The sequence below is a fragment of the Lissotriton helveticus genome, chromosome 5_1 (genome assembly GCF_964261635.1).
Source record: "Lissotriton helveticus chromosome 5_1, aLisHel1.1, whole genome shotgun sequence".
NCBI lineage: Eukaryota > Metazoa > Chordata > Amphibia > Caudata > Salamandridae > Lissotriton > Lissotriton helveticus.
The window spans coordinates 794533088-794605176 of NC_136065.1; positions in this window are offsets into that span (position 1 = coordinate 794533088).

Here is a 72089-nt window from a genome sequence, read left to right on the forward strand (position 1 = left end):
CAGAAGGCACACATAGTTGGGACAAAAAAATGGCAAATTTCTAAAGTGTCAGTTTCAGAATTGTGACTAAAAGTCCTACTTTAGCATCAAGGACGATTTTATTTTACTTTTCATTTGAGTCTGAACAGTGTATCTTAAGGGTGACTTATAAGTATTAAAACAGAAGGTTTAGGCATGGCAAAAGGTCTACTTTCCCAAGTCAAATGGCATTTTAAAGCTGCACTACAGGCTGTAATGGCAGGACCGGGACATCCCTTATAGTGCTACTTTTTCTGGGTGGCAGAATGAGTGCTGCTGCCCATTAGTAGCATTTAATTTACAGGCCTTGGATACATGTAGTATTATTGACTAGAGACTTATTAAATTAGGTGTACCAATCAATTAGATGCCAATTGTATCATGTTAGGGAGAGAACACAAGCACTTTATTACCTGTAAAATGGGCCAGTTCCAAAACTAATTATTTTGCAAAACAAAGGGTGATATTTGTCAAGGCTTTTCCACACTATACGAAGCACATTACTTTCTGATGAAGGTGCTTGTGAAAAATGTTTTGGCAAAGCCACTAGATTTTAGGAATTGATGTGCCTAAGACTACCATTTCGGAAACAGGTAACAGTACTCATTGGTGACTAGTTTCAGTAATACCACGACCCTCCTTTCCCTACAGGAGAAAGGACTTACACTCCCCTACAACAGAATATAAAGAAAGGTTTTTTTCCTCAGGGTCAACATCCCATTCATTTCGCCTTTGTTAATTGTTTGCATAATATGTGTTTCTTAAAATTTAGTAAGTAGTATCAGGGAATCTCTTGGTTGTTCAAATCGTACAGTTTTTCTCTCCTTTCTTTCAAGGTTTTCTCCACAGCCAATTCATTCATGTGTAGAAGAATTAGAGTTCACTCAGAATATAGGAAATCTTCCATCCGATAGAGCCATAGAATAATATTCACTGCTCCTTAGGGACATTGTGAACTAATGTGACCAAAAAACAGAAAAGATAAGCATGAAAATGAACATCCACTTCACAATGAAGGCAATTTTTCAAGTATGTTCTTTTTATAGGTCAATGGATGCTGAAACTAGACCCTTAGAACTATTGCATCACTGTCCCAATTTGTCTGGAACACAGGAAGCTCCTTTAATTTTACTGGCAATCCAGTGTGTACCAAATTTAGTCTCACCTCTTTGATTCTGCCTTGCCATTCATCTTTCGTCAATTTTCTCTGAAGAATCCAAATAGCAACTTTTACAACTTCCAGAGCCCAAAATAAGTTATCTAAAACAAGTATGATTACCTTGCAAACCTCAATCAGGCAACTGTCCAAAATGGTAGGGTTTTGGCATTATCTATTTAAGTTCTATTTCCATGGCCCCTTCATTAACATGTGTGCTATTATCATATGATCAAACATTTATGGATGGACCTGGGTCCCTCTATAGAGACAAAGTAACCTTAGCAAACATACTTTAATAGATGACAAAGTGAGAAGACAATTTAGTTGCTATGAATGACTGTCCCATCTTCACTAGATCCCCAGATCTAGTCTTAGTCACATGCCAGTCTGTGGACATAAGGTTTGTTGGGACAGAATGTCCCTCTCATAGTAACGTATGTGTATCCTGCCCTGAGTGCCCCAACTTCTGTGATATCTGGATCCTTGCAATGTTTTGTGGTCATGGGAAAACATGAATCATGCATGTGTACTGTGACCTATTCCTGTTTCATGGATTAAAGTTTGCTTAGACTGGAAGGGGCATCCACAGTGTTACCGTCAGGAGATGTATGGTTACTGCATTCACATGGAGTTAAGTAGCACAGGTGCAGTTGTGGCAGCATACCAATTTATTAGTGATCAGTAAAACGAATGGGTCCATGTACCAGTGTCACTAGAGTGGTGCCTCCTGGCCCACTCCAGTAAAGTTCTGCTGCTGTGTAATTAATTCAGCTTTTGGTCTGCATTGGGTTCTATGTAGTGCGAGGATGTACATGTGGCTGAGAGATGGTACAATGCAGGAGAAATAGCGCGTGCAAAAGCATGTGCACGCAAGGATGTACGTGTGCCTGAGAGATGGTAAACTGCAGGAGAAATAGCAAGCACAATTGTGTGTGTGTATGAGGAAGTATGTGTGTTTGAGAGATGATACCCTGCATGAGTAATATTGCAAGCAGTTGCATGTGTGCACAAGGATGTGTGGGGGCCAGCAGGAAGGTACATTACATAGGAGTTTGTGCCTGAAGTTGCATGAGTGTGCTAGGATGTATGTGTGCCCGGGAAGAGGCATAGTATATTGGAGAATGCGTATGTCTGAATGTGTGTACACAGCAGTGTGTGTGTGCACTTGTGAAGGGCACAATACATGGAAGACACTGGGTTCCATTTTGGGAGACTCAAGCCTCGCTGGGGTAGAAGGAGGAGGTGGAGGTCTCCCCCGGATATATTTGTGGATTTCTGCTTTTCTAAGAGCTGGGTGGGACATACACATAGGAGGAAGGAAAGCCAGGCTCTTCTGTGCACTTCAATAGGAGTTTTTTTTCTGAAAGGTCGTCATTGATCAAAAGGGTCAGGGCACATCTGAGGAAGGAGATGGGGCTAATAATACAATCATAAAGAGTGGGGATAGGGCCCTTTGGTAACGTTTTGAAGCACATATTACTGAGGCTGACATCCAGATGTGAACCTCTAGTCACTCCCTTGGTCTATGTTTGGGACTATCAAGATTGAAGAATGCCCTAGTGTGAAATACTACTCTCTGGAGAAAGTGCACAACAAAGGAGTAGACACTTCAAAGTGCGCAGCTCCCAGAACGCAAACTTCAAATACAGAAACACTAAATTACAAGAGTGTTTGGAAATAGATTATAAAAAGGGGAGATTGAAACTCCTAAGGCATCAACCTGAAGCGGTAAATCAGCGTGGCGCAGCTCAGCATGAGTTCTACCTGTTGTTACCAGGACTATGGACTACGAGCCTGGCAGTCTCCCATGTTGGGTGACTCGGTGAAAGACACCCAGGAAGATGAATAACACTTGCCTGGAGCCTGTAGCACAAGCTTCCACTTGACCCAAGACCGGTGGGTCCTGGGAGGTGAAGAAGATAGCTTGGAGAGAGTAAGCTCCAGAGGGGACCCTGTTTCGTGGATCCCTGGAGCAGAGTTTCAGATTCTGGTCCACCTAGACCACTGCACCGATTGGGCTTCCAGCTCATGTGACAAAGTCTGTAACCTCCTTCGCGGGTTGGGGCCATTGTGAAGAATGATGGCTACTGCCCTTGGTGCTGCACTGTGAGAGATTGAGGGTCTTTGTCCCATAAAATGCAGTAACCGGAATGGGGCTGTCACCTTGTACTTGCTCCCTGCAACCCCTGTATGCCAGGTGGGGTCCGCAGTGAAGGGAAAGGGCTGTCACTCTGTATGTACTGAAGTGACCCTACCTTTGTGTCAGGAGGAAGGGGTTGTGAAGGAGGAAGAAGACTGTTGCCCTGCCCTCACATGCTGTGGAGAATATACCATGGGCTGTCACACATGAAGAGTGAGAGTAACCACTTCATCTTCCCCATCTGAAGCATCGGAGTCCTGCTCCTGGTCCCAAGGAGAGATCTTCTGCATCCAAGGAGCCCCAAGGATGGCGGCCACAGCGACCACAGCTTCACACCATCTGGACACCACCAGGTGGCAGAGGGGCCCTCTGCTACTCTGTACGTCCACTCCACAAGAGCGGGCATGACTGACAAATACGCCGTTGGGCCCTGGAGAAACTTGCTCTGACTTAATGTCGTTCACTGACTCTCGGATCTTGCCAAAGAGATCCCATAGAACTTCTGAGACTTGAACACATTAGCGGGCCTAGCTTGAGTGTTGCCACATGTGAATGGGAAAGAACCATCATCCATAAATGGGGAAGTGGGACTGGAAAGCTGACCTGGGTAATGGTAGTGGGCTTACCTCAATAAAGTTGCATATAGTGTTTGCAGTGTGTTGTATTGTACTTTGCGTTAATAGATAAAACATCCGCCCCATGCAGAATTTTTATGGATTTTATGACATTGGCACATGAAATGTTTTTGCTGTGAATTGACAACTAATAATGTGCTGTTTTCATTTTCAATGTTTTATGTGATTTTTTTATACATGATATTTCATCTTTCATGGTTATAATTCTATATACCGAACACAGATTTATCAATTTCAAAGTCAAAGATAAACATCCATTTTACATAAAAGCAAGTGCTTGACTGGACAATCATTTATTGGGGTTGCTGGATGCATTTTCAGTTGTGAGTCTTTGCTCACCTTACACCAAAAGCCTCGTCGAGAATCCTTTGACTGCTCAAGTGGTACTTGGCCCAGTCGCATAGTGCCCACAGTGCTGCAGGCGCAGGGACATCAGGAGTAAAAGGCCTCAACTATCACAGTTGGGCTCAGTAATTCCTGCTTGTTCCATGGCCCTCTGAACAGGGTTCTGACAAGGTCCTTGAAGTGTTCATTACTCAACTGGTGGGACATTATCTGTAACGGAATCTGTAAAGCAAATCAATTGTATGGACCTTTTGTGTGCTACCTTGCATTTCCCCAAGGACAAGGTACATATCCCTATACGTCTCTGGATGGACAACATTTCCACAGTCCAATACATATATTATATGGGGGCTACCAATTCTAAACCCATGATAGGGTTGGAAAAGGCATTTTGGGGATTCTGACCCATGAAAGAATTCAGTTAGGCCAGTATTTCTTCCTGGAATTCACATGGTTGCAGGTTTGCATTCGAGGTGTCTTCATGGCAGTAGACTTCATCAAGTAATTTTCCAAACATTGAATCATCACTGGGGCCTGTTGCCAATAGATCTTTGTCTCATGTTTGAACTTGCAACTGTCCCACATTTACAGTATCCTCTTATCACAGTCATACTCTTGCAAGAGGGCCACATTTACGTTTTTCCTCCTTTTGTCATGATTTCCAGAAGCTTGTCTCAGAATCTTGGACAGAAGGCCATGTTTTTTAATTGCCCTACTCTGGATTGCACAAGTCTGGTTCAAATCTCTCATCTAAATGGACACAGATATTTCTGCATTGCTTCCATTTTACCCTCTCCCCTCTAAAATCCCCACGGTCAGAATCAGATGGTGTCTGCTAATCTATGGTTGGTGGCTTTAAAGCTTTCTTGGTTACTAACAGGCCCTTTACCTTTAAACTTCTAGCCTCATAAAATAATCATTGGCCGTGGGTGCATTCAAGACTTGGATCACCACCGCCCGCATGACGGTCGCGAACCACCCTACATCCATGCCTGGGGGAATGCGGCGGACGGAAGGATGGTCCGCCGCTTTTCTGCCCGGTCAATGAGTTGACCGGGCGGAAAAGGGTTTCATATGGTGGCGGTGTCTGCTAGACAGCACCATCCATATCATAATGCAGGCGGGAGGATGCCGTTCCGTGGCGGCGTTGCTGCCACGGAAAGGCATGTGGTGTTTGTGTTTGGGTGCCCGTTGCGGGCCCCCAGGATGTTGGGGGGTGGCACATGGAGGGTACCTATGGTACCCCCCAGCAGTTCCATGCACAACATGGCAGGCACTACGCGGTGCCTGCCATGTTGTGCATGGGAGTGCACAACATGGCTTCCTGGTATTGTGGCGGGCGGTGCTGAGTGCACCGCCCACCACAATGCCAGGAATGCAGGATGCGCCCGCCACTGTGGCGGGCGCATCCTAATTGCCCACACGCGACCCCCGTCCTTATGGCAGGCGGTCCCAATCCCCGACCGCCCGCCATCCTAATGACCCTCCTGGTTTTTTGGGGAAAATAAATGGACTCACTCTCATTTTAGCAAATATCACTTCGGTTCTGAATTTCCTTGCCTCAATAGCATCTCAATGCACTTCTGTCAAGGATATTAATGGCTGTGAATCAGCTATTCTGCTGACTCTGAGCTTTAGGAGGACAGAATCAAAGAGGAACATCTTTTAGTATATAACTTGCTGATGAATATCAGACATTCCACCCTCCAAACTCTGTTATTCCTCAACATGGGATGTTAATCTAATTCTGCTATTGTTCCAAACAGACACTGACAATGACTCCCTATCGTTACAAATCTGACCCAGTTAATCTCCATTTTGAAAGAGTCTCAAATGACAGGGCTGCAGGTGTTTCTGCAGGACATTATTCTCCTTCAGGGGGAGTTCTTTTCTGTTTCTAGATCCATGAACAATGAGTAGTAAAGACTACTGTTAAGAATGTCCTCACCTCATTTGTCACTTTAAAAAACAAATCTTCTCCTATGTTAGCCAGATTGATTTTGGCTATATTTTTGGCTGAAAAGGGTACCACAACATTTAGGGCTTTCTCCACTTGAGGAGACATGTCTGAAGGTGCAGGGACAGAATATCGACTAGAAAATATCGAATTGCACAAATATCTGGGCAAAAATATCCTGGGTCAGGAATATCGGCAGACAAACTAAAGTGGTCAAGAATATCGGTTCTAGGTATGTATTATCGATTTAAAAAATATCGAAGTGTTTAATATTGTTTGCAAAAATATAGTTGTTAAAAATATTGATTTTTTATTAATGGTATGTTTTTTAGTATATACTTTATATGTGTGTGATGTTTTTTTTGTATAAGAATTGTTTGTATTTTTCTTCTATGTGTTAAAATGTTAGTAGTTAAAACAGAAATTATTTTAATTTTGCGTTTTTAGTACCGTAGCGGGTTGTGGCTTTATAGGGGAATAGGATTGGAGCTAATTTAATTATATAAAATGTATTTAATCATTTTAATTTATTAATATTTGTTTCATTGTGATGTTATAGTGTTGAATGTGTAAATTAATGTATTATTCATTATTTAATAATTAGTTGTTAATTCATTTAAATTAATGAATTAGTAATTAATTATGGTAATTGTGTGATACATTTTAGGTCTGTGTTGTGGATATTATAGTGTTGAAGAATGTGTACTCAATAAATGTTTATTATCTTTATAATATTTTTTTAATTCATTATTAATTATGTTAACTATGAAAATAAATTTAAATAAAAGCGTAGAAGACTTTTTTTATTGGTGTGGTGTTAAAGGGTAGGAAGTAAAATAAATACATTTATGTTTTAAATAATTTGTTTGTTTGTTAATATTTGCACCTGTTAAATAAATATTGGTTACAAATGTATTTATTAATTTATTTTATATAATATTGCTACCTTTTTATTATATGAAATTAACATTGTATTATGTGTTCTTTATATATGTTTAATATAGTCAAGTCAGTACGAAGTTTATTCTGTAGATTACATAAAACCATGACAAAAGAAAACATGTAAAAAGAAGAAACATGATTATGCAAAGGCAGAAGAGAATAATAGTTCCTTACAAGACTGTGTAGTGTAGATGGCTTGTTATGCCCGAAAAAGAAAGCTCTTGGTGTACAGGCTTTCTCTCTATCTTCTTCCCTTTCCCTTATCTGTTATGGAAATAACAAATAAAAATGAGTTAAGAATCCACCATAAAATGGATTGAAAGTTTCAACTAAAAAGAGAACTCAATTACAGCGTGGTCAAACTCTACTGGGCATCAATGTCTGTGATCTAAGAGCTAAGAGTTAACGGTTCATGATCATCTCAGTGCTTTGTTAGGAGTTTTTTAAGGAAGTCCTGCACTGCTTTGAAAAATGTGCCTAGTCTTGCCAATTCGAGGGAGACCATGGTGCTTAAAATCCAGTACCATGAATTAGGAAGAGTGGCTTTAATAAGGTCTGGCGGCAGTCGAGTAATGTCGGACAGCTGCACAGTAGATGTAAAAGAGTTTCTGGTTTGTAGCCACAGAGTATACACTTGACTACTTTAGAAAGCAGCGGACAGTTAGGATTAAAGTCTTTGATTTGTAATGCCAGCATCCTTACTGGCAAGATTTTAGTCCGGCAAGCTTTCCCTATTGTGCAGTTAAGGTAAGGTTGTGCCCTAAGTCCAACTTGGCTGTCATTGTTGTATGACGCTGCCAGGGCCCTTAATGGCGATGTAGAATACATTTTAAGCAGGTCTGTGGTCTTGGAAAGTAGTTTAGTCTGTTTTTTCATTATACTTTTTACTGCAGTGGACGTAAGTGAAGAAATGTTTAGAGTGGTGAGGTCGATTTGTAATGTTTCTACTGCTGTTTTTGAAAATGTCTTGGAAAGTGAATTTCAGGGTACCCGGCATTGCCGTGATGCATCTATGGTAGTACTTTATAAAAGACCCCATACTAGACCATACAATGCCCTCCAGGACACATTCAAGTCTCACCTAGGGTCCCCTGCTGTAATAGGGCAGTTTAAACACTCGTGCTATATATTTTTAGATGTCATTTTTCGATGGTTTTGGTGAGTTGACCTGGAAAGGCCTCACTGCCGTAGGTAATTGAGGATGGTAATACTGCCCTGAGCACCTTTCTAATTGGCGCTGAGGAGGGGCTTTCAAGGGTTCTATATAGTTGACAAAGTCTTGTAGTTATTAATGCTGCCTTGTTTTTTAAGTGACGCTTGTGTATTGTAGATGCGTCGTTTGCAGACAACTATGTGCCCAGATAGTTATAAGATTTGGCTCCAGAGATTTTTGAAGGACCCAGGGACCAGTTGTTATTTATTTTTTGTAGCGTCCTTCCAAAAGATAGTCCCTTTGTTTTGGCTTCATTTACTTTAATCTTGTTTACGCTATTGTATATGTGAAGGGAATGTAATGCTCTCTGCAGTCCTATTTTTGAGTTGTCAAGGAGGATGATGTCATCTGCGTATTGCAATATTGTGATCTTTGAATTGCCGATTGTTGGGAAGAGTAGATTAGCGTTGATAAGAGCCCGGGACATATCCGCTGTATATAGGTTAAACAACATTGGAGCAAGGACACACCCTTGCTTTAGCCCTTTTTTGGTATTAATCTTCTTGGTTAATGTGGTGTCTGACAACTTGACCCTCACCCAGGTAGTTGTGTATAGCGATATGATGGCCTTGAGGAGGCCGCTGGGAATACCCCACGTCTGCAATTTTCTCCATAAGATATCTCTGTCCACCAGATCGAAAGCAGATAAATAGTCAACGAAGCATGCGTAGAGCGCTGATGTCTTCTAGTGTTTTGCCTGGTGGACAAGATAGGATAAGGTGATTATGTTATCCAGTGTGGAGGAATTGGGTCTAAAGCCAGTTTGGCAGAAAGGAATTATTACGTTTGCTGTTGCCCAAGCCTCTAGATCTTTTAAGAGTGCGGCTGCGTAGATCTTAACCTCGATGTCCAGTAAGGCTGCAGCCGATAATTACAGGAATTCTGTCTGTTGCCCTTTTTAGAAATTTGGTGCAATATTGAACTTCTCCACCTGTCGAGCACTTGATGGAGTTTAGTGCAGGTTGTAAACAGTGAGGAAAGTATTGCGGACCGCAATGACAAGTCTTCTTTGAACAATTGGGCCGGGAGGTCATTTGTACCAGGTGCACCTGAAGATCCTATTTTGCTTAATACTTTTTGAATGCTATTGGTTGTAAATATAGAGGCACAGTCCTCTGAGTCATCATAAGTTTAATATATTTAATCGTATATTTTTAAAATATTGCTTATTTATTTTTAAGATTTTTTATTTTTTTCAATTGTTTAAATGTTATTAGCAATTTGTGTTTCTCTGCTATCCAACACTTTTCCTACTGTTGCACTCACTGGGTTGGGAATAGTAATTTTTCCCCTCTGCTATCCAGCATTTTCCCTACTGTTGCAGTCATTGAAGTGGGAATAGTAATTTTTACCCCTTCGCTATCCAGCACTTTCCCTACTGTTGCACTCATTGGAGTAGGACTAATAATTTTTACCTCTTTGCTATGCAGCACTTTCCCTACTGTTGTACTCACTGGAGTGAAAATAATAATTTTTACCTCTCCGCTACCAAGCACTTTCCCTACTGTTGCACTCATTGGAGTGGGAATAGTAGTGTCCGGTTCCAGAGGCAATATGGCGTCGGTGTGAGCGGTCGCATCTAGCCTCGCTCCGTGAGTCCTAAGCTAAAAAATGCATTATGCCCCAGTATACCGATGAGCAGCCGGAGCCCGAGCCTTCACAATGAATAGAGCCTGCCGATAAAAATAACCTACTGGTCTGCCGTTTTCAGTATCTGTCTCCGAGTAAACCAATAATTTTGAGAAGGCCCAAGGTGGACAAAGTCTAATGGACTAACGGGTCCGGTGCCAGCCGTTGTTTCCTGTGAAGATAACACCAGCGTTGTGCTTTGCTTGTGCTTGTGCTTTTGTGCATGCTGGCATTCATTTATTCAATTTTACGGATTCTAGGAGCCTCAGGGGCTTTTAGCCTGAAAACTTGCATCGGAGTGTCGATGATGATATCTGCTGGTTACATCACACTGAGCTGACCTGAGCCGATCAGAGCATCACCGTAATGTGAGTAATGTAATGTAAGCAACATAAAGCTGCCGGCTGCTGTGCACCCTGTGAGCGTTAATCTGACCGTGCTTCATTCGCTCTACCTACCTGCTCCGTCTATCACCCACGCACCCACTCGATCCAGCCATCTTAAACTGCCTCTCACCACCGCCATTCACTGCCATCACCGTCAACCACTGCCGCTGCCATTGTGCTGCCGCCAGCGCTGCAATAATCGGCAGAGAGGCTACGAGAGGCTACGAGAGCGGGGGAGGGGAAACAAACCCAGAAAAAAACAGAAAGCAGAAAGTAGAAAGTAGAAAACAAATAAGCAGCAGCAAAATCCAAGCATTCAAAGCACATTTAAAGCACACTCAAAGTACAAGAACAAAAACAATAATAATAATATTGTACTGAGGTTTGCTAAGGATCACTGAAGCTGTGAAGCTGGGGGCACCTGCAGAGTCTCAGACAGGGGGTGCGGGAGTCAATATCAATATCTCAACAAAGGTATATATAATTAAGGCAAGCTCTTCCGTCAAATACTCATGCCCTAAAATCTATCTGTGGAAGTTCAAAGAAGAGGTCAAAACCACAATAAACCCTCTCAAAACAACGGTCAAAAGAGACCAGGTAGCAACAAGGACTACCATAAGGGCAAGGGGGAAAACGGAGCCGAGCTCATTCGACCAGTATACTTAACTACAACTGCGGCAATCACTAATCTAAAACCAGCACGGGCAGCGGCAGCGGCAACGGCCCAGACGCAGGAGATGGCAGGTAACCAGAGACTGTGTGAACAAATAATGGATCAAAACTGCGCCCAGAAAGAGATGCAAGTAACCCCAGAGGCTCAAGCAACCCAAGATGAAGTACCAGCAACTAAAAACACCCTAGAAGTGCAGAGCAACAAAAACACGTCGAAACAACAAACAGCACATACCTCGCAGAAAACAAATAACATGCATGGACGACCCGAAACTAGAGGGTCAAAGGCCACAGAAGACAAAGAAGACAACACTGAAAATGAGGGCAACGAGAGACCCAAAAGTAAAGATAAAAATAAAAACACGGATAAGAATGTTGAAAAGGAGAAAGACAAAGAGAAGGCGAAAAAGAAGAAGAAGGAGAAGGCAAGCGAGCATGTGAAGTATAATGATACCGAAGATAACGTTGAAGCTTACAATAATGAGAAATTGGAGTTAATGGCCAAAAAGGCTTGAAGGCAGCTGCCAAAACAACTGGCCAATCTGTAGAGTCTCAGCTGAGGATCTCTAATTTATTTAGCCCGCTGCCCAAGGAAGGGTCGAACAACATCGCTAAAAACGGGAAACAACATCAGATAATAACCGATGCACAAAGGAGGCAAAATGGCCAAATAAATGGAACCAGCACGAATGCATGCACAAGCACAGAGCAACCCAGCATCGGGGTAAAAACAACTTCAGACCCGGCTCAACGAAAACAGCTCCCGGGAAAAGAAAGTGCCTGCACAATGGATACTCAGGAATTCGACCATCTCTCTTCCATGGCACAAACCTCCTCCATCGGGAAAATGCCACAATCAGAGAATGAAGAATCCTTTGAGGAATCAGACTCAGTCATCTATGAAACCGGAGTCTCAATTTCCAGCGAGACAGCTGGGACAAGTGAAACAAGCGATGATCAAAAACCCGATGTAACAACTTTGGAGGTGTCTGACCATACAGGCATAAAGGAAGTAAACAAACCAGGACAAGACACAACCCCAAAGAAAAGAGTGGAAAAAAAGAGGACAAAGCATAGAAGATCCCACAAACCAACATATGATGAAACCACGGAGCCGGGGAGCAACACGGAGCAGGTAAAAGAAAGAACTAAGCATATACGGAAAAGCTCAACCCCGAAACCAACAGGTGAACTAGAATGTAAACAGCAGAATAAAGGGTTTACCGAAGGGGGAGCCAAAAATCCATATAGAGATAGTGGTAATCCGGGAATGTCTACAGAGCCATCATTGAGCGAAGTACTCAACTCCATCAAAAATGTCCACACAGATGTTAAAACGGACAGCCAGATGAACCACGCAGCAATACAAAAATTGCAAGGCGCTATCCAAAAAGTAGGCAACACCTGCTCAGAGATCGCAGACAGAATGGTCTCGGTTGAAACACGCACAGAAAACCTCGAGTCTGATGTCACCAACCTCCAAACTCGGGGAAAGGAGCAGGCGGGTATCATCAAAGATCTAATGGCAAAAGTTGAAAACCTAGAAAATAGAGGCAGAAGAAACAACCTACCTATTCTTGGACTCCCAGAAGGCGCAGAGGGCAACGACCCAAAGGGCTTCATATCCAACCTCTTAAAATCTGCCCTTCTCGAACTCCAATCCTGGGAAATGGATAGAGAAATCCAACGCGCTCATCGCTTCCCCATAACGCTCCCCAAACACGCTCACAAGGTAAATCAATACCCAAGGGCTAAATTTGTTTATTTCGGGAACTTTCTCCTACGAGAGGCTATTTATGACATTGCCAGACCGACAAACAAAAGTGAATACAAAGGATTCACTTTTTTCGCACGCCCAGATTTTGCACATGCAACGGTGGAACGCCGGTGGAAGATGCGGCAACTCTTCACTCCATCTGAGGAAATTGGAGCGACTGTGTATCTGCAATACCCAGCACGCCTAAGAGTCATCTACAAGGGAGCAACCAAAAACTTTACAAATGAAATCCAGGCGGAAGCCTACCTAAAAGAACTCTCAGAGACAGAAAAACGAAGCACGGGGAAAGCAGTAACAAACATTAAAATGTAACAGAGGGAATCGTAGACCAAATGGACCATATCACTAGACAGTCAATGGACTAAGGGGCACAATCGAAAAGGTGGTAGGGAGGAGGGATGGGGAAATGATAATGTCCTATACTTTAAAAAAAAAATGTTTATAGCGAAAAGTTAAACAGAAAAGTATAGGGAAAAAAACTAAAAGAGTTCAGTTTCACATTCTACCCACCAGCTTCATCCTATCCACTTCACTTTTATTTACTCATAGCCAAGCCACCGAGCAAGCTGAGGAGAACTGACCACTCAGACGCCTACACCTGGGTGCCCTAGTAATGGTGGGGGGAGGGGGGGAGGGTGTTCTCAGGGAGGGCTGGGGTGGGAGGGGAGGAGAGCGAGAGTAGGGGGGGTAGAGGGGGGGTGGACAATCCGGCACACAGGAAATAAAATAGCACCAATCATAAGCAGGAGGAACACTTCAGCCACGCTACAACAGATACAACACAAAAGCAAGGGGAAAAAACAAAAAATACTCATGACAAAATTTAAAAATTCTCTCCGTCAATATCTGTGGATTAAATGACCTACGAAAAAGACAAAATGTCGCAATAGGCCTTAGGTCAACTGGGGCCAGCATCATCTGTCTTCAAGAGACTCATGTGGAAGGGTCGCAACACCATCTATTGCAAACACTAGGGTATAAATTGATCACAGCTACAACATCAGCAACTAAGACACGTGGGGTGGCTTTCTTGGCAACACATAGAGGGTTCCAGTTTACTCGATCTGCAGCTGACAAACTCGGGAGATGGGCGATAGCAGAATGCAATTACGGGCCTGGAAAGAGACCAACTATCTGCTCCATGTATGGATGCGTCACAGATGATCCAGATCTGCTAGAATATGTCACTAATGAGTTAACACACTGGCCACTGCCAATAGTCATGTGTGGGGACTTTAATCTAAACCTACCCTCAGACAGGTCCTCGAGCCCCAACGTGGAATACCAGGGCAGGAAACCCAAGGTCTTTAGAGCATTTCAGGCGCTGTGTAACACACAGGGGCTAACCGACTGTTGGCAATATAAGCACCCTGCAAAGGCATACGGCTTTTTGTTTGGGGGCCCGTTGCGGGCCCCCAGGGGTGAAGGGGGGGTGGGGGGTTCACATGGGGGGTACCTATGGTACCCCCCTGCATTTGCGTGCACAGAGCGGCAGGCACCGCGCGGTGCCTGCCGCTTTGTGCACGCAAATGCACAGCTTTCATTTTTAACATTGCAGCGGGTGCTGCTTGAAGCAGCACCCGCCGCAATGTTAAAAATAGAGGATGTGACCGCCACCCTGCACATGAGGGAACGCCGCAGCACATGCGGATGTTCCCTCCTACTCAGGCCGTCCGTCCGCGATCGTAATGGGCCCCATAGTGTCATATAAAGAAGTTACCCAGGGTCCTATCAGACCACAATCCATTCATTTTAAACATCGATATCGACAATATTCAACAAGATCAAAATAGCTGGACATTTGAAAGGGCTTTATTATTAAATGAGAAATATTAACGCCATGAAGAAAATAGTAAACAAAAACTGGAAAATCATCAATTCAGGAGAACTGAATTGGCCTAAACCCAGATTTGCGAACAGGAGAACTAGAAACCTAAAAGACATGTTAGTCCATACCAGACCACAACTAAAACAGAAAACTGACAACATCACAATGAATTGGAATATGATGCCTATCACAGGGCCCTATCCATGTGGAACATGCTCGATATGTAAATTTATATCAGCGACAAAGACTCTAAACTTGTCTGCTAGTCTAATCTGGGCCCAACGACAACACACTTATTGTAATTCTACTCATTTCATATATATGATCATGTGCCTTTGTGAGATGAATTATATATTGGCATGACTTGTAGGAAAGTTTAAGTAAGGATTGGAGAACATAGGAGCAATATTAAGACCAGGAAAATAACCACCAAGATGAGTAAACATTTCCTGGAACAAAAACACACAGTTGATGACATTAGATGGACAGTTTAGAAATGTTACCAATCAAAAATGATAATGAAGAACGAATCCTATTTGAGAAAGAACAAAGATGGGTGGATTGTCTGCAAACGAATGTCTCTGGACTCAATGACGATGTTCCATGGCACCAACTATACTGAATGAAATATTTAGTAAAACCTGATGGGTTCAGGTCTTATTCTAGGTATACTTAAATAACAATATATATCCGGACACATCTGAAGTAAAAACTGAGTGGTATTTATGTCGTATATAAACATGAAATTAATGACACATATCTAGCACTAAATATAAGTATGAAACATCCACACAAAGTAAAGAAAATAGTTCCCATTCCATGACCACCTGAATTGTTGTGAAATTTCGCTCTAAATTTGCCTATTGTGCCTAAACAGCTCTAATAACAATATTGACATATGAATACACTTTAAATTTAATATTTAAGATTTAAATTTGTGTTCCATATTAAACACGAGGCACTTCGACAAACACGAGGTTATTAGTTTGTTTTCCACCTGAATAGTTGAGAATTGTCGCTCTAAAAACTGCCTCCAAGCTTGCCTAATTAGCGCTAAGAATAATATATGAATAACTTTAATTTATATTCATGATTCAAATCCGTGCCATATTGAATATGAGGCCCCACGATAAATACGAGGTTATTAGTCTGTTTTCCATGACATTCACAAAACATCATAGTCCTCTCTCTACCGCTATGGTAGCTGCATTAAAAAAGAACGATGGATCTTGAATCCCCTGTCTTCCCGGGGCATAGTCAGTGCAAGAACACAATTTGCAACGTGCCGGTAAGGGGGACGCGCTGCCACACATAAACCAAGTAAGTTTAGGTACTAATGCATATCTGTTTCGCCTAACTTAGACTGGAGAAAATATCTCGAGCACCCCGATGAAGCACATAAGCTCTGTATGAGAGGTAATAATACACGCGTAAAACTCTGCATATCGACACCGCTTTTTTGTAAAAACTTTATTGTAACAAATAGAAGAGTCACGATTAGCCTTGTGCACATAACAGAGTGAGCGTGAAATAATAGAGGGAGTCCAATTAGGATTTTGTTACAAAACACAAATAACCACACCAATGTCCGTAGGCACTTAAACTAACAGCGACGTTCTAGTACCTGCCTGCAAAACGCTACCGCGATAAAAGACGCCACATTTTTTAACTTAGTAAAATGAATATGCGGTTTCCAATAGCGACTAATTCCGCAAATAGAACGCGGCTTGCTTTGACGAGTATAACTATCTTTAAATTACGCAAAGCATTAAAATCGCTGTTTAGGAGTAAAAGATGATACCTTTGAAATAAAAAGAAATCCAGAATCTCTAAGGGTTGAATGCCACATTTATTGTAGTTTTAGTGAAATCCTCGGTGCACCATCCAAAGTTTGATTTTATCATGTGATGTCTCATTACCAAGAGGAATAATAGCACCCTCGATTAAAGGAAGCTAAAATATAGCGAGAACTTCTGAAAGTACAAGTGGAAGTTTGGTGTATTTGTCTTTGTCTTTTTGTGTCTCTTCCCAATTATAGGCGCAATTGGCCCTCCTTTTCTACTATTAAGTGGAACACAAGAACCACAGACAGTAACTGCACAAATCGTGTAAGTACTTACCTCCTGGTCCTGAAGAAAGCCCGAAAGACCCAGCTGGGCGCAGTGGGCCTGAAACATGTCGGCCTGATACTTAGTTGTATTGTATTGTATGGTAATTGCATTTATATAGCGCTACCCCTGACCAGGCGTCAAAGCGCTTTTTTGGCGGGTAGCAAGCTACTCCGGGACCTATCGAGGATTAGTGTTGAATTAGTATAGTGAAACATGCAAGTACATTTTAAGTGGTGGATAGGTTTGTCAGTTATTTGGATTTGGAATGATAGCAGAAGGATAGAGGAGGACAAAGGTTTGTATTTATTTATCGCTTGTTGACACACGTTATTCAGGAAGCCTATAAAAGATTAGTGGTGAATTTATATGGTGAAATATGAGGTAATTTCAGTGGTGGATATTAGTCTGTTACTTGGAGTGAGAAGGATAGCATAGGGATAAAAGGGGAAGAAAGATTTGCATTCATATAGCACGTGTTACCCCCGATGGGTGTTGAAGCGCTTTTCTGGTGAGTAGCACACCGCTCCGGAACCCATAAAGGATAAGTGTTGAAAATTAGTATAGTATAAGTATGAAGTAATTTCAGTAGTAGATATGTTATTCAGTTATTTGGGCAATATATTAGTATAGTTGAATATGGAATTTGAGAAGTGAACATGTTAGTCTGTTAATTTTGATTGAAAAGGATAGTTGAGGGGTAAAAGAGTGAAGGATTTTTTTTTTAGGTCTTAGCAGTAGGAAGAGGCTTTTGGATGAGTAAAAAGGAATTTTGGAGTGGAGGAGTCAGAGGGGAGAGTTTAGAAAGGTTTTTTTTAGGGGATCGGTGTAGTAAAAAGAGGTGTCAGATGATGCAAGGAGGGGTAGAGCAGGAGAGAGTCTAGAAAGGGTTATTTTGCGATCTTAGTAGTGGTATGGGGTTTGAGATAAATGAGAGAGTGGATGCAGAGGATATATTGATATATAGGATGAGAGATAGGGTAGTGCATTGGAAGGAGTAGTAGAAAGAAGTTTGAGATGAGTCAGTAGGTTGGGATAGAAGATATATTGAGTGAAGTATAGGCTGAGAAATAGGGTAGTGCATTGGAAATGCTGAATTAGAAGAAAGTGATAACTATATAGATCCATAAGTACATTTAAAGTATATAGATACATAAAGGGAGTAAGTATATTTAGATTAAATATATTGATAGAGGCACAGGATGAGAAATAGGGTAGTGCATTGGATATACTTTTTCAGGAGAAAAGTAACAGACACACAGATCCAAGTACATGGAAGGTACATAGATGCACAATGCTCTGTTTGTGGAAGTGGATGGTGTGGGCTGGGTATTGCTAAATGAGAAAAAGGGCAGCATTTCTGGCCCTAGTCCCGACCAGTCTCGAACTGGCTCAAACAGGCAACTACCCTTGTCCTCTCCGCTCTTAGCCTCGACACCCGGGCTGAGACGCCCTAATCCTGGCCTTTTATAGCCCTAGTAATCAGGTGGCCCTTTCAGCCAATGGGAACCCTCACCCTAACACTATCCAATCACAACACTAGCCCTAAAATCTAGAACCAATAGGAGACCAGGACCTCACAGCCAATCTTAGCCCTAGTCCAATCACCCAATGAGTTCAAAAACCCTGATCTCTACATCCAATAAAGGCCTTATCCCTACCAGTAGTCCCAACCCAAGTCCAAGCAGCCAATGGTACGGTTAGCCCTAGTCCCTACTTCCAATAGAAAGCCTAACCCTACTCTTAGTCCCACAACTAGTCCAACAACCAATCACACCAAAAGCCCTAAATAGCTACTTCCAATTAAAGGTCTAACCCTAGCCCTAGTCCCACCCTACTCCCAACAACAAATAACATAGGAAGCCCTAGTCCCTACTTTCAATAGAAATCCTAACCCTAGCCCTAGTCCCAACCCTACAATGATTGAATCACAGACCCAGAATCCAATAAGAACCCTCAAATACCCAACCAAGGAGGACATTAGCCCTAACCCAATAGAAACACCAGATTCAACCACCAATCAGTGTACACATGTGCCAACCACTAGCAGACCATATAAGGTCCCAGCGACCTCAGACAAGGTTTGCTAGCCAGGGAGTTGGAAGCTGCTTCTCCTGTTCAGAATCGCCTAGGAGACAGACAGGCTCAATCCACACTTTGGACTTCTGCAGGTAAAGGCTTCACTAACTCGAAAACAAACCATACTGTTTGAATAGAGCTTTACTCCCCCTGCTGACCAAAGAACGAAGTGCACAGGTCCCAGTAAATACAGTTTAAACAGCTCACAGAAGCACTCTCTGATGTAGAATATCCCTGTTGCTGGGGGTGGGGGGGCAGGGCGGCTGACCTCACTGGCTTGTGAACACAAAATGTTGGCTGGGGTGCACTGTTTTAACAAACATGTCTTAGCACAAAGCAAAGGAGCAATTTGGAGGGAAAACAGATTTGTCACCAAGGAATGAGAGGGACAAACTACAGAGGTTGGACTGCACATCCCACAATTTAACACGTTAAATGCAAGAAATCGTGGGCAGGGAAAAACCACAAGTTTAAAATACAAAACTGGTGATAAAATATGCAATCACAGGCAGGTCAAAACTGCAATTTTAAACTGTAACAACCACATGCAAAGACAGTAATCACAGAAAGGGGAAATCTTTTTTAAACAACCTTTGTTTTGGGAAGAGACAGCACTAGTCTGTCTCCTTACCACTTCCTGGACTCTGCTCACTGCAATCTGGGGCACAGGTAGGGTGCAATTCACAAGATGGAGGGGAATGATTTGGGGTGCACCCAGCAAGGCCTTAAGGGGCCTGGGCAGGTGTGAGAGGAGGGCTCAGACTTGCCTGGTAGCTGAATAGCCAATGGTCTGCTGGCCTGGGGGTGGATCCCTGCATTCCTGTGTTGTGGAGTCTGGTGGCTAGCATGCGAGGTGAGATGGTGTCGAAGGCTGCAGAGAGGTCTAGGAGGATGAGGGCTGCGGTGTGTCCCTGGTCTAACAGCATGCAGATGTCATCGGTGGTGGCCAGTTGGGCGGTCTCGGTGCTGTGGTTGCTACGGAAGCCAAATTGGGATGAGTCTAGGATGAAGTTTTCTTCGATGTAGGCGGTCACACCATTGATTTTTATTATTCTTGAATCATCCCTCCTTTTCAATAAACCAGTTTGTTTTGAGATGAGCAAGAATTTTTAACTCACTCCCTTTTTTCTTGAGCACTTCTAGACACGATATCTGGACACTACTACGTATCCAGTGGTTACCTCAGGCTAGAGGTAAGCATACCACAAAAAAAGACCCAATGATAATGCACCAACGCATTGTAATTGGCGGAGAATCAAGATATACCGCCTTCCAACTACATGCATGTATGAGGGTTTTTTATTAGGAAAGATAAAACCCCTGGAACCGTAGTTATAAGTGGTCCATTCCCCACTATGATTTTTTTGCGCAATATCTGCCCTGTGTTTAATTTGTAAAAAAATAAGTGCAGTGGCCCAAAGTTTCTTTAGATGCAGCGGCCGGTGCTATCGAAAGTTGAAGTATTCGATGCCAAGGTTGTATAGATTTTATTCCACCTAATGCTTCTTTAATCCACCACCAGACATTCCCTGAATTTCACTCAGGTTCTTTTTCAACCATGCTTTCTTCCTTCGTTACTGTTTTCTGTCTTTTCTTCACCTCCTTCTTTCCCCCTTTTGTATTTCTCTTCTTCTAGGAAGGTGGAGTATTATGAGGTGATGCTGGTCAGGCTTCTCCATGTAATACTCTCACAAAACCCCAGGGATGGTCCTTGGATTCACAAAAATAAATCATTAGCCTAGTCCTTGTAACGTGCCAAAGAGCTGTCAGGCTTACTAGAGGAAAATGTGTTAAGAATTTCAGAGTACCAGCATGGACGTTAAGTAATTGACATGACTCCAAAGAAATCCAACCACAATTTATAATAATAAAACAGATTTGTGAATACATTTAGACACCAAAACAAAGTCAATCTCATAAATATGACCAGAGTTATAGATTTTAGAAGCAAAATTAAATCAGGTCAAAACAGCTGCAAAACTTTATCATTGCAGTCAGTGGGAAGAAGCACTAGTGACAATCGGTCACTTGCAGGTCGAGTTGCATGGAGCCTAGGGAGGGTAAAGGTGATACGGGTCTGAGGGCCAAACCTTGACAGTCAGTTTGATTTTACCTGGCTCGAGAAGCCCAGGTGCAGAGTTGTCTTGGCTGTCCTTGGTGCTGAAGCAGGAGCCACATGGGAGCTAGTTTTACCGCTTACGTTGTGCTGGTTGGGAACTGGGTGAAAAAAGTTGATAACAAAGCTACTGCTGATGTCGGATGAAGGTTTTGCAGAGTTCCCTTGATGTGCAGCGCCAAGTAAAGGTGGTGGTGAGCGGACTGGCAACCAACTCTTGGCAGCGGTAAATTCAGAAGAAAGTTATTTTGACGTACGGGTTTCTACGGTAAAATGGTAGGCACTTGAAACTTGCTGGAGGCCAGGACGATGTTTCCCACAATGCACTGGACCATCTACTTTTGGGAGTTCCCTTGGAGGGGCCGATGGCCAGCAATTCTTTGGTTCTGGTATGTTGTTTTTACCTGCGGTGTGCAGGGGAATAGGGCCACTAGTCCGGGGAATCTGGACAAGTTGCAGTCATGCAGTTCCATCCAGGAATGCCACAGGTGCAGAGTATCACGCCTTTGGTTTGTGAAGCTCCTCTTGTCACAGACTAGGGTCTCTTCCTGTGTTATTTTTTGCAAGTCAGTTCAGAGCTGAGGTTCTGGTGTCATGGGTAGCCCTTAAATCCAGGTTTTAGGGGCGTTAGGGTATGGGCTACTAGCCCTAGTGTCTAATTCACCCCTGAGATGACCACATCCTGGGGTATGTGTCACCTTTACTAACTATAACCCTCTATTCTACCTCTTTTAAAAATGACCGAAGTCTTCCCTAGCTATACTGACCAGGTAGATAACCCTAGAGATGTGGCTAGCATTCTGGAGGTGTATACCTCCTGAATACCTAATTTTCCCACCGGCAAGGGTGCAAATGTGCCAGGGGGCAAGGGGGAGACTGGGTCCTCCTTTGGCAGGCAGCCTGGGTGCATACCCTAGGCAGTGAAGGCTTTGAAGCTCATCCCCTTGGTGTGCCACTTTACTAGCCATTCTGTCAGGGAGGAAGTTGTGACCTCCTTCCTATCCTGGTCATTGTACTCACTTCTGGGAGAGTTCACACCTTCTGGCAGGGGGTTAGATTCCTTTCTTGGCAGCATCAGATGCGGGCTGGCAGCCAGAGCACTGGAAAGGCTGGGACAAGCAAGTGTATAACCTCTAAGATAGCCACCTGTGTGCATGTCACATCATCCTCAACACAAGAGTCTTGTTTTTTATACCAAACTTTAAATATTTTGACGGTAGCATAATGGAGCTGTCAAGCTCTGGTTTGACTGGGTGCCAGCCCATGTTATCCTATGGACGGCTGAAAACGTCTATCAGCCTTTGCTGGTTAAGGCCACTGAAGGGACATATAAGCTTGCAGTGATATGTCCTCACCCCTATTCTAATGCACCCTGACTCCTGGGCTCAGGGGGCCTTTTCTAGGGGTGACTGGCATATATTAGAAATAGTGCCTTGAAATTGCCGCACATAGTGAGGGCAAAGTCAAGTTCAAGCAGTTTGCACTGCTCCTCCATTCTGCAATGGCAGACCTGCTGTCATCAATTTACTTGGGTCACTCAGGATGGCACAAAGAGTGCTTCATGCCCAGGTGACCCCATAAACACTCATTCCCAGGGTACCACTGGTACCATATACTAAGGATTTATAAGAGGGTTAAAGTCCTTGTCAATTGGGGTTGCCAGTTCACATGTATCAGTTTTAGGGAGAGAGCATTTGCACTGGGGGCTGGATAGCAGGCTTCAGTGCACTGTCACAGTCAAATGCAGCATCTACTAGTCCAAATGTGAGCAGAAAGTAGAGGACAGCTGCAAAACCGCCTGTTTTCTTAAATTTCTCTCTTGCATCGGGATCAAAGTTGGGGAAAAATAAGTATTGGCCCTGTAAATTGAGTGCTAGTGGGCCCCACTTGCAACCACTGGGTCAAATTAAGCCCAGCATCTACCATCAGTATTAACTTGCATTAGTTGGTTGTCCGGAGTAGCTGCCCATAAATTTCTAATGTGCCCATCACAGACCAAACTCAATCTGTGAGGATATGTTGGGGGTTGTGCTCTGCGCTTTCTCTAGTTTAGCTGGCAAAGTTTACTTCAATGAGCAGTGGTGCATGATTTTAGTGTGGGGAAAAGGTAGTTGGCAGGCTTTACTGGTTACCACTGGCATCTTCCCATTGCCCAGGATGTTAAAACTAGTTTACAACATGGAGTTTGGCAAGTTACATGGCATATATAATCTTAATTGGATATGGGTGATGTCTTTTGAAATTCTGTTCTTAGTGATTAAGATGTTTCTGAGCAATGTCATGTCTAATGAGTTGTTATGTTTTGGATGCATAAGTCTCAATAACCGTTAGTCCTGTTTAAGGTTTTTGATCAATGATATACATGGGGCTCTCTTTTAAATATTATAGGTTTTATATTTAGGTGAGGCATATCTTGGTTGGACATGCTATTGTGGGCTTCTAATAGCATATTTGTTGGGATATTTATGAAGTGGTGTGTGCATGAAACATATTTGGTCGACTATATTGGACTGGATATCAGAGTGTGGCATAACATGCTAGCAAGTGCTGTTGGGGGCCCAATGCATGTCTGAGCTTTATGGAAGTAGGCACATTTAGGAATAACATGAAATGGTCCGTACAGCATTAGGACAGAGGAGCACTCCAAATATTGGGGGAAGGCAGCAGGACACAGAGTAGTGAAGAAATTCGAATTTGGCGATAGAAGTGAGAGGGATCAGAACATGAAAGATTCTTCAAAACTATTGTTTGCTGTGGAGTGATATATTTCCAGCCCCAGGGAATCTGTGGGAGTCCTGAGTGCACCCTCCCTTGTGTCTACAGTTAAGCAGCTAATGATACTGATCCAGTGAAAGACCAGGATACAATTTTCATACATCAATGTATCACTTACAATGGGCCCATATACATATTTAGATTTCCTGATTGTTTCGCTGGGGGTCCAGTTTTATTTTCTTTGATCTGAATTAATCTATGCCTGACTAATCTTCACAGATCAACGCTCTTCCTTTGGTCAATGGACCATTAGTCGAGTAGTTGATGGTGATCTTAATAAATTCATTAATTTACCTCATAACTTTTCAGTAAAAATAATCACAGACTCCAGGTAAATTGATCTAATAATTCAATCAAAATGAACGCTCATTTGTACAGATTCACAGTGCAAACTCCATCAACTTTCATAGGAGAGAAAAATTCATTTATCAAATAACATACACAAATGCATTCAACAATTTCAACGCAGTGGGAGTGATAGATGAAGAGACAAAAGGACATAGTATCTCATACTTTGCAATGAAAATTTAAATTCACGACAGAATTCTACTTACCTAATAGTAGAACGGGAAACCCAACTCCTGGCCAGAAGGGTTAGTGGAGGTCCCCCGATAAAGTCAGGAGACAAAGACTGTAGGACAGGTGCAGGTTAGGTTTATACTTACTACACTTTTCTAGAACCTGACACACCGGAGCACATCCCTCTCTTACACTCTCCCCCTCCTCGATATTCTTCCGCAAATTTTCAATCTAATCAGGCTATCTTTCAGTACTGAATCTTCCCACTCTGTTCTTCTCAGTAGCAGTTCTCGCCTACTCATCACTCAGCATCACCAACTCTTAGTAGCAGCAGCTCAGCTCAGCTCTCTCTTAATCTTAAATCACTCAAATTATACCCTTTAATTTTGCATGTCCCACCCTCAAAGGTTGCAAATGTCTGTGAATCCTGAACTGTGATTGGGCTGGGGCAGGGGAAATGTCATCACCTCATGCGGTCATCCCAAAATCCTTAACTAATTCTTTGTTTAGTAAACCCTTCCCACTTAATTTATTCAATTATCATGACACTTCATTTTCACATACATCTCACACAATAGATAGATATAATTTGTATATAATTTCTTCAGTTGAGGATCGTTTCCCAAGCACTCGTCCTTGGGTTTTGGCAGACGATGAATGTCCTGGTCAGCGGGTCATTCCAGGACTCTAATGCGCAGACTCAACTTGCGTTACGTTTCACCCGCTATCTTTTCTTTCGGCTTAGCACATCAGGCCCAAAACGTTCACTATTAACAAGAGAATTATAAACAGATGTTAATTTCTCAAATATGTTATTATCACTGTTTACCTCCCCCTTCTACTCCATCCCATGTTATTTTCTTCTTTGTTAAGCAAAGCGTTAGCAGCTAAAAACTTCTTTTAAGATTCAGGCAAGCATATGCCAGACATGCGGTACTTCGAGACCTACAGTTAGCAACTCTTTGGGCATGTGTGAGAGTTTTCCTCTCACATGGATTAATCACATGGTTACTTACGCAGGACGGGTTCACACATGCGCAAAGTGATTTTTCGTTTTCAAGCGGGATTTCAATTACGCAGCAAATTATTCTTTGTCATTTAAGCAAGCAGAAAGTTTTTACCCGTGTATGAATGTCGTATGTATGTTAATTTTCTTTCAAATCGCTATTCCTACTTGTAAGTACATGTTAACCAGAGGTTGATTCGAGCAAGTTTCTTTTCTTTGAATCCATGCTCCATCAATACCACATTCAACACTAATCAGCTACAGCAGCAAGTGTACCTTGTCTTTCATTCAGAACCAAACTCAAACTGTGCCAGGGTGCCTCCCTTCCTCTTTGTGCTGTCCTCACTTACCACTGAGCATCCTTCACACCTTGTCTGCAGTGGAATGTACCAGTGGAATGTAAGCCACTAATTCTAGTCCGGCCAGACAACAAATTCGCAAATCTCATAATGGCATGGGATAGGTGAATGAGCCCAGCATTCCCAAGAGTGAAACCAACAAGAAGATGGTTTATGGCTTTTGAGAGTCTGTCAGCAAACCTTGATCTATTCTGTAGAACTGCCTGTGGTTAGCCATCGCTAGCTTACAGATACCTTACAATACTGCTAGAGACTTCACCTATAATGTCATCCCATATTGCTCTCACAATGAATCTTTTTTTTTTACCCAAAGTCTTTCAAGCTGCTAGGAAACGGTGCTGTACACAGGATTCACCAAGTATCTCGCCAGACCACAAATCACCTGGAACTCAGCAGCTAGACTCATGCTCAACCTTCCACACAGAGCTCACATCACACCACACCTGAGGGAGCTCTGCCCCCGATACACAAATGTGCTTATTCAAACTCCTCACACACACACATTGAAAGCATTACACAACTTAGGCCCAACCTACCTGAACAGTCACATCTCCGCCCACCAACCACCCAGATACCTCTGTTCTGTAGGGCCCCATGTCACACATTTCACATGCATACACAAAACGAAATCAAGAGGACGGGCATTCTCTTACATTGTTCCTAAAGCATGTAAGACCTCCCGCTTCACATCAGAGCCTCTTCCTCTCATCTTGATTTCTGCAAGAAGCTGAAGACTTGATTTTCCAATTAACCAAGCATAGCCTATCCAGGGCTAGGCACACACACCTGCTCAGCACCAGGAAACCCTCACTGGTGATAGTGTGCTTTACAAATACACATAACATAACTGGATGGTAGGGGTTTGTTTTTGCAGAAGTATGTGTGGTGGGGGCTCAGGGTGGGAGGGTCCTAGAGTAGAGAGGATAGTTTGGGGAGCATTTGCCGCTCCGCTCCACTCATGCTCGGTGAAGTAGAGCGGGCCGGGGCAGCAGCTGCACTCAGATCCAGAAGCTACTTCGGTCAGGTCAGGTCTGTTGTTTCTAGTTCTGAGATGACCGAGTTCAGAATATGCAGCCTCAGTAAACCTAAAATATCCCCGAGCAGTATCACTCCCCCGCAACTTGTAGTATCGGCCTCCAAATGCACATTAGAGTGTCCATTTTCACCAGTGTACGTTTTGTTGTTCTAAATGTGAAAGTATATAATACTGATATACTGTTGATGTATTTTTCTATACATCCAACTTGGTTATCTAGTAAAGGATTCTTCACTCCTACCCACTGTTACCACAAGGCCCGTAACGTTTCAGCACAAAACAAAAAGTAACTACTTGCATCCCATAGTGTGAGAGAACCGGTTTAATTTAAGTTTATTCCCTGATTCAGTGACATCACCCAGTTTGCTACCTGTGGTAAATACGGACTCCGAGCTATCAGCTCCACAAATAGCGTTGGACTTTATTCATTCAGAATTTCGTATGCATGAGAGGCTGGCTGTTTCTGTGCTTGTTTTGTTTTCTTAGTTATTGCTTCCAAAACATACCTGAAGGAGGTTGTGTAGCTAAATTAAACTTAATAGGAGCATTTGCAAATTAGGACATGTATGTATCTCTCTCTAAATGTAATTGATTGAATGATAGTGATATTTTAATGTAATCCATTTGCCCTGCACAGGTACAGCTCTCTGTTTCGCCCAGAAGCTTTTTTTTCCCCCATGTAATCGACCCGGACTCTGTTCTCTGGCTCCCGTACGTCTGTTGCTTTTCCAACCAGTCGCGACAATGCTTTCAAGCGCCCTGCATTTTTTATGTGGACCGTTTGACCCCTCCCCCTTTAAATGACTACGATAAGTACGAGGTTCAACATCCTCATGATGTTTTCTTTCAGTAGGCTTTCTTTAACGGCACCTAAAACCAGCAGAGCCGTAGGAGGCGGAAAATGCCAGTTGTAAATGATATGTGGATTAATGTATTTAAAATGCTAGGGCAGACAGACTCCTGTTTGACTGTTCATGGCATGTCTGCTTATCTCTCTGAGCATCGGGACATCTGTCCCTCCGTCTGCCGGTCTGCGTTTCTAGTTATCAGTTTTCTGTTTTACATAATATGAAATTTAGGACACAGAGCATCGCACAAAGCAATAGGGAATCATGATTTTCCTCGTACACAAAATGTACCCAGTTATGGACAAAATGTAATTTTGTAACAAGCGTCTTAAAAGAAAACAACGTATTAACTGATAAATAACCAATTGCTTAGAAAAGTATAGTAACCTGCCTTTTTTTCTAATCATAGGCCGTAAAGATAAACATACAGGGCACAGATCTGAATATCTGAATACAGGAGATTTGACTTCCATTTAGGTCATAATGAGATAACTTATTATAACTTAATCAATTGTAATGGCATATTGAGAGCATTGGTGGACTGTAGTCCTCTTTCACAAGCCTTTCCAGAAGCTATTCGCACAAACATGTTGAAGGTAGAAGGCGACACTTATGGCTGCCTTTAACCCAGTGCACATTTTCCCCACTATCACCACACAGAAAATGGGGCTTCTGTTTTTAGCTGTAGCCGACGCAGCCACCACCTTACTCGTCCCTAACAAACCACTTCTTCCAATACACTTTGCAAGGACCGCTGAGCCCTGATGAGGGCAATGAAAGCTCTGAGGTGCATGTCCTTGGTCTTGCCTCCAGTCTTGCCAAAAGAAAGCATTAGGCGGTACAGCAAGAACCCCTTGCCAATATGTCTTCGACTAGGGGTTAGCACTTGACAGGATCGCTTGACAACATTATCTCAGGAGATCACATTGCATGGAACACAATCTCCAATTCACCATTGGGTCACTTGGGACATTCTTAGTGGTCACCCTAAGTTCAGACAAACTGGATGTGGTTGAGGTGGTCAACTGTATCTCATAACTTAGCCTCGCACATTTACAGGTATCTATTGAAGCCTTTCCAAGCAGGGACTGGGCATATCGAGGCGTGGTTTGACTTGAAAGTTAGTGAACACTTACAAATAACTGAGTTTGTTGCCATGCACAAACTCTAAGCTGACCTTTTCTACCCTGAAAATGTTCCGAGTTTTTGCTAGATTAACTCACCCGCTAAATTTGGAAAGGAACAGATCACCTTCAAACAGGACCGGCTTCAGCACTGGTGGCGCCCTGTGCAACAATGTTTGGTGGCGCCCCCCACGGACTCCCTCACTACTACCCTGTAACAGTGCCCCCCTCAGGTCTCCATAACCACTCTCTCTCAGATGCAGCCACGGCCGGTGGTAGGTGTAACTGCAGGGCAGTGACGTAGGGAGGGGGAGGGGCAGGGTGGGGAGTTGTAATGTATGGATTACGGACATTAACAGGTAAGTAAACATATAAATAAATAAAACGAATTTCGTTGCGCGCACTGCATCGCATTTGGTGATGCAGTGCACACAACGAAATTCGTTTTATTTATTTATATGTTTACTTACCTGTTAAAGTCCGTAATCCATACATTACAGCCCCTCCCCCTCCCCACGTCACCGCCCTGCAGTTACACCTACCACCGGCCGTGGCTGCTCAGATGTATTTAATTAGTTATATAGCACCACCTACACCAGTGTAGGGTGTCAGAGCACTTCACATCACACAAAAATTACACCGAGACAATCAATCATACATGTGTGAAGCAGTGTATAGGAAATTTTACAAGGTAGAGGATTACAAGACGAATCTCATGTCATCCATACTGGTGAACAGTATAGATTAAGAGTGTTTGGTCTGGAGAAGCTCGACTCGGAATTTAAAACTTAACCCCATGGTTGAAGGTTACATTTAATAATAAGGATTTTTTTAAACCAAAATCAACCCTTTTAAAACATTAGAATAATGAAAGACGTAGGAAAACAACATAATGCTTTAATCTATACCTTGCAGTTTGCTTGCAGCTCTTTGATGACAGTTATTAGCTCACTGTTCCAAGTTAGGATTTTAACTTCTACACTGCTAGTAACAAAAGGATATCTCTGACAAAAGCACTGACCTATTTAAACTATATACACTTTGTGATCTGCATGGAACACATTCTTTGCAGCAGGCACATTAACCCTATGTGCTTCAATAAAATGAGTTAAAACTTCCACTAGACAAAACTCCTCCTCGCTCCAGGAAGAACATTAACCATCGGAGTAAGGAGACCAACAATGCAGTAGCAGGTGCTTTTAAAACAATAAAATACTTCCAAACACGGCGCCCCCTCGAAGACTCAGCACCCGGTGCGGTGGCACCGGTGTCACCGTCCTAGAGCCGGCCCTGCCTCCAAACATGGAAGGGGTGTAGAGGGAAAGGTTTCTCCATGGAAAAAAAATGTTTCACCAATTAGGAAAAAACAGAAAAGAAACAAATGTGAAACTGCACATCATGATGCATTTCCTGAAGGTGGAAATGTACACTTAGTACAATTCGACATTGGGGAAATGGGGGTCTGGGGAACATAAAACATTGCATTCCCCGAAATATCCATCTGAAAACCTGCACCTGTCACATCTTTGCAGGAATTCTATTAGGTAAATTACTGAATCCCCCAAAATAATAAATCTACATTAGTTTGTGGAGAGCACAGGTGCAGATTTACTACTTTTTTATGAATCTCTGCGTGTTGCCAGTCTGTGTACTCCGATTTCCTCCACTCTCTCCGTGTGTCACTAGCTTTTCACTAGGGGTGTGCAAAACTCACTTCACAAAATTCCGCAGAACTACATTAAAATTCAGTGAGATTCCGTAGTGTGCTGCCAACGGGCAGAAATATGCATGTCACGCTGCGCGTGCTGCAATTTACTGCTAGTAGTGCCAGCAGTGCTGAAAAATCAGTACACACAGCACCATGCGGTACGCAGGAGCACATGGCCCTTTTAGTTGATATTGCTGCTGATTGAGTAGGAAATGAGCCCTCTGACTGCACCACCTGTATTAGAAATTGGTGCTAGGGGACGCTGAATCTCGCTCGCTCTTGCATTTCTGGAGCTTCACAGGAAAAAATTCTGCCAATTTGACGGCATTTGGCTGGAACTCTGCATTACAAGTGTAAAGCAGTTTCCAAATGTCTTTCCCCTCCGCGTGTGGAATGAAATATTCCTGCCACCCCTACTTTTCACATGGTTCACCCTGTGCCCCAATCCGCAGTGATGATGCAGGTAAACAATAGCTGTCCTGGTGGTTTAGCAGAGGGTATAATGCAAACTATCATTACCCCCAGGTCCCTCCTGACCTCGTCCCATTCCTTAAAATATGGAGATAACCATCTCCATGACAGAAAAAAAAGAAAAGGAGCATGCTGGGATACCCTGCCTGCTCCCTCCCACTGGGAGTACATAAGCAGTACCATCCCAGCATGCAGCCTGTTCTTTTTTTCTGTCTCCGACAGAATGGATGTTCGAGTGTGCTGTGATGTGTATTCCTACCTGCGCCCGCTCCTGCTGGGCTGGGGTGGGGTGGCGTGCTGGTCCTTCTCTGCTTCCCCTGCCCGGCTGCCTGGCTTCGCGGGCAGGGGTGCTGTTTCCTGGTGTCTGCCTCCCGGCCTGCCTGGCTTGCTGGATCGCGGGGCTTCTTCCTGGCTGCTTCCGGTTTGCCGGCCCTTTGCGGCTGGTGCGCCGTCATCCCGCTGTTCTTCCGGGTCGCCTGGGCACGTCTCCCCGAGCTTGGCCGGTTGGGAGACGCGCTGCTCCTGTGGCTGGCGGGCGAGGCCCTGGATGGTTTCTGGTGCCGGCTGGGTGTGTGGGGGCCTTGTTTCGTGGTGCTACGGCCCCCACTTCGGGTGAGTCCCGCTTTGCGGTGATTGTCTCCTTTCTTGTGCACGTGTCTGTTGAAGCTCCGGCGACCTTCGCTCACAACTGTTTTCTGTGCCTCAGTGGCTTGCTGGTTATGGCGCTGGCCTCCTGAGTCCGGGGATTGTGATGTTCAAGTCCTGTCTGTGATGCATACCGATCTCCGCTTTCTTCCATTTTCGTACCTTTACCTTTCAGGGGTCTGTGTTCGGTGGCTGCTTGGGCGCCTCCTGGTGGTCTGGCCTGAGCCCGCCCGGTGGTTACCATGTTGTTGTGTCTTCGTGGTTTGCTCGGGAATGGCGCTGGAACGTTGGTGGCGGGCGGACTTGGGTACTTTGGTATACCCTGCTGTTCTGGTTCATGGGTTCTCGTTGGATACCGCCACATGCGCTGGCGCCATGTCTCCGTTCCTGGTTCAGCCTCGCTATGCTTCATGTTGGCGGGTCTTTTTCGGTGTGTCCTCACTTGGGGGCTTCTGTTTGTCTTCCCCAGTTGTGCGTGTGGTGTGGCCTGCTCTGCCTGGCGCTGATGTCCTGGTGGGCGCCTGGGCAGGTTTCTTGGGGGGCGTTGAGCTGTTGGAGCACTCCTTCTGCCCTCCTGGTGAGTCCCGCGTAGCGGTCCCTGTTTCTTTCTTTGTGGTCCGCCTTTCCTGCTGTCTTTCTTTTGCAGACTCCTCCTGGGCTCCCTGCCTGTGGCCAGTAAAAGGCTGTGGCCTCGGCGGGGCGGACTGCTCTGCCCGGCGCTGGTGTTCTGGTGGGCGCCTGGACAGTCTGTTGGGGGTGGGGGGGGTGCTGTTGTGGCCCTCTTCCTGCCCCCCGGGTGAGTACCGTGTATCGGGAGTCCCTGTTTTTTTCCTGTTCACTGTCCGTGTGCTCTGTGTGGCGGTTAAGGCTGTGTTTGGGTGGGTTGGCCTTGCTGGACATGATTCAGTCTTTTGCCTGCTGTTGTCCGTGCCTGTTGCTGGTGGGTGTCGTCCTCTGGGCGTCTCCCTGACGGTTGTGTGGGGTGTGTGCTGTTTTCCTGCACTGTTTCCTCCGCTCGTGTCCGCATGTCGCTTGGTCTCCTGTGCTGCCTTGGCTCTTCTGTTGCTGCCTTGGTTTGCCTTCCCCTTGCCTCCTCGGCTGCTTGTGTTCTATTGCTCGGAGCGGTGGGCTGGTGGTGCGTTTTTCCTGCCCCCTTGGAGTCCTTTTCTCCCCCTCTTGGGTTTCGTCTTTGGAGGGGTTCTGGGGTGTTTCTCCTGTGGTGGGGGCCTCCTGCTTCGTGTGTGTTGGCCCCCTCCTTTTGGCTCTCTCTAGGGCGTTCTCCTGCTCGCCTTTTTTGCTGCGGGGGGTCCCCTGTTGCTCGGGCCCTCCTGCTCTGCCCTTGTTGCGCCCCTGGTGGGTGCGCTTGTGCCCTTAGAGGGGTGTACGTTCCCTCTCGCTTCCTGCCTATGCCCTGGTTCCCTGTGTTTCCTTTTTGTGTTCTGGGGACGCGTCTGTTTTCCCTTGTGTGCCTTGGGCGTGCCTCTTTGGTTGGCTTGCCTTTGTGCCTTGGTTTGGGCTTTTTCTTCCTGTTCTCAATCAATCAATCAGAACATTTATAGAGCGCACTACTCACCCGTAGGGTCTCAAGGCGCTAGGAGCGGGGGGTGCCGTTACTGCTCGAACAGCCAGGTCTTGAGCTTCTTCCTGAAGGAGAGGTGGTCTTGGGTCAGGCGCAGGTCGGTCGGGAGGGAGTTCCAGGTCTTGGCGGCCAGGTAGGAGAAGGACCTTCCTCCTGTTGTCGCTCTTCGGATGCGTGGGACGGCGGCGAGGGCGTGGCTGGATGATCTGAGGTGGCGCTTGGGAGCGTGGAAGTTGATTCGGTTGTTGAGGTAGCTCGGGCCTTGGTCGTGTAGGGCTTTGTGTGCGTGGGTGAGGAGACGGAAGGTGATTCTTTTGTTGACGGGGAGCCAGTGCAGGTCTCTCAGGTGTCCGGAGATGTGGCTGTTTCGTGGGATGTCGAGGATGAGTCTGGCTGAGGCGTTCTGGATCCACTGGAGTCTCTTCTGGAGCTTGGCGGTGGTTCCGGCGTAGAGGGCGTTGCCGTAGTCCAGTCGGCTGGTGACGAGGGCCTGGGTGACAGTCTTCCTGGTCTCGGTGGGGATCCACCAGAAGATCTTCCGTAGCATGCGTAGGATGTTGAAGCATGACGAGAAGACGGCGTTGACTTGTCTGGTCATGGAGAGGGAGGAGTCCAGGATGAAGCCCAGGTTGCGTGCGTGGTCCGTCGGTTTGGGTGCGGTGCCCAGGGCGGGGGGCCACCAGGAGTCGTCCCAGGCGGAGGGCGAGGAGCCCAGGATGAGGACCTCCGTCTTGTCTGAGTTCAGTTTCAGGCGGCTGGTCGTCATCCACTCGGCTACATCTCTCATCCCTTCGTGCAGGTTGGCTCTGGCGGCGGCGGGGTCGTTGGTAAGGGAGAGGATCAACTGGGTGTCGTCGGCGTAGGAGATTATGTTGAGGTTGTGTTGGCGTGCGATGGCCGCGAGGGGGCTCATGTAGACGTTGAAGAGGGTGGGACTCAACGAGGATCCTTGAGGGACGCCGCAGATGACTTCGGTGGCCTCTGATTTGTACGGTGGTAGGCGGACTCTCTGTGTTCTTCCGTCGAGGAAGGAGGTGATCCATTCCAGTGCCTTCTCCTGGATTCTGATGTTGCTGAGGCGCTGCACTAGGGTGCGGTGGCAGACAGTGTCGAATGCCGCGGTGAGGTCCAGGAGGATGAGGGCCGCTGTTTCTCCGTTGTCCATCAGGGTTCGGATGTCATCGGTGGCGGCGATGAGGGCGGTCTCGGTGCTGTGGTTGGCTCGGAAGCCGGACTGTGAGGGGTCGAGGGATCCATTTGTCTCGAGGAAGGCGGCCAGCTGCTTGTTGACGGTCTTTTCGATGACTTTGGCAGGGAACGGGAGGAGCGAGATGGGACGGTAATTCTTGAGTTCGGTTGGGTCCGCTGTAGGTTTCTTGAGTAGAGCGCTGAGTTCTGCGTGCTTCCAGCTCTCCGGGAAGGTGGCGGTGTCGAAGGAGGTGTTGATAATGTCCCGCAGGTGGGGTGGGATGACAACTTCGGCCTTGTTGAAGACGTGGTGAGGGCAGGGGTCGGTCGGAGATCCGGAGTGGACGGAGTTCATTGTGCGGATGGTGTCTTCGGTGCTGATCGGAGTCCAGGCGCGGAGGGTGGTGGTGGGTGGCGTTGCTGCGGTTGTGGCGTGCGTCGGTTGGATGCTGAAGCTGTTGTGTATGTCCGCGATCTTGCTGTGGAAGTAGGAGGCGAGGGAGTTGCAGAGGTCTTGCGACGGGGTGATGTCGTTGTTACCGGCGTTGGGGTTGGAGAGCTCTTTCACGATGTTGAAGAGTTCCTTGCAGTTGTGTGCGTTGTTGTCCAGCCGGTCCTTGTATGCATTTTTCTTGGTGGCGCGGATCAGTTGGTGGTGTTTCCGGGTGGCGAGCTTGAGGGTGGTCATGTTGTCCATTGTTGGTTCCCTTCTCCATACTTTCTCGAGGGCTCGGCAGTTCTTCTTGGAGCTCTTGAGTTCGTCGGTGAACCAAGGGGTTTTTCTGCTGCCGGGTCTGCTGGGCGGGGCCCTCAGGGGGGCGAGTTCGTCCGCGCAGTTGCTGATCCACTTCGTGAGGTTGTCGGCGGCCTGGCTGGGGTTCGCTGAGCTGGCAGGAGGGTGCTGGTTCAGGGAGGCGGTGAGCTGGTCGGCTGTGATCTTGTTCCAGCTTCTTCGGGCAGCCTGTTGCTGGTGGTGGTGGATCGTCGTTCTTTTGAAGGTGAAGTGGACGCAGCTGTGGTCCGTCCAGTGGAGCCCTGTGGCGTGGCTGAAGGCGATGTCTTTGCTGGATGAGAAGACGGCGTCGAGTGTGTGTCCGGCGAGGTGGGTGGGGGTGGACACCAGCTGCTTGAGTCCGAGGTTGGCGAGGTTGTCGAGCAGGGTGGTGGTGTTGCGGTCGTTGTTGTTCTCCAGGTGGAAGTTGAGGTCCCCCAGGAGGATGTAGTCGGCGGAGGGGAGGGCGTACGGGCTGATGAAGTCGGCGATGTCCTCGCTGAATCGTGTGCGTGGTCCCGGGGGTCGGTAGATCAGGGTGCCTCTGAGGGTGGTCCTCGGGTCGGTGTGGATCTGGAAGTGCAGGTGTTCGGCGGTGGTTAGGGTGTCGTCGGTGTTGGTCGTGATGCGGATGGTGTCTCTGTGGATGATGGCGATGCCTCCTCCCATCTGGTTGGCGGTGCGGTCCCTCCGGGTGATCTTGTAGCCCTCTGGGATGGCGATGGCGATGTCGGGCGCTGAGGAGGCGTTCATCCAGGTCTCCGTGAGGAAGGCGATGTCAGGGGCTGTGGTGTCGAGGATGTTCCAGAGTTCGATGGTGTGTCTGTGGACGGAGCGGGTGTTGAGCAGGATGCACTTGAGGTGGTTGCTGCTGGTGTTCGGCTTGGCGGGTGCTGGTGCAGGGTAGGTCCGGATGCAGGTGAACTTGCAGGCGTGGCAGCTGAAGGGTCCGTGGGTGTGCTTCGGGGTGGCTCGGTGACATCCCGGGATGCCGCCGCCGTTGAGTGCGAGGAGTTCCGCGGCATTGTAGGTTTGTCGGGTCGGCTTCCGTCGGTGGGGGCCAGGGGTCCTGGCACTGGGCGCGGTCCAGGCGCGGACGGGCGCAGACGGGCTTACCTTTGGCGCGCCTTCGGCGCACAATCGGCGCGCCCGCTGCACGTCAACGCTGCGCGTTCGCACGGTCGCCATATATGGCGAAGTGCGCGGGGGGGCGGAGCAGCTGGGAGGCGGGAGCGGGGAGGGTACAGAAGGTAAAAAGGGGCGGGGTTAGCGGCGGTGGCGGGAAGCGGGGAGGGAGGACGAAGGGCGGAAGTACAACAGGAAAGCAGGAAGGAAATTTACAAGAACTAAGAAAACAGGCAATACAGTTTGACAAAAACAATTATTAAACAGCAAAAAACCACAGGGTCAGGTCAGGCTGTCACGGACCACGCCGCTCGGAGGCATGGGGCGTGGTCACGCGGCGGCAGCGAGGTAGACCGGCAGGGGGGGCACTCGCAGCAGCTGGTGGCCGTGCGGCGCGGGGGTGTCCTAGAACTAGGTCACACTCACCTGCGTCGCACGGTCGCCATATATGGCGAAGTGCACGGGGGGGCGGAGCAGCTGGGAGGCGGGAGCGGGGAGGGTACAGAAGGGAAAAAGGGGCGGGGTTAGCGGCGGTGGCGGGAAGCGGGGAGGGAGGACGAAGGGCGGCAGTACAACAGGAAAGCAGGAAGGAAATTTACAAGAACTAAGAAAACAGGCAATACAGTTTGACAAAAACAATTATTAAACAGCAAAAAACCACAGGGTCAGGTCAGGCTGTCACAGACCACGCCGCTCGGAGGCAGGGGGCGTGGTCACGCGGCGGCAGCGAGGTAGACCGGCAGGGGGGGCACTCGCAGCAGCTGGTGGCCGTGCGGCGCGGGGGTGTCCTAGAACTAGGTTCTCCTGGCCTGTGTCCTGTTTGGGGGTTCCGGTTGGGCCTTGCCGGGCTCCTGTTCTGTCTTTCTCCGGCTGCTGCGGCTCCCTGTGCTTTCTGGTTCCGGGGTTCTTGCTGGCTTTCTTTTCTGTTTCCGTCCGGCCTCTCCCTCTGGTGCTTGCCACTTGGATTGGGTCGTTTGCCGCTTGTGCTGTGCTCTGCGGATGTGTTGCCCTGTGGCTGTGGCTTCTGGTCCTCCTGCTGCCTGGCCGTCCCTGGTGGGGTGTCTTCCTGCTGGGCCGTGGCTCGCTTTCTGCGGCCTTCTGCCCTTTGGTTCCAGGGATTTCCCGTGGGTTCGGTCCTGGTGCGTGCCTGTCGGGTTCCTGCGGTATCCTCTGCTGGTCGCATCTTGCATCCTTTCGGGTGCTTTGCTTGGGCCGTGCTCGGCGGGTTCCTGTGTCCTCCCCTTGTTTTCTTGTTGGGGGGGCTGTTGGGCCCTTCCTCTGTCCTGGGGGCGCCTTGTCCTTGTTCGGCTGTTGGCTCCGGGCCGGGCTGGTTGTGCTCCTCCTTCTTGCCTTCTGCCTGGTGGGGTTTGGTTTCCTGTTGTGGTTTCCTTCTCCCCTCTTGTTTCTCTGGATGGTGGATTGTGTTTTGGGGCTTTGCTTCGCTTGCCTCTGTTGCCTCCGGTGGTGGCTGGGTCATTGGCTCTGCCTTCGGTGGGCGCTTGTTCTTCGTGTGCCTGGCTCCTGTGCCTCTCCCTGTCTGCCGGTCCTGGCTGTGCTGTGCCCTTTCCCTGCTGGTGGGTTTTGGGTGTCGGTCTCCCCGGGTGTGTGGCCTCTCTGCTCCTTCCTTTCGCCCCTTAGTTTCCTGCCCTTCTGTTGGTTGTGAGGGGTGGGTGCCTGTCTGGGTAACGGCCTGCCTTCCTGCCTGCCTGCCTTTGGTTTTCCCTGTTGGGCGCTTTTTGCTCCCTTTGGGTGCTTTTGCTTGCCCCGTGCTCGGGGTGTCTACCTTCTGGTGGTGTCTCCCCCTGGTTTCCGGGGGGGGGGGGGTTTGTTGTGCCCTTCCTCTGTGCTGGTGGGCCTTGGCCTTTTTGGTGGTGTTGGCTTGGGTTTCTTCTTGCCTGCTGGCCTGTTTCCCCTCTTGTGCCCTGCCCTGTTGGCCGTGCCTTTTCGCTCCTTGTGGGGTTTGGGTGTCTGCCTCTCCTGGTGTGTGGCCGGGTTACTGCTTCCCGCCTCTCTCGCTCTGCCTTGGGTTGCGGTTGGCTTTGCTTCAGTTTTGGGGCTTTGGGGGGCCTGGCGTTGGCCCTGTGCCCCCGGGCGGGCTGTTTTCGGCCTGTGCCCTTTGCTCTCTCGTTGGTGCTGGGGTATCCCTTCCCGCTCCCTTGTTGGGTGGTGCATCTTGGGCTTCTTTGGGCTCCTGTCCTTTAATTTCGGTGCCAGGTTTTTTTTCCCGTGTGCTCTGGGGGCCGGGGCTCTGCCTCTGTTGGTTTTGCCTTTCCGGTTCCTGTTTTGGCATCCTGTTCGCTTTTGCGTTTGGGTGTCGGGTGCGCCTCTTGGCTTGCTTCTGTTGGGCTTTGTGCTGTTGGTCCCTTCTTTGCTTCGGGGCCTTGTTTTTTTGGTCCCTGCTGGGTTCCTTTCCTGGCTGCGCCTTCTCTTGGGCTTTGTCGCGGTCCTGGGTTGGTCTTCGGTCCTTTCTGGGTCCGCTCCCTTTGGTTGGCTGTGGCGCTGGATCCCTTGTGTGGGCTCTGTGCTTCCATCCTCTGGTTCTCCTTTCTCTGGGAGGTTTGGCTGTGGTTGGCTGTTGTGCCTTTCCTGCGCCCCTTCCTGGTTGGGGGTTCCTTTTTGCCTCTCCTTCTGGGTCCTGGTGGTGAGGTGTTGTGCGCCTCCTGGCTGGCTGGCCGGCCTGTTCTGCGGCTGGTTTCTTGGGGTTGGGCTGTGGGCCTTGTTGTTGGCCTTCTGCCTTTGGAGTTTCGCCTTCGGTGGTTCCGTGGTGTCTCCCTTTTTCCTCCTGGGGGTCGGTTCCTCCTGTCCGGTTCTGGGGTTTTGGTTTCCCTGGTTCCGTGTGGGCCTTTGTTGTCTTTCTTGGCTGCGCCCTCGTTTTTGCCCCGGTCTTGGTCATTTTTGGGGCGCCGGGTTCTTCTCCCGGTTGGTTGGCCTTTTGGGTGCTGCTGCTCTGCGGCGTCTCTGCGGGGGTTGGCCTTTGGTTGGTCCTGCCCTGTGGCCTGGTTCCTCTGTGGTTCCCTGTTGCTGCCCTATTTTCGGTTCTGCTGGGGGCTTCCCCTGCTGTGTTTGGGTTGTCCCTCTGCTTTGTTCCTTCCTGTTCCTTCGGTTCGTCCGCCCTGTGCGGGCTGTTCTTTTCTGCCCTTGTCCTTTGGGCTGGTTTGGCCTGTTGGTCCCTGTTTGTTTGGCGGCCTGGGTTCGGGGGCTTCGCCCTTGGGGGCTTCTCGCTGGTTGTTTGCCCTTTCCTGGCTCCGTTCTCTGTTGGGGCGCGTGCGCTTCTCCTGGGCTTCCTTTGGTAGTGGTGGGGGGGCCTTGGTTTTGGCTCCTCTGCTTGCTCCCTTGGGGGCTTGGCTCTGCTTCTGTGCCTCCCTTCTGCATGACGGTCCCCTTCTGGCCTTTGGGGTCTTGGTTCGGGCCTGTGGGGTTCTGTCTTTTTTGGTCTGGTGCCCTTGTTGTTGGTGGGGTTCCGGAAGGCCGGGTTCTCTGCTTTGGTATTCTCCATATTTTAAGGAATGGGACGAGGTCAGGAGGGACCTGGGGGTAATGTCCTATTACTTACCGGTAATCTTCATTACTCCTGGTCCCGTTGACCTTGTCCCATTCCTTACTTCCCTCCTTCCCTCCCTTGCGGCCGGACTTCCTGTTGTTGGCTTGGTGTTTTCAGGCTGCATGCTGGGATGGTACTGCTTATGTACTCCCAGTGGGAGGGAGCAGGCAGGGTATCCCAGCATGCTCCTTTTCTTTTTTTCTGTCATGGAGATGGTTATCTCCATATTTTAAGGAATTGGACGAGGTCAACGGGACCAGGAGTAATGAAGATTACTGGTAAGTAATAGGACATTCACCTCCTCCACCCCCTAGGAAGCGTAGTAGAAATCTTTCTTCTCTCCCTCCAATACTGTGGACATTAACAAAGCTTGAGTGCAGAGGGGAGGATGAGATTGGCTGTGATTTGAAGACATAATTTCCGTCCCTCTGTCTGAGAAAATTTTTAAAAACATTAAAGGAATCCCTTCCGGATTACTGTATCATACATGTTAAAAAAAAGAGGGCAAATGTTTTGCCGAAGATGAAGGAAATTGACTCACATCGTCTGTCACATAATAAACAAAGGGGCATATTACCAACAACTAACGATAATTATCACTATGTTGGCTTAGCGGCAATATTTTTATCGCCGAGCTGCGGCGATTTTTATTGCTTAGGAACCTGGCTATTATCAAGGTTTATCTCCTAAGCGATAAAAATCGGCCGAAATGCATGAATATCGCTGAAAAGTCAGCGATATTCATGCATTACCGAGCTAATGCTCTTAGCCATGTTATCCACCTACCATTGGATAACATGGCTAAGAACTGCTCAGGGGCAGGTGTTAGCTTTTAGAGATATTCGCGCTTAGCGCGAATATCTCCAAAAGTTGGTAATAGGAGATAGGGATGTATGACGTTACAACGCATACTTTTACCACGCATACCTTTAGAATGCGGTTTTTACCACGCATACCATTACAACGCATAGCGCTTAGAGGTGCTGGATAGTGGTAAGTATAATTTTCTATTCCAACTCCAGTCCCCGTGGACACTAGGGAAGGTGTTGGATAGAAAATTAAACTTATTCCCTATCCTAGAGCGCCCCCCAGCGCAATGCGTTGTAATGGTATGCGTGGTAATGCCTGCGTTGTAATGGTAGTGCGTTGTAAAAGTTTCGTTGTAAACGTTACATACCAGGAGATAGCGATGTTAGCGACTGTTTCCAGTCGCTAACATCTTGGCACGCCCACTTTGCATGTCATTAGTGATAAATTTCACTGACAGGCAAAGCGGGGCCCAAGATGGTCGCTATCTCCTACTAGCTGTCGCTAACTGGTGTTAGCGACAGCTAGGTAATAGGGAGATAATTTTATCTCCGCTTTCTTGGCTTTGAAAGCCAAAAAAGCGGAGATAACCCCCCTTGATAATATGCCCCAATGTTTTAGTCAACCAAAGTAGGTAATCCTGAACTCAGTTGCCCAGTCTGCCAAATGTAGAAGGTATATAGAGACGAACCCAGTGAAGCAATATAACAAAATGTGGGCCTTTATAAAGTTAGAAGAGTGAGATCATGGAGACATATTTATTTTTATCCAAGAAATGGGCTATTTATTTATTGAAGTATAAAAAGTCATGCAAGGACCAAAGTTTTTCTTTATAGTCTGCCACTGCTAATGTGAATGTCACAGGGGAATGACAGATATGCTGAATAATAAGGCTGCATAGCTTTGATTTCCCCTAATGCGGTGCTGCCTCTTTGGAGCATCCGCGGTGGATGCCGTTAGAGAGGTAACCCACACAAGCAGGAAAACATAAGAATACAATTCAACTGTAGCTACTGTGCATGCAGAACCACATACTGAATCCCAATGCCCAGCACAAAACAACAGCATAAAATCAAATCACTTTGCCAGAGTATGGCCTGGAGTGCACTCAGAGACTTTCCCATGAATTACATTGGTCAGACTAAATGTGCTACAAGCAGTTGCGCATGAACATGAAGATGCACCACATAAGTAAAACATGATCTACAGTGTCTGTCGATCGTGGTGAGGAAGAAGATGAGATAACAGTTTCAATCTTGATGGGTGACCTTTTCCTGTTTTCCTTGCTCAACCATCAATGATATCTTAAATGAGTTGAACAGTGCCACTGGTTCTAGAACCTGGGGGTTTATTTACAATCCCAGTGCACTGCCAGAACACCACTTTTAATTAAGTCTCAGTGGTGTACTGGCCTTACCCATATCTACGAGGCCATGTAAAGCCACCCTGCATGGCTTTTCATGACCTCGTAGATATGGTGTCAGGCAACTCAACGCAAGTCACTGCATTGCATCCCACTACAAGGATGTACGTCGTTACAACGCATGCTTTTACAACGCATGCCTTTACGCCGCAAGTTTTACAACGCAAGTCGTTACAACGACTTGCTTTGGGGGGCGCTGGATAGTGAATAGTTTAACTTACTATTACCAACTCCAGTCCCCGTGGATAGTAGGGAAGGTGTTGGATAGTAAATTAAAACTATTCCCTATCCTAGAGCGCCCCCCAGCGCAAGTCATTGTAAAAGTTGCGTTGTAATGGTTGCATCGTAAAGGTACTTTGTTGTAAAAGTTGCGTTGTAAACGCTGTTCCCCCACTACGATGGGGAGACATGCCATGGGTATTACAGTGGGGGTTCCCACGTATCACCCACGCGTTCGACACATTTCCATATTTACGACAAGCTGTAAACCAGGGAATGCATCAAGTGGTGTAAGGGTTGTTTTTGTGAGAAAAGGTGTCCACTTCCCTGACAAAAACATCCTGATTTCAAAGCAGACACCATTGCACCATGTTGCAAGGGTGCCTGTGTTGGCGCATGGCAGTCATTTAAGCAGCAGCACAGTAACAGAGGACAGGAATGTGATGTATCTCTTAGATATGGCACATCCCTCCCCTTTTCTTTTGATGTAGGGCAGGGCAGTACAGCAGGAAGGCTTGTGGCACTGCTCTTCTCCAAAAGTTTGGAAATTATGCCCTGGATTTAAACCTGGGATACCATCAACTACATTTTGTACTATGCCCCTGTACACTGATGGGAATGGCAGTGAGGCTGAACCCCCTCCCCAATCCCCATGTGGAAACAACAGAATTCTGCCTGGGAAGACCTAGTCATTAGGACCACAATCTCTGGACCAGATCAGGCACTATTTTAAGCACAACAGTGACTCCATCACCTCCCCAGTTATCAAGTGGGAAGCCTTTAAAGTGGTCTTTAGGGTCCTGTATTCACACCATTTATGGGTGGCGAGCATCGGAGCCTCTTGGGGGACTGAAACTGGGTGGAGAAGGCCTATATTGCCATGGAACATCAGACAGTAGACGACTCCATGCAGAGACCCTCCCTGACCCATCTTCAGGTACCAGAGGCCTAGCTATTGGAGCAATTACGCTGCCTTGACTACTGGGCATACATTGGCGGATCCCACAAGGAAAGAGAAACATCAGGCTGTCTTTTGGCATGGTTGGCAAAAAACGAGTTACAACAGCCACCAATACCTCAACTCCAACAGCCGGATGGGCAACATCTTCTACTCTCAAGGGGATATTCATAAGGCCTGAATGGATTTTTATGCCTCGCTTTACTTCCTGCTCTCGAGTGCCCCAGAGGTGGACGTACAGAGATTCTTGGCTGCTGCCTCCCTTCTCGCCCTTTCCACAGTCGAGAGAGAGGTGAGATAGATGTCCCCATCATGGCCTTGGATATTAGGGTGGTAATAATGGAACTGGAGACTGGGAAAACACCTGGACTGATGGGCTCCCTGAAAAATTCTACAAGCAATGGCACACTGGCTGGTAAAACCTTTTGATTACACAATGAAGTTGGGACCTCACAGAAACTCTTGGCGAGGCATTGTTTGTCTCTCTGCTGAAGCCGGTAAAGGACCCCTTGAATCCGAACTCCTATCATCCATCGCTATCCTAAATACAGATTATAAGATCCTCAGTATAATCCTGGCCTCCAGGATCCAGCGGGTCATCCCTCCCCATGGTTCATATGGATCAGTGTGGCTTTATTCCGGGCCACAACACCGCGTTCAATAATAGATGCTTCTTCCACATAATGAAGGGGGTACATCTTCACTGGGCCCTGGCATCGGCCCTGGTCTCAGACCTTGAAAAGGTCCTTAATTCACTCTGATAGGACTACCTGTTTGCTGTGCTATGCCGATTTGGGTATGGAAACCACACCACCAAGCTCATCCGACTGGAGTAGATTTTCTACTCTAGTGGCAGCTTTTTAACTGTGAATGGATCCAGACCACCCGTGACAGGCAGCTTTGAGAAAATCTCGCTGGGTGCCCTCATAGCGCCTGAAAATCTTGGCTATGGGATGCTATTCCCCACTCACCAACTTACCATTGGTGAGGCAGTGCAGGAGAAAAAACTTCAACACGTGGCAGTTAACAGAGTTTGACTGGAAATCTGTATTGCAAGCATTACGAGGTGTGGCCAAAGCTCTGCAAACTCTGCCAGCAGAGTGGAATTTATCACCCAACCCTGCTTTTAGACAGTTGGGAGGAGAGAGCGCTGGGAATCTACAAATGCCAGAAGAAGTACAAAATGGTGCCCCATTTCACAGACCTAGCCCTCACCTTGGAGAAGCATGCCATGACAGTGAAATGGAAGAGCATGACCTCCCCAGCACCGAGGCCTGGAGGACCGTGGTAATGCACTGTGTGGAGGCCGATGTAATGGCTCTGCACAAAGAGGATGCATTCACTGCCATCCTATAGCCCCATTGTGAGACCAGATGCTGTTGCAATTCCTTGGCTCTGATGCAGCTGTCCCCTCCTCATAATTTTTGATAAGGGACGTGCCCCACCACTGGAATTAATTTATCCTTCCCACCTATTTTTGGGCTGAGAGCCCCTGCCCCAAGAGCGATAGGATGGGGTCCCGCTCCCACTGGGGGGCCACCGCACTTCACCGTAGAGTGGCTGACCTCTGTTGTATGAATAATTGTAACTGACTCTCTGGACCCTCTCTGTCACCCACTTTTTCTCCTCTGCCCCTTCTCTTGTTCCCTTTGCCCAGATGCCATTATTAAATTACCACCATCCTACAGTCCAGGAGGTGATGCATTATTGCTACTCCATTCCTTTCCTTTGTTATATCCATTTTGCATTTCCCTTTTGATAGACTGCTAATCCTGGAACTCGCTTATTCATACACGTTATTACTTTGTATTTCAGACATGTGAATTGTGTTTGTATGCGTGTTATGATAAATACTAATTAAAATGGTTTAAAAGAAAATGAGACCATCAGGTACAGCAGTACGTTTTCAATACATGTGGACCTGCACAGGTATAAAAGTGATCCAGTTGTGTCATATTGCCAGCTGCCAATTTCTTCCAAAACACTATTAGAGAGACACTAGACTTGCGGGCACATTAAATATCAATGATGACATAGTAATCCATGAAAAGCCCATCAAAGAGCACCACCAGAGACAGAAGGCCTGGAGACACTATCAGACAGTAGCTTCATGCCACATAGACACAAGTGTGCCTTCCTCAATTTATTATGGGTATTTGTTCTCATGTCAATGAGTAAGAGTTGACCCCAAACGGTCAAGGACAATAAAGATACACAGGACGCATACAAAGTAACTAAAGTCATGTGTTTTCAGGGAACGGTCTCCAATTGTGAGCAATTCATTCCACACCAGGCCACTCTTACATAATTCATGCAACAATCAATATTAACTGTTTATTTTATTTATTTATTTTATTTAAAAAGTTTTATATAGCGCTGGCTAGACCCGGCGGTATCAAAGCGCTTTACATGAGCATCAGATCATAGTTACAGGTTACATCGTTACAAAGGTTACACAGTTCTTAGAGCATGGCAACATAGTTACTTGTAAGGTCGAGATAAACAATAAGCACAAATACGTAAGGGGAAAAGAAGGCAAGGTGAGAGATTCAGGGGAGGGGGTTGGAGTAGGGGAAGTATACAGATAATGAAGGTGGGAAAGAGGAGGGGAGGGTGCGAGACACAGCATGGGGAGAGGAGGGGAAAGGTGACGGGGACACAAAATGGTAGACGAGTCAAGGCAACGTCCAAAGTCCAGTAAGCTGTGATCCCAGGGGAAGTGGTATCCCTTCCCTATCTCTTTTGCGAGAGGTTCCCGCTACGCGGTGGACTCTCTCAGAGGGGTCTCTGAGACTCCAAGGTCTACATTCTGGATCCTTCCCCAAAAAGCGGAGAGGGAGTGCTTTGGCAAGGGGTGCCATACCATACCTCAAGTGTGAGTGGCTCCCTTGGCACAGTGGACTCACTCAGCGGGTTCGCTGAGACTCCAGAGTATAAATATTGGATCTTTCCCCAACAAGGGGAGATGGAGTGCTTAGTCAAAGAGCACAAAGGACAGGGGGTAGGCAGAGTATCAGGCAAGGGGAGAGATTCACGGGAGAGAGGATAGGAGCTAGGGAAGAGACAATAAGGAGAGTCGAAAAGAAGTCTGCCTAAAGACCAACTGGGTAGGTGACGACCAAGGAGGGAATCCACGGCCCATCTCCCCTATAGCTAAACTAAGTAGCTCCAGCGGGCATCAGACAAAATAGTTCAGTCTCAAAACATTGAGAGAGGAGGGAGGGAGAGACATAAATAGAGGGAGGATGCGGTAGGAAACGACAGGAGAGACGAAAGGAAGTGCAACAATGTGGTTCAACAATATACTAGAAGAAGATCAACAAGTAAACATTAAATCAAACAATCAGCAATACAATTAGGGGAGGAGAGAAAAGAGAGAGAAAGAAGTGGGGCGTAGGGGAGGAGGGAAAGTGAGGATAAGGGAAGAGAAAACCGTAGAGACGAAAGGAAGTCTGTCTAAAGACCGACTGGGTAGGTGACGACCAAGGAGGGAATCCACGGCCCATCTCCCCTATAGCTAAACCAGGTAGCTCCATCGGGCATCAGACAAAATAGTTCGGTCTCAATACATTGAGAGAGGAGGGATGGAGAGACATAAATAGAGGGAGGATGCGGGAGGAGACGACAGGATAGACGAAAGGAAGTGCAACAATGAGGTTCAACAATATACTAGAAAAAGAACAACAAGTAAACATTAAATAAAACAGTCATCAATACATTAGGGGAGGAGAGAAGGAGAGAGAAAGTAGTGGGGGGTAGGGGAGGAGAGGAGAGAGAGTGAGGATAAGGAAAGAGACAACCGTAGAGACGAAAGGAAGTCTGTCTAAAGACCGACTGGGTAGGTGACGACCAAGGAGGGAATCCACGGCCCATCTCCCCTATAGCTAAACCAGGAAGCTCCATCGGGCATCAGACAAAATAGATCAGTCTCAAGTGGCGAGGGAAGAGGTTCACAGAAAAAACAGGGTGGGGACAAAGGGCAAGGGCATGTGAGGGCAGAGGACAGAAGCTGGAAAGAGTAGGAGCGGAGAGGGGGAGGGTTGGGGGAAGGGGGAGGGGGAAGGTAAGGTCAGGAGAGACGCAGGCACGTTAGCCCGAAGTCCGGCTGGGTAGGTGATAGTCAAAGGAAGGAGCCCAAAGTCAATCTCCCCCATAGCTGTGATATCTCTTCTTTTCCTCTGTCGCACCTTTTCAATAAACTCTCCAATGAGAATACTCTTCATCTAATTATTAAAGTTCCGGAGGTAGAAAAAGCGACTTTGGCTGCGTTGTTCCAGTCCACACTCCTAAAGCACGTTGTAAAGAGCAGCTACTTTTGACCCATGGCCTTCAAGCCTTTTGTACTTTGCAGGTGGCTCTTCAGTCTCTAATGTAGTATGGGAGGAGATATATTTGGAGAGTATGAGAAGTCGTAGGCCTCCCTGTTTAATTCAAGATGATGACTCCTTGGGATAGGTCCTCACTCCATAACCATTAGTGGGTCCCGTAGTGGTAGGTGGTCCTTGCTATAATAAAAACCAAATGCCACATGATATAGATCATGGTACATGTGAGAGCATTCTCCCAAGTCCAAGTGGCCCATTGTGGCTTTTCACCACCTTATGCCTGGTTCTGGACCGGGTTGGAAGTATCACCGGTCCTCTGGTGAGTGTTGACTTTGGTCGTTTTTTGACACAACATTTTGGTATATTTCCCTTTTGATTGCATAGTTCAAGTTCAAGTTCAAATGACTTTATTCGATTGTTAATATTACAATCATAAAAGCACAATTCATGAACATACAGTTAAAAACAAGTGATCCTTTCCATTTGTGAGACGAGAGGTTACATGAGCAATATAAAACTAGGGTAGCAGGCAGAATGAGCACTTTAAAAATATAAATAGTTATAAAAAGTAATCTAAAAGTTAACAATATACCTAACAACAGCAGCATAATTATCCCTCCATACTTTTCCTGAATGTAATTGCTAATTTCAGAAAACTGCATACAAATATGGTGCAGTCACAGTTCAGGAGTTGAAGGTAGTAAAGTGCTGGTTTAATCTGTGCAAATTTCAGTTCTTTGAGGCATGGTTTTAAGTATAGCCTCCGGGGTACTATGTAATAGGGACAAATAAATAAAAAGTGCGCCAGATCTTGCGGAGACTTTCCGTCGCAGCCGCAAGCTGGCAACTTGCATAGTCTTTACACCATTTACCCCTTTTCTCCTTTTACAGAGACCGTTTTTTTCTATTATATTCAGGTACCTCCTGCCATTTTTACCCGGTATTTTTCACCTCCCCTGGCTCCTCTCCCCTTTCCAATGTACTTCACTTTATCTTTCCTTCCTTTCGGCTGCGCGCTCACCAATACTTGAGTTTTCATGTTTTACGTTTCCTGCGCAACAATATGGAACTCATTAGGAAACCATAGCTCATGTTTTTTCGTTCATATGCAATGTTTTTTTTATAATTTGACTTTCTCAATAGTGTATGGATGCTTTCCATGATGATTAGGATACCATAGCTGATGTTTTTCTTTCCAGCACGATGCTCATTTAAAACTTAACTTTTTCTACTTTTTATGGATTTTTCCTAAGGTGATTACCTTTGAATTTATAGCATTATTAGCTGAGAGGCGCACTACTTCCATGTTTTTTGTCTCCTGCCTTATTTTACAGGTCTTTACGAGTGCTTATTGTTTTACAGGTCGCTATAATCATTTGGGGGCGTATATTTAGTGTTGTAGAGTACTATGAATACATGTGTTTTTTCCTTAAAAATTACGTGGATCTTTTTATGGTCATTACCCACCTTCACGTCACTCACTTGTTCCTGCTTCTCCAGTTTTCATTACAGTTTGCAGTTCTTTTATTACGATGCGACAATGTGATACTGTCCTGAGGGTCAACGCATTTTGACTTTTTCCTGTGCCTTCCTACCTTTTTTTCCTTTTCTTTTCTTCCCCTTTACCCCCATTATGTTTCTTTATATTCTCAATATACATTTGTTTCTAATTCAGGCTTAGAAGCTTCTTTTAGGGTTTCCACTAACCTTGAGGTGCTTTTTCCTTCCACATTATTATTCATTTCGGCCAAACGTTTCATCATTTACTGTACTATATACTGTACCTATTTCCTCTTTGTATCACCCCCAGCCCTGAAGAGTCACGGGGAACTACTCCTCTGACGAAACACGTGTCGGCTGGTTTTTCCTTTGGATTTCCTCTTGAATGAGGATCACAACCATATATAAAACCAAGAGAACCAACTTTTGTTTATCGGTCTTGTTTCCTTACTTTTGATACTTGCATTACCAAGACTGTGATACTTGCACTTTACATGTGTTACAATAACTAACGTCACATGTGCTCTGGACTCAGTGTTTACAGGCTTTTATATCTTCATGTCTTAATAACATCCACTCAACTGCTTCAAGCCCCTCCTCATAGAGAATGGAAGTGTAGAGAGAGCTGCAACACCTATGGTGCATAGCCAATATGACTCTAATCAGTGGTGTCACAAATATATGAACACCAGGATTGTGCTAGTGGTTGTAAGAAGTTGTCCAAGTATTTGCCAATAGGTTAGTGCATTGAGCCGCTGCCAGACACAGTTGGTCTAAACAGGGGATCTTGGGAATTTTTATGAGTTTTTGGAAGAGTATACAGATGTGGTCAAGGTGAATATTCCATCAACAAGAATGTTTCAGTATGCTCAGTAATCCAACCATACTACAACGCTTTATCCAAAATCTTTAATAATGTAGTTGACATTTCAATTGTGAGAAAATTATCCAGAAGGATGCATGTGTCCTGGTCCAGGAGGTGTGCTGTTACGTTACTTTTGTAATGCTCACGGTCTAAAGCAACTAATGCGCCACTCTTGACCAAGGTTTGAAAAACAACATCTTTATTCTGTTTCAATTTAGCCAAAACTTTAGTTTCTTGCTGAGTTAAATTCATTGCACTTGTGGATTGAAAAAGAATGCATTGCAAATCTTTTTCGACTAAAGTTTGAAAAGCATCTGGAGTCTTGTGTGAGGTTGGAGACATAAATACACTCTTCAGTTTGAATTCTTTAAACTCCAGTTCCCCTGGAATGAACTTGGCTGGTGGTAAATTGTGAAAGAAAAATGCAATCTCAGTTTTCGCATGAGTTTGAAAATAGATATTTCATTTTGCAAAGGATTTCCCTTGTGCGTAGGTATAAAAGAAGTACCCTTATTGAGGAGTAATCTTTATTTTGCTGATACTTCTGTGGACGATATATTGAACACTAAATCTTCGCCGGCCTCCTCAAACGTTGTCTCTCTTTCTGGCTTTGTTTTTCTTTGCCTCTGCGGGTCTTATGGTTTTGGTTTGACCGGAGCTGGACATTTCCGGTGGTTGATTGTACACAGGGCTGGTCGACAAAAAAGACACATTTGGTTGAGTGAAATCCAATATGGAATTGTATGCTTTTCTGTGATATTTGATATTTGGGAAATCTGTAGTCGAGTAGATGCTGTATCACTGTAATTAGCTACACTTTCCTCAGAGTATGTGTTTTTCGGTTTTCTGTATGCACAACGCTGTACATATGTCTCTGCCCAAGTATAAACCTTGTCTAATTCATAGTCCATGGTGTCACATTTGAATTTACATAATTTACATTCATGGATTTCTTTGACATACGTATCTACCTGTTCATTAATTTAATCCAAAGTCCCTTTCTATGTGTCTGAATCAATTCTAGTTTGTAATTATGCTTTTTATCACATATTTCTGATGCTAAATCTTCCAAAATTTGTGGCAGTTCCTCGATGATTTGAAGAATTAAAGCTAATGAACATTTGTTCAATATCGCATACTATCTAGGCATGAAGGTGGTTTCAATTCATTACCTTGTGGGAGTGTATAAATGTTGTGCCATTCAGGTGGTGATTTACCTCTTGTAGTATCCAGAATGTTGGGAGTCAGATAGCCACAGTTGGCTGGGCTGAGCAGCATGCTGGCTGCTCCTGGTGGGGTCTCTATGTGGCCGTGTTTTGATCTACTTATCATCTTGTAACCATCCTGAAATAAACCATCTTTAAACTACATGATCATTTGTGGACTTGATCATTACACCTCTTTTTTCATTAAGTATTCTAGTTTTCTCAGTTGTTGTGTTGCTGAACTCGGAGTGGTGCTAAAGGTCTTGAATTCTCGAATTAACTAATAAATGTCTGCTGCCTCTTCAGGAGAATATGCTTTAGTTTCAGCTTTGTTTTCTGTGATGTCAACTATGTCATCAAATCACATTGTTGGGTGTCAGTGCAAGGTAACTATTTGGGCAACAAAACTAAGATTTAGGAACTGTGGCTATACCATGCCCTCAACATCTTTGAAGTATTCTAAGTTATACCAAAATTAACAGTGCAGGTGTTCTGCTGTGCAATGGAGTCTGCCCATCTCCTTGTAAAACTTGGAAAGAGCCTAGCCAACAGACCGCTTATCTAGAAGCAAAGCGCGCATCACTCAGTAGGCATGTCTATTCCCGTAGCTATCCTCCCTGCATCATCAAAATGGCTTAAAAGAGATCATGGAACAACCATTAGTTAGCCCTCCTTGAGATCAACACCAGACACATTGAAGATGTCCTAACCTACGTGACCACCTTCACTCCAAACTCCAATCGATCCAACGCATTTTCATGAGATATTGGGACATCCTGTATTTAGAGTCCCTCTGCCACTCTTCGCTTTCAAATGTACGCAGAGCTTTAAGGATCTTCTGGTGCATACCAGACCTCACATCAAGCAGACACAAAAACAGAACACCCTCTGGGCCCTTCTACTTATCACAGGATGCTATTCCTATGGGGCCTGTGGGGTCTGCCATTTCATCAAACACAATAAAGAGGTCCCACTGGGTCCAGAAACAGTGACGATCTCATTACCTGCCCTGTGACTTTCATTATGCGGGTATGACCACAAGACCTACAAAATTGATAATGGAACACCAAAGCAATATTCTCTGCAGACACAGCAAAACCAAAATATGTAACCACTTTTATGACTCTAATCACTCACCAGACAACCAGAGGTGGATCATTTTGAGGGCGAACAACCTGTGGAACAACATAACACTATTTAGAAAAGAGCAACAGTGGATCTGTTGCCTCTCCCCCAACATGAAAGGTCTGAACGATGAAATTCTGTGGTGCGAGATGTGATTTTTCACCTATATCTCAGATTATTCATGTTAACCATACCTACTGATAATAATAACCTGCCCCATATATCACAACTAATGTAAAAATGTGGCTTTCCCAACCCCTCCTTGAGATTACCCCTGTAGAAATGTGTTCAACAACTTTGCATCTGTGGCATGTCCCTTTGAGGTCACACCCTTGAAATAACTTAATGGCCTGTTTAATTACAGGTTTAATTAATTATACACCAGGCTACAATGTCTTTAGCCATTCCACACAGGTCGATGAGACACCAACACCAGTCAAAAATGGCGGTTGCGACTACTCCATTGACTGCTAGAGCATGTTTTTGACCTTTATTAACTTTAGGCCTTAGTGATACTCACGCTTGAGCTCTGGATCATATCTGTATTTATGTATTTTAGACATTTGCTTTTAGCATCGTACCCCCATAATGCTAACTCATTGTTCCACATGACATAGCGTATCATGTAGGGCAACAAGATGCCCTCAGTCGCACTCAAAGATGGTAGCCACTATTACCTTGCCAGCCATCTATGCACGCTCGCGCATGCACGCTAGCGGCAGCCGCAGTCGGTAGGGGAGTACCTGCCGGGGCGGTGACGTAGGGAGAGGGAGGGGCAGGGTGGGGGTTAGTAATGTATGGATAATGGAGGTTTTCAGGTAAGTAAACATTTAAATAAATCAAACGATTTTCGCTGCGTGCACTGCATTGCATTTGGGGATGCAGTGCACGCTACAAAATTCGTTTGATTTATTTATATGTTTACTTACCTGCAAACCTCCATTATCCATACATTACTAACCCCCACCCTGCCCCTCCCCTTCCCCACGTCACCGCCCCGGCAGGTACTCCCCTACCGACCGCAGCTGGCTAGCGGTCCATTACAATTGGCCCCTATATCCCCTCACAGGCTTGCAAACCCCCTTCATTGGTTGCCATTCAACCTGTTTTACAACCCCACCCTCCTGAAACCAGGGCAATCACGGCCTCAACAAAACACCTGACCTCAATTTCACTAATCAGTGGCACTTCATATACCACTCGCTCCTCTCGGCTCACTCCCAACACAGGTGAACAGAGACGGGTAGGTCTTTAGGACCATTGTGACTGTGAACTTTTACTCTGAAATCCTTTCCCAGTGTCTCTGGGTGTCGTTCCCTGGTCTTCTTGATTTGGTAAGCCCTTACTGTCATTATTGTTATTTTTACCAGTTTAGCAGCTGTGTGCTATGCTTTACTTCTGACCCAAGGGAAATTTAGGGCTGTATGTCGTAAAACAGGCTTGAGTCCAGTTTGAGAATCAGGCTTGAACTTGAGAAACACCTTATCATGTATGATGACAACTGGTTTGCCTAATGTCTTTTATATTCTTTTTTTTATTTTGGTTGGGCGATAATTTTTATTAAGGCATTTTCCTATAGAGGAGTACCTTACACTACACATCACTTCCTAGGTGTGGGGTAGGGATTTTTTCTAGGTCCTGAAGAAGCGCAGAGGTTCTGGCTGGACCATTAGGCGGGAAACATGTTGACCTGGCCACACCCACTCAATTAGGTTATCTGGGTCCATTGAGCTCTTATAATAGACGTCCTTCATTTATTTTAACCCTACCGAGGGAACCCCCACATTAAAACTTAACTTTTTATGCCTTAGACAAATTTAGCTTCACTTTACCTTACTTCATACACTCACTCCTCCCTGCACGTTCTAAGCCCTTTCACACGCTTACTTCATTACTGATAAAAAATAAAAAGCTTTCCACTAAAGAGATCTTTTGTGAGGCCTTGCAGCGTTGGCCTTATGAGGAGCATGACCTACGATGAAGCACAACATCCTTTTGGTTTGTGAGGGAATAATCTTAAGGATCCCCTTGAATAGTCCACTATTTCTTCTTCTCCCTCTTTCTCTCTAGTATAGTACAGTACCTCCATACATTAGTGTCACACTTTTTTACGGAGTATGGTACTGGACCTTTGTTTGCTCCCAGCCCCCCCTTGTTTTGTGTATAGTAAAAATGTGAAGAAACCAGGACCCCTATGTATACAAAATTCAAGCAACGCAGCAAACTGCCTTGCTGTGTTGTGCGAAAGGGCAGGAATTTGCAGTATTTAGCATTATAAAGCCCATTCCTGTCCTTCTGAGTGCTGGAGGCTTTGGCTGCCTAGCGCCAAAGCAGGCACGCTTGCATCATGTTGCAAGGGGCTGTGGGTTGCAGGAAGGATTGATTTTGTGCCGGAAGGAAAAATGCACAAAGCGGAAAGCCGAAAGACGGAGGGCGAGAAAGAGTGAGATGTAGTGACAAAGGGAGAAAGGGAGAAAGTAGGAACCTGCAAGATAAAGGGGCAGGGAGTGTTAAATAGTGTTCAGTTCAGTATAAACTTTATTGCATTTTCTCTTAAAATCATATAAGTGCAAACCGTATAATACAGTATTATCAAGTAGAGGGAGAAAACTAAAGTCATCTGCCCCTATAATTTAAATGTATTGCTCTAAAATCTGTATTAAAAAGCAAAGGTACTGAAGTTGAGGTAAAATGTAAAAGTGCCAACAGAAGATATATACTATAAGTTTAAAGAAACAGAAAACTAATACTGAATTTACACACTAAAAGCAAAAACGAACTGAAACAATTTAAAATACCCAGCGAATTTTTAATGCCCATGTAATACACCTGAGAGAAAGCGGGAGACCATATACCATAATCTAGGTGTTTGTAGCAATTGTAGGTACAGGAATGCAGGCCTCATCTGTCTAAATTCAATTGTAAAAGTACTGGGTAAACGAAGGCACATCATGACAATATGAAAAGTGTATGCCAAGGAGGGTAATTCAGATACTTTAGTCCAACAACCCTATTAGGGAGAAACAAATGGTGGAATAAGTTCAGTGTAAAATAGGTTAGCAACCTACGATGATAGCTAGTCATCCCACAGTTCAAATATTGTTCCATACCCATAAGCATTGCAACCATAACAAATGGATACAGTGAGTGTTTGCTTAAAGCAGAGGTCTCTCTCTCAGCTCTCATCCTAGAGAGAAAGGCATGCATAACCATACCATATACCCCTTCACGGTCTATTAGGGGTCATCAAAAAGTGCTTTTAATGAATAATATCCAGGGGATTCAAGACCAATTATTCAGGATTAAACAATCACGCATGAGTGCTCTATTTAGTTTGAGCGCCTCCTTGAGCCAGATAGAGAGCCATAAAAGCAAGGGGCATAAACCAATCAAGTCAGCTATGTACCCCACATCCAATTCTTCATGAACAATCCTGCTAGGGATTCCGTGGGGAACGTTTAAGAGTCCTCTTAAGAATGTGTGCTTAACTATCTGTAAAGGGGCTATAGGAGCGTAACCCCAAATGTCACACCCAAACAAGCCACAGAGAAACATTAGGCCTTATGAACTTTGAGTGAGGATTCTGTGTGGTATTGGCCTAAACATCTAGCGAATGAACTGATGACGTTAATTGTCCTTTTGAACAGCATTCCATTTTTTTGCAGTGAGGGTCACCATGCAAGATGTGAGTCTAGTGAAAATCCACAGATAAAAAAAGTGCTCAACTTTACTAATATCATTACCTTTGGTCACAAATTTGTTTGTGCTAGATGTTGTGGGACCGATCACCATAACATAGGACTTGGTGTAATTGGTTGACAAGTCGAGGTCATCCAGAAAGGAGACAAACTAATCTAGAAGATGCCTCAATTCCATATCTGTACAAGATATTAGGACGGAATTATCTGCAAATATGAGTGCTAGCAGTATACAACTCCCCAGCCTTGATACGTCCAATTCCAGAGTGGAAGGGCTGTCTCCAGCCCATTGATGTAAAGGATGAAGAGTAAGGGGGCCAGTATACACCCCTGATGGACCCCCCTCTTCAGACTAAAAGGCTCGCTATGTTCTCTGTTTGTTCCAAATCTCAAGGATGCCGTTTGTCCCTTTTGAAGGTCACACGAGGAAGTGATCAACATGGGCTCAATCCCCAAGGGCCACTGCGCGCCCCACAGCTTAGCTCTGTTAACCCTATACAAGGCTGCACTGAGGTCCATGAAGTCCAAATGAACAGTCTCTCCCTTTGTCATAGTGTATTTGGAGATCAATAGGAAGAGGTTTAAGTTCTGTCCTACAGTTCCTCGCCCTGCCTAATCCATATTGGGTTTTCCAGAGCACATTATTGTCTTTGTCCCATGTATTGAGATGTTCCAGGAGGACCTGTCCAATAATTTTGATCTCACTATCCAACAAAGAAATAGGGCAAAAACAGGCAGGGTGGATCTCAAGCCTTCCTTAAAGCTAGGTATGATAATGGATTGGCACCAGCTAGAAGGAAGCAAACTACTCATTCATTCATTCATTCTCTTTATTTCGGTTAAAAACAAACCATAACAGAATACAATACAAAAGTTTAGGGCATCCATCATAATCAGGTAAATATCAATACATGGGTAGTAGATTTAATACATACATAAAATATAAAGTATGAGCTCAATACAAGGTTAAATCTAAGGGGCACACAATTTAGAGAGACAAAAAAATTTCCGGGCACTATATGAGTTCGTCCACATATTCCAACAAATACAAACATCAGTGGGAAAGGAAGTACAGTGTTAAAAAAAAAGAAATTTATCATAAATAGTACTAAAAAGAAGAAAATACCAGGAACTGTTATTTAATAGTTAACAACACATTAAAAAAACTATTAAATATTAAGATTGTTGCAATTTATGAGATATTACGCGCGTTACATATTAGGACAGGAAAATATTGATGATACTTCTGTGCAAATCCACCTTACTTAACATTATTTTATTCAGTCAGTGAAGTTATGATATCAAAAGATATCTTGTCAATACTTATCCAGGTATTACTGCTACATTTTTAGGCCATTTCTTTTTCGAACTATCGCCACAGCAAGGAGAAATCGGCTCAAACTAAAAACTATAGTCTGTGACGTATCACCTTTAAGCACTCTTTCCCATTCCTAAATGTACCGGAAGCCTAAAAGCCGACAGATAGGTTTAATCCACTTTTTCCTAGCTTGAAGGTATGCCGGACATAAAAATAAAACATGGGCCTCATCCTCCTTAATACCCATATCACACAATTCGCACATTTCAGAAATAATGCTTCCTGTAGGGCCTTTATTACAAGCCCACTTTGATGTACTAGATTTAATTTGTAGAATGCCATAACGGTACTTTAAATACAGTGATTTTGCCATAGTAGGCAAAATTTAATCCATAAAGCATTCAAATTTACTTTCAATTTTTTACATCAAAAAACTTAAGGGTCAATGCTCCAACTTTAGAGTTTAGTAAAGAACAGTTATGGGTATATTCCCAATACCTTCTCCTTAACAATTTTTTGGAGGAATAAGTTAGGGAGTCAGGGTCTGCCCAAAAACTGTATAGACCCAACTTTAAAAACCAATTTTCAATGTACGTTAACCATGCCAACCGAGTAATATTCTTTATTTGCATTATTTCCTTTAATGCTTCTCTATAGTCCACTAATTCGTCCGTGGACCACAGACAAACCCAGTATAATAGTTGACGTAAGGAGGCATGGTCATCAGAACGGCATACGTTCAGATCCCAAAAGAGTGGTATTAAAGGGGTGTAGCCTGGAACAGCTAATAGTTGTCTAAAAAAGCTGTTTTCTTGTACTGAAAAGGCATTTCTTACTACGTGACCCCACAATTCTACCCCATATAAAGTAGCCGATTGAGCTTTGTATTTAAATAGCTCAATTGCAGGGGATACAGCTTTAGTAAAGCTATTCTTATGCCTTCTAATAATGGGGGCCTGATTTTGTGTTAAGATTAGTTTAGACTTTTTGATTTGAGGCTTCCAGTTCATTTTAGTATCGAGTTTAATGCCAAGGTACTTAAAATTTTTCACATGTTCAATCTTTTCCTTATTAACAGTAAAAACTTTGTTAAAACCCTTATGGGGATTGATCATCATGACCTTAGTTTTAGATGAATTAATTTCAAGGTTTTTATCCATAGAAAATAAAACTGGAATTTATTAGGCAGGTTCTGTAGTCCTTTTGGAGTCTGGGAGATTAAAATAGTGTCATCCGCAAAAAGTAAGGCCGTAACGGCTTGACCACACAACTTGGGAGAGTCATGCTCTCAGCCCAAGAGGGTGTCCGGAATGTCATTTACATAAAGAGAGCAAAGGGTTGGCACCAGCACACAACCTTTCCTGAAGCCTCTCTTTATATCTATTCTCTCCGTTAGCTCTCCATTAGGTCCCCACCTCACTCTTGCGTAGTTACCCTCATGTAACCTGATAAGTTGTTGGAGAATGTCCCCAGGGACACCCAAGTCCCTTAACTATTTCCATAGTTTCCCCCTGGGGACCAAATCGAAGGCCGCTCTGAGGTCCACAAAAGCCACATATAAATGGGAATTCCTTATGTTAATATATTTCCAGGTTAAGCATAAAAATCTAAATACTTGGTCTACAGTACTAATTTTAACTCTAAAACCAGCCTTTGTATTTTATTAAAATAGAATTATCCTCAATCCACATATTTAAGTTGCTTAATAGTTGACGTGCAAAAATATTTTGAAGGACATCTATCAAACTGATAGGTCTATAGTGCGATGGATTAAGTCTGTCTCCCTTTTTAAAAATAGTCACAATTTCTGCTCCCCGCCAGGTCTCCGGAATTGGAGCACCTCTCGCAATATCGTTGCTAAGCAAATTAATATACGGGGCTCACAGAAGGTTCTCGTGTTTCCAAAGGTCCCCTGGTATTTTGTCTGGGCCTGGTGCTTTTCCCTGTTTGACTGCATTAATAGCTGTTATAGTGTCAGTTAAACTAAATGTTAAGGGTGTCTTACATAAATTTAGTCCTATGTATTCCTTTGTACACTCTTCATCGTTTCCATCGCATGAATACAATGCGGAGAAGTGTTTGACCCAGATATTTTCTTCCAGAAACATATCCCTGGATAGTATCCCGTCTTTCTTACCCCTAGCGATGAGGTTCCAGAACAAAGACTGGTCTTTCACTTTACATGCTTGTAACAAATCAGACCAGACTTTTCCGTCCCATCCCTTTTTTGCTAATAAAATCGTTTTTTTGTAATGCTTCCTTTTTTCTCTAACAGTGACTATATGATTCCCTTTTACAGCGTTTATTAGTTCAGATTTAGCCTGACGACAAGCTTTGTCATACCAAAGACCTTCCTTCGGACAGATGTTTTGACCAGGTTTTGCCCGTTTGATTCCTTTAGAAAGAATCTCACTAAGCTGCGGTATCAATTTCCCATGGACTTCTGTTAGAGAGATATTCTTAATGTTAGTGTCAACTAACGGTGACATGATCTTTACATATAGTTAATAAATGTTCTTAATTCTACTTGCATTACCCATAACAGCAGGCCATTTTAAGGACCTGCGATTATTAGACTCTAGGGGGTCATGGGACAAGTTATAATTTAGGGGGACCGATTCCATAGGAAGCTTAAATAAGGAACGAGAGATGGTCAGAGAAAGAGGGAAGTGGTCACTCTCTATCCGATTGTCCACCTTCAAATCCCAAAGCATTGGCCATAAAGTTAGGGAGACCATTATATAATCTAAATGGCTAACACTGCAGCCCCTTCTAAAAGTAGGTTTGCTTTGGCAATCAGATGGTAAACGCCCATTACAGGGGCGTAAACTGTATTCCACTATCATTCTTAACAATTGCAGAGCCCCTTTTGTGCACGCTATTGTAGAACTATCACAATATGGCCGCTACACTTCGTACATAAAAGCGAGTGACTTTTTTGAACAAACTACTCCGCACGCACAATAGTGGTGACTTGCCCTTGACAAAATGGGGTGATTATCAACAACCTTTCCACCCCCCTCTAAATGACACAAATAGTTGTATTGACATTTAGAATGATGTATACTTAGCGTTAAGCGCACCAGCACACCGCTGTAAGATGGCCGCCGCAGAAAACGCCCCAACCATGTGACCTGACAGAGGAGGCGGAGACGCCCCGTCACACGCCGACCTGTCAACACGGTTTAAATTTCCCCGGCCGCCGAGCTCCCACATCTACTCGAGCTCGGCGGAGAAGGGTAGGTCTGACTGCGCGGACACGGGAGAATGGAGGTGAGTCCACTCGATAGGGATTTAACAATGGGAGACAGCGTAGAGGTCCTTGACCACACAAGCCCAACTCTGCTTGGAGACATTTTTTTAACATTAGCTTTAGCAACTATCCAACTACAGGCGCTATGTTTTACTCCATCTCCAGCTGAAACCCTGGGCTCTTCCCTGATGTCTAGTCCCGCCGACCCCTCATGTGGCATGTAATCTTTAACCATTAGGTAAGTGGGACACGGGAGACATACCGCTCTATGTTTCCCCAGTTGGGACACAGTGTGTGAGTGTTGTGCATGCAGTTGCAAAAGGTGCCTTATAAACAATACACCTGCTCGGATTCCACACTAAATGAGCAGTTCAGTCCTCTCAAACTGCTGCAATTTTAACTCTTTCTTTAAAACTGTTTTTTAAAAATCTTGATTTTAGCCACCACTCTATCACAAACCTCCTCACGAACTCTACAGTTGTGTGTGCTCCTCACTACGCACTTGAGACACACACACTTTGCAAGGCATGCATTGGCGGTTATACAATACTGCTTATCACCAACAGCATGCTACACTGTGTTAACACCCTGGCATTAACTTGAACTGTTTATATGCAGATTAGCATTTAATGGTTGTCCTTCTTTTTTCTCTATGTCTAGGCATAGGAGAACCCACAGAGGTAACAACATACATGACACTAGCATGTTTTCCCTTGCACATTATTAAGGTCCTGATGAATCGCGGGTGACTATACCCACAGCGTGAAACATGTCGACCAACATCACCTTTAGTCTCATCTAGGGTCACCTGACCTAACCTGCTGACACCTAGTGAGCTAACCCCACTTTTTTAACTGCAGCCAGGGGACCCCCAGAATAAACTGAATTCCGGTACCCCTTGCTACATTTTAATATCCCACACACCACTACACCTAGCCCAGCCCACACACCCCCACCTCACCATAAGGCAGTTGGAAAAAGATCTCCGCTAAAGAGCCCCTCTTCGAGGTGAGCCCGTCGGGGATTGCACCGCCTCCCCGACGAGGAGCAACCGCCGATGATGAAGCATGACATCCTTCGGGGTGTGTGAGGCAATTACATCCAACAAAATGGATGCCCCAGGATGTTACTCTAACATCTGTGGTCATGCCAGCTAACACTTCCCTCACTTACCATAGGAACAGTGCAGCAACCCCCCTTTGTTTTCCTAGGACATAAAAATAAAACATGGGCCTCATCCTCCTTAATACCCATATCACACAATTCGCACATTTCAGAAATAATGCTTCCTGTAGGGCCTTTATTACAAGCCCACTTTGATGTACTAGATTTAATTTGTAGAATGCCATAACGGTACTTTAAATACAGTGATTTTGCCATAGTAGGCAAAATTTAATCCATAAAGCATTCAAATTTACTTTCAATTTTTTACATCAAAAAACTTAAGGGTCAATGCTCCAACTTTAGAGTTTTGTAAAGAACAGTTATGGGTATATTCCCAATACCTTCTCCTTAACAATTTTTTGGAGGAATAAGTTAGGGAGTCAGGGTCTGCCCAAAAACTGTATAGACCCAACTTTAAAAACCAATTTTCAATGTACGTTAACCATGCCAACCGAGTAATATTCTTTATTTGCATTATTTCCTTTAATGCTTCTCTATAGTCCACTAATTCGTCCGTGGACCACAGACAAACCCAGTATAATAGTTGACGTAAGGAGGCATGGTCATCAGAACGGCATACGTTCAGATCCCAAAAGAGTGGTATTAAAGGGGTGTAGCCTGGAACAGCTAATAGTTGTCTAAAAAAGCTGTTTTCTTGTACTGAAAAGGCATTTCTTACTACGTGACCCCACAATTCTACCCCATATAAAGTAGCCGATTGAGCTTTGTATTTAAATAGCTCAATTGCAGGGGATACAGCTTTAGTAAAGCTCTTCTTATGCCTTCTAATAATGGGGGCCTGATTTTGTGTTAAGATTAGTTTAGACTTTTTGATTTGAGGCTTCCAGTTCATTTTAGTATCGAGTTTAATGCCAAGGTACTTAAAATTTTTCACATGTTCAATCTTTTCCTTATTAACAGTAAAAACTTTGTTAAAACCCTTATGGGGATTGATCATCATGACCTTAGTTTTAGATGAATTAATTTCAAGGTTTTTATCCATAGAAAATAAAACTGGAATTTATTAGGCAGGTTCTGTAGTCCTTTTGGAGTCTGGGAGATTAAAATAGTGTCATCCGCAAAAAGTAAGGCCGTAACGGCTTGACCACACAACTTGGGAGAGTCATGCTCTCAGCCCAAGAGGGTGTCCGGAATGTCATTTACATAAAGAGAGCAAAGGGTTGGCACCAGCACACAACCTTTCCTGAAGCCTCTCTTTATATCTATTCTCTCCGTTAGCTCTCCATTAGGTCCCCACCTCACTCTTGCGTAGTTACCCTCATGTAACCTGATAAGTTGTTGGAGAATGTCCCCAGGGACACCCAAGTCCCTTAACTATTTCCATAGTTTCCCCCTGGGGACCAAATCGAAGGCCGCTCTGAGGTCCACAAAAGCCACATATAAATGGGAATTCCTTATGTTAATATATTTCCAGGTTAAGCATAAAAATCTAAATACTTGGTCTACAGTACTAATTTTAACTCTAAAACCAGCCTTTGTATTTTATTAAAATAGAATTATCCTCAATCCACATATTTAAGTTGCTTAATAGTTGACGTGCAAAAATATTTTGAAGGACATCTATCAAACTGATAGGTCTATAGTGCGATGGATTAAGTCTGTCTCCCTTTTTAAAAATAGTCACAATTTCTGCTCCCCGCCAGGTCTCCGGAATTGGAGCACCTCTCGCAATATCGTTGCTAAGCAAATTAATATACGGGGCTCACAGAAGGTTCTCGTGTTTCCAAAGGTCCCCTGGTATTTTGTCTGGGCCTGGTGCTTTTCCCTGTTTGACTGCATTAATAGCTGTTATAGTGTCAGTTAAACTAAATGTTAAGGGTGTCTTACATAAATTTAGTCCTATGTATTCCTTTGTACACTCTTCATCGTTTCCATCGCATGAATACAATGCGGAGAAGTGTTTGACCCAGATATTTTCTTCCAGAAACATATCCCTGGATAGTATCCCGTCTTTCTTACCCCTAGCGATGAGGTTCCAGAACAAAGACTGGTCTTTCACTTTACATGCTTGTAACAAATCAGACCAGACTTTTCCGTCCCATCCCTTTTTTGCTAATAAAATCGTTTTTTTGTAATGCTTCCTTTTTTCTCTAACAGTGACTATATGATTCCCTTTTACAGCGTTTATTAGTTCAGATTTAGCCTGACGACAAGCTTTGTCATACCAAAGACCTTCCTTCGGACAGATGTTTTGACCAGGTTTTGCCCGTTTGATTCCTTTAGAAAGAATCTCACTAAGCTGCGGTATCAATTTCCCATGGACTTCTGTTAGAGAGATATTCTTAATGTTAGTGTCAACTAACGGTGACATGATCTTTACATATAGTTCATAAATGTTCTTAATTCTACTTGCATTACCCATAACAGCAGGCCATTTTAAGGACCTGCGATTATTAGACTCTAGGGGGTCATGGGACAAGTTATAATTTAGGGGGACCGATTCCATAGGAAGCTTAAATAAGGAACGAGAGATGGTCAGAGAAAGAGGGAAGTGGTCACTCTCTATCCGATTGTCCACCTTCAAATCCCAAAGCATTGGCCATAAAGTTAGGGAGACCATTATATAATCTAAATGGCTAACACTGCAGCCCCTTCTAAAAGTAGGTTTGCTTTGGCAATCAGATGGTAAACGCCCATTACAGGGGCGTAAACTGTATTCCACTATCATTCTTAACAATTGCAGAGCCCCTTTTGTGCACGCTATTGTAGAACTAGCGTCAATGCCAGGGATGTTATTAGCATTGTCTTCCACCTCAAAAACATCTTCTAGGCCCGTAATTGGTTCAAACTTACTATTGAAGTCTCCTCCTATGATTAACATGGTTTTATGATCTAAGCTAGAGATAATATTATCCAGCTGGGCTATGGTCTCTGATTCTTTACTTGATAATAGAGGTCTGTTATAAATATTAATAATGCACACCTCCCTTCCTTTGACATCTTGGAATTTTATGACCAGGATGTCAGGGCTATTAAAATCTATCAGCCTGATTCATGAAGCGAAATAGCGCCCGCAATGGCTGCGAAAACGCAATTGCGGGTGCAAAACACGGAATCGGCATTCAAGTACGAAATAGCGAAATCGCTAAGAAATAATAGCGACCGGAATAGCGATTACGCTGTAAAAGTCGCAGACTCCGGGAAGTCGAGCATTAGCGATAATGAAATAGCGACCAACCACAGAATCTGCGAATTGAATAGCGAAACGCAATATTGTCTCAATCGGCATTCATGAAAGAAAAACATTAGCGAAAAAGCGCTAAATCGCACATTAGCGCGGCGCAATTTAAGGACAACTCAAAGCAGGTGGTAACCATAAAAGCCATGATTAACCAAAATTTGAAAAACTGTTAGCCAATCACCAACAGGTCCAGGCCTGACCAATCACACAAAAGGACATTCAGCAGCAGCAATAGGCGTTCCACAATGCCTGGGATGTACATGGTGGTGAGGCGGCGAAGGCTACAGCGAGCAGCACGGAGGAGACGCATGAGGCAGGCAAGGATTTACCGGCAGCGGGTCACCTTGCTGGGGCAAACCAGAGAACAGATTTATGCTAAATACAGGCTGAATGGGGAAATGATCACCTGGCTGATACAAGAACTCGACCCCATCATGCAGCACCCAACAAGGCGAAACAATTCTGTGCCCACACATGTGCAGGTATTGTGCAGCCTGCACCTCCTGGCATCCGGCAGTTTCCAGGGCATAGTAGCCGCTGCTGGGGGGATATCCCAGCCCACCATGTCACACTGCCTCCACACTTTTGTTGACGCCATGCTCAGCCAGCTCCACCGGCACATCACATTTCCCACGAGCCAACAGGATTTGGACCTCACAAAACTACAATTTTATAATGTTGCCCATTTTCCCCATGTCCTTGGCTGCATAGACTGTACCCACGTCGCCATCTGCCCACCAGCTGGCACGGAGTATATGTACCGCAACAGGAAGTCGTACCACTCCCTCAACATACAGATGGTCTGCAATGCCAAGACCATCATCACTGACATTGTGGCCCAGTACCCAGGGAGTACCCATGACTCCTTTATCTTCAGGCACAGCGGACTCCACACACGACTGATCAGGGGAGAGTTTGGGGAAGGACACCTACTTGGTAAGTACACTTTGTCGACAATGTCACATTGCTATGAAGTCACTGCGCTGCACAGGCAATCAACATCTGCTCCTCTCATTCAGGTGACAGTGGCTACGCCCTACGGGAATACCTCCTGACCCCTTACCTCAACCCTGCCACACCTCAGCAACGCCGCTACAATGTTGCGCACATCCGGACAAGGAACTGTATTGAAAGGACATTTGGCCTGCTCAAGAGCAGGTTCCGTATACTGCACAAGACAGGTGGGGCCATGTATTACAGTCCTGCAGCGTGCTGCCGCATTGTGGCTGTCTGTGCAATGCTTCATAACATTGCAACCAAGCGCCGGATACCAGTTGACATCTCAGGCAGTGAATCTGAGGGGGACGACCGGCCACCAGCACATGCGCACCATGCACGCGGGGAGAACCCAGCTGAAGGCCACAGACGTCGCAACCACATCACAGCTAACAATTTCTAGCCCACCCCCTTCCCCCTTCCCCCACCCCACATATCACAATTGCATGCAAACTGTAATGATTACACAAGGCGTATGTGTGCACCAAAATAAATGTATTTGTTTGAATCACAAAAAAATAATGGGTCTTGGAAACAACTATTTACAAAATGCAGTATTCATGCATACTGCATGAGACGGTCCATGGCAGGCTTAAGTTCAGCCTGCGCCTGTGTCCCTGACACAATGTCATTGGCGCCTCCGGCGCACAATTTGCAGGCGCCTGGGAGGCTCTTCCTCATCCTGGGCAGCTGGAGCAGGCGTAGCCCTTGTGCTGCGCCTAGGTGGGGGGGCCTGCGTGGCAGAGTGGCTGCTGACACTGGAGGCACCCTCACTAGCATCATCACCCCCCACAATTGCCGGTAGCACAGGTGCGTGCAGTGCGGTGACGGCGGTGGTCAAATGCTCCAGCACCCGGGTAATATCCTCGCAGCACTGGACCAGTTGGTGCTGCTGGGTCAAGGAGCGCCGCGCAAGCAGGGTGGTGGCATTTGCCGAGACATAATTGGAGCGGCTATAGGTGGACAGCCGGCTCAGCAACTGGTGGTGGCGCCTGCTTGCAACACTGCGGTGCTTCACCAGCGCTGCAGTGTTGTCTTCCATAGCCGCCGTCATGCGGTCCATGGCCGCCGTCATGCGGTCCATCCTCTCGCCGACTCCAGCCACATTGCGGCCTATCTTATGCAGCTGGAGCTGGATGGCTCCTTGCTGCTGGGACTGGCGCTGGTGTATGCGGAGCATGCGCCGCTCCACGCTCATGCAGGCATGGAGATGCCCATTGCCCCGCCTGCTGTTGGGCCGCTGTGTAGCGGATGTGGCTGGCCCAGATCTTATAGGACGTGCTGCAGGTGTTGTAGCAGCTGGTGTTGCAGGTGCGGCAGCCACTGGAGGCACATTGGTGGGGTGCCTGGCTCTGGCAGCCGGTGGGCCTGCAGGTGTTGTAGCAGCAGAGGCGGGGGGCCTGGCCTTGGCAGCCGGTGGGCCTGCAGGTGTTGTGGCAGCAGAGGCGGGGGGCCTGGCCTTGGCAGCCGGTGGGCCTGCAGGTGTTGTAGCAGCAGAGGCGGGGGGCCTGGCCTTGGCAGCCGGTGGGCCTGCAGGTGTTGTAGCAGCAGAGGCGGGGGGCCTGGCCTTGGCAGCCGGTGGGCCTGCAGGTGTTGCAGCAGGTAAGGTGGGGGGCCTGGCTGCTGGTGTTGGCGCTGCTGCAGGGGCTGGTGGCTGTGTATCAGGTAGGGATTCCTCCTCCTGGGCCTCCTCATCGATCAGCAGCCTCTCACTGTCACTGCTGTCTCCCGCACCTGTGAGGGTAAGTGGATACTCATTAGGTGCATGTGACTGTCAGACGTGCAGATGTTACATGCATGCTGGGTGTCATTCCCTGGGTGGCTGAGTATTAGCGCACTTTGGAACCTTTCTGGCCGCATTGTGGTACTACTACATTGTGGACATACTACGTCTCCCACAATGCTTCAGGGCATTTCCTGATGCACAACATAGGCATGACTAAGGGCCAATGAGTGAGCCTATTTGGTCAGGGGCGGTCATAGGGGACAGGGTCGCAGTCGCATGCCACTTACCTTGGGTGTCTTGGGTGGGGCGGGAGGAGTCCAGAGGGGTCACGCCAACACACGCCTCCCTCTCCAACGTGTCCTCTACCCGGTCCTCCAGGGGGGTGTTGGGTGGGACAGTCGGTCCACCACCTCCGGTGCCTGATGCCTCACCAAGGCGCTCCGCCACCCTCTCCTTGGCACGGCCTCGGAGGTCGTACCACCGCTTTTTGAGCTCCTCCAGAGACCTGTCCGCAACGCCCACAGAGTTCACACTGGAGGCAATCCCAACCCAGATCCTCCTCTTCTCCTGCTCTGGGACCCTCCGGGAGTTGGCACCAAACAGCTGGTCGTGGTTGGCCACCACCCCTTCGATGAGGTTCTCCAGCTCCTGTTCGGAGAATTTCAGTTTGCGCTTGCGGCCAGCGCTGTTGCTGGGGCCTGGCTGGGGTTCCTCCGACATGGCGGTCGCTATTTCGGCGGGGTTGTGAGTCGCTAACGGCGGTTTAGCGGCAGCTTTCGGTCTTCAACACTCGACTGATAGCGTCACTGTGTTGTTTGGGGGTGGGATTTGGCTGCTTCCTGGTTGTGATGTCATCACGGTGCTCATAATGCGTCTTCCCGTTTTCCAGATCCCGCGAGATTGCGACTCGCATTCCCGATCCCACGGGATTGCGAGTCGCTATCCCGTGCGATCGGGATTGCGAGTCGCTATCCCGTGCGATCGGGATTGCGAGTCGCTATCCCGATCGCAGGTAGCCGGAAATAGCGATTTTTCTGCGTTTTTTGTCGGTCGCTAACGGCTTTAGCGCCCGCGTGCGAGTCGCTATTTTTTCACCGAAAAGTACATGAATGCCGTTTTGCGTTTCCTCAATAGCGAGTCGCTATTAATCGCTATTAGGGACACGCAAAACGGCCCGTACATGAATCAGGCTGTATGTGTTTAAAATCAATGCCCAGTGTAATCTTTGCCCAGATTATCAAGCCACCAGAGGGTCTTCCTTTGTTTAAGTTAATAGCTGGTATGTAGAACGACCTGAAACCTACTTTAAAATAATTTTCTACTCCCCATGTTTCTTGAAACAAAATGAGATCCCCACTATTAATATAATCATGCACACGGGGTCACTCATGTTTTTCCTAATTCCAGTAATGTTCCAAGAGATTAATTTAACCTCAGCATGAGCCTTACCACCCAGTTTGTTATATTCCATATTTGTACCTGCTTCAGTTAACGGTATTAGAGGGTTAGTATTTCCCAGTTGTTCCAACACAACCGGGTTGCAGACCTCTGAGGCTACTTTCAAAATATTGCACCTATCCTCGCCCCCTGAGTGAGTGTAACCCTTGTGTCGCTTATTTCTGTTCCTTAGTTTTCTCTCAGTCAAACAGCCTCCTCTAGCCCATTTAACTCTGTGAAATGATTTTTAGTGACTAACGGAAAATTAGTATTGAAGCCACCCACCATCTCTTCTTGAGACATAGTTTGATGGGGCCGGGATATCCGCATGGCCTTCAAGCTATAAAAATAAGTAAGATCTTTTATTCCAATAGGGCCCCTATCCATGTAATGCTGCTCATTACAAATGAATCTTAATACATTACTATCCCTAAAGTTTACAATAATTGCGTCCCCCTGTATGTCCTTTGGTCTTCTGCCTACCCAGTTGACCCTTCTGACGAGCAATACTTCTCCCTTCATATATTTGGGGAACGGCCTATCCCTATTCAGCCAGAATGTCACTTTATTTTTTAATTCTTGATGGTATTCTGGTTTTTCACTCTTTAATTCTGGGACACCAGTCAGTACTATTACGTATGATAATGACTCTGGCGGTAAATTGACAGTTACCAATGGGATTTTCGGGTTACTGTCATGGTTGTCTTTTATTTTGTCTGCACCATCAGAGCTAATGACCCTCCCCGTCAAACTATTACCTGGACTAGTAGATTTGCCTTGTGCACTTTTACCAGAAGCTGTTTTAGTCTGTTTGTTACTATTTAAATCATTTTGAGTCCCAACCTTAAATGGTTTGGCAGTGGCTATGCTAGTTGAAGCTCCTGTAGCAGTTACAGATTCGCTTGCGGAGGGCGTGGTATTCTCCGTTCTCCCTCTAGCATTAAATTTTATTAAATTTTTTAATTGGATGTAATTATCTAGAGCAGCGGCGTCACTAGGGGGGTGCGGAGGTGCGGACCGCACCGGGTGACACCATCACCTGGGGTGACACCAACACACATACACAGAGGGGGTCCCGGGTGAAGCTATAACGCAGCCCTGCACACATACACATGCAAAAAAGAACTATTGACAATACAATACATTAAATAAAACGTGTGTATTTTTAAATAACCGTGAAGGTATAGTGCACACGTAAAAAAAAAAGAGCACGCACGTGCTCAAAGACAGTGTCATGATGATGAGCATTTCAGCGCACATGAGCGCAAAGTACAATGCCCGCCCGTTTTATAATGAAATTGCCTGTGCACTGCAGGAGAGGCAATCATTTACATTAAAACCGACCGCGGCGGGACGCGCAGGCACAGAGACCTCACCTGCTGAGATTATAGTCACAGACAGGGTCAGTCAGCACAGGCAGATTCATGGCAGCGCGGCGGCATGATCACAGGCGCTGCATGAGGACCGGGCGCTGCGGGGAGACTGCACGCAAATAAGCCAGTTTTCATGTAGGTCACCTCCTTGGCTCCTTCCTGTCGAGGCAGAATTATGGTCTGCAACGGAAGCAAGCAGTCACAGTACGCTTGCCCCCTTGGCCATGGCTCGCTGTCCCAGTTGAAGCTGCACCCCTCCACACATGGCAGCTTTGAAAGTGGGGCAAGAAGCTGTGAGAAACAGCGTAAAGATGAGACCAAGTCCAGCTCCGCTCCCCTCCCCTCCAAAGCCTTGGTGTCCTGGATCTGTGTGAGGCCGGCGGAGCTGGGACAGTTGGGATCACAGTGGGCGACTCAGCCCCATAAACAGGGCCGTACAATCGCGGGACATTCGAGCTGTCAGGCCAGGCCTGGTGTTAGAGTGGGGGAAGCGGGAGGCAGATAAAACAAAGCTGGAGTCGAGTCTCCTCCTGCCTTAGGGTGGTCTATTGGCAGCTGGCAGATATAGCAGTGACCTTTTCAAATGATAATACGACTCAAAAATAAAATGTACTTTAAGCCTGCCTAGCTGTTATCTAAATGTGTGCCTCCCACTTTCTGCTTTCCAATGCAGCCGTGCTTACGGCTCATGTTGCTCACGGAAGTCCAGTAAAGTTGCAAATCACTCTGCTGATTATAATTAAATTATGAACATCTTCCAGACCGTTTTATGTATTTTCTGCAATTTTGGCTAGAGTCTGTTAAACAATTATTTCCTACGCTTTTCAGCAGTTAACTTAGAGTTTCTCGTTGCTCAAAGGGGTGCAATTTCTGATATTTATGTTTCCCTTATCTTCAATGCTTGATTTTGCTCGTGAGAAAGTGTCACTCATAGTCGTTGAAGGAGGATGTAGTCACAGATGTAACAGCACTTTAAGGTGATTACACCTGTCTGGTTGATTCCTAAAATGTCATTTTCAAAGATGGACGCCTCTTCCTCCAGTCTCCTTTGCTCAGACCCGTTGTTAGCTCTTGGTACAGCACCCTCCCACCCCTGCTCTTCAGCCTGTTTATCGATCCTGTGTCGCCCTCCTCATATATTATCGCCCTCCAGGCTCCCTGCTCGGCCTCCCTGTCACTGGCAGGACCGGAGGAGGCCTGCAGGCTGAGGTAGGAGGCTTTCCTGACATCATCAGGGAGGCCAGAAGGTGGAGGTAGGAGGCAGGAGGCCATCCTGACGTCATCAGACAGGGTCAGGGAGGCAAGCAGGCGGAGATAGGAGGAGGCCTTTTGACGTGATCAGACAGGGTCAGGGCCGCCAGACTGGAGGGCAGGTGAAGGGAAGCGAGAGAGACTGAAGCGAAACAGGGAGGGTAGTGATAGAAAGCTGGGGTGGACAGGAATTTGGCAACACTGCAGGGAAGACCGAAAGCAAGCAGGGAAATACTCTCAGTAGAGCGCATGGCCTCCAAGGAGCAAGGGGAGGAATTATGAAAAGATGGGTAACAGCTCTGCAGTGCTTTAAACTCCGGTGTAGAGGAGTGGGCTTGGAAAGACCCCAGAAGAAGGACCCCCTCCGTGGGTGCTGCACAGATGAATACATCTCTTCAAGGCGGTCCATCATGGATTCATGGGGTAAGTCGTGAGGGGGTGACACCATGAGTTACCCGCACTGGGTGATACCAACCCTAGTGACGCCTTAACTAATCGAATCTCTCCAGCTTTTCATTTACCACTTTTATCCTCTCTAGGAGGG